This window comes from Staurois parvus, unplaced genomic scaffold (genome assembly GCF_062004578.1).
Source record: "Staurois parvus isolate SC_StPar_1 unplaced genomic scaffold, SC_StPar_1.0 ptg000085l, whole genome shotgun sequence".
Classification (NCBI taxonomy): domain Eukaryota; kingdom Metazoa; phylum Chordata; class Amphibia; order Anura; family Ranidae; genus Staurois; species Staurois parvus.
In genome coordinates, this window is record NW_028317881.1 from 1,752,447 (window position 1) to 1,824,535 (window position 72,089).

The following is a 72,089-nucleotide window of genomic DNA, read 5'->3' on the forward strand; positions in this document are numbered from 1 at the left end:
CCTAGACTGGTCATTGAAGACAACGAGCGAAAGAGTGTGTGTACCTGGCTGTGGAAAATACTTTGTGCCTGGTTGCTGGGCAAAGCAAGGTGAGACTTGGGCAAATATCCTTCGAGGGTAGCATTACAGGTCCAAAACTCTCCTTTACTTTCACTTTCTGACAGCAATGGATGTACCCAATAGCATCTTTGGTTTGCCCCAATTTCCTCAAACGCCTCCTCCTATTCAATATAGCCAGCACAATCACAGTGATTAAGGCTGTTATGCTATCCATTTTATTCAGTTTACCAAAAAAACTCCAAAACACTCTCCAAAAAAGAATATGTCTTTACTCACTACTTCTTTAAACCACAAACATTAATATGATGTGATGTCACATGAAACATGCAAAATGCATAGCATTTTAACGTGTGCTAAAATACACATCAAAACATGCATCAGAGTAAGTCAACGAGTGTTAAAAATCACAAAAATGGATAGAAATGTAAAGTCGGCTGATTTCTCACTGCTCTCTCGAAGAGAGCCTGACACAGACCAACACCACCCCTCCCCCCGTAGAGAGAGCCTGACAGTGACCAACACCACCGCCTCCCCCCCGAGAAATGTCACCCTAGGCAAACGCCTTGTTTGCCTCATGGTCTAATACGCCCCTGCCTGCATCATATGCAGCATATGATGGTATGCAGTATGTATTTTTTTGTTTTGCCCATGGTTCCAGTTTCATTTTAGTAAAGGCTTTGTTAGGCTTACAAACTTGCAATTTATATTAGCTTTTTAATGAATTTGCTGGATACATTGGTGGTTTTTGGGCTGTTTAAAAACATGAAAAAAAAACTCTGTTACACTTTATCTTCAATAGATGTGGGTTCTGTAAAATTATTTTGACCATTACTAATATCTAGTGGGTGTAGAAAGAGTAACTGAGGGTCGCAATTGAAAGTTGTTACGTAGCAACCTTGAAGATCCTCCTACTACTGTTTCTTAGCAATGCTTAATAACAGTTTGCTCTGCTTGGCAGAGGAGGATGGTTGCTATAGAGACTCTGGCACTGTAGAAAGGCTATGCATCAGTTAGCAATTTGGACACTAGAGGGCAGTTGTGAAGATGCAACGCTACTGTGCCAGAGTCTTGGGATTGTAGCTAGTGAATGCAGACAGGGTTATGTAATTATGGTAAAATACTATCAGTTCTGGGGACACGGATTTAGACTATAGCAGAGTTTATCTTTAGAGTTTATCTATATATTTTAACATTAGTATGCACAAATGTGGCTGCAATAGAAAAAACGCTCTTGTGGGCTTACTGATGGTGACTGAAACTATAGAGATATAATAAGCCTCACAGACACCTTGTAATCTAATAGGTGATTTGATTCCATTCTGATGGTAACAAAACCTTTTTTTTTTTTTGAGCGGCAGCAACAAAATATTTTTTAGTTTGGAATGGCGTGGGAAAGGAGGGGCCATTCAGATCTTTATGTGCATTAACCTGCATGTGTATCATGCATGGAGCCTCAATGCATTAAGACATCCCAGCAGCAATAGAAACCTAACAGGGCTTCTAGCCTTTCCATACACTATCCAAAACCAAAAAAGTGTTTATATATTGCCCCCAAACAATGCATCTTTTAAAGTTTTGTACCCATACACATCAAGATTATTACATTGTTCATTGTATGTACATGTAGGAATATTCACAAGTGACTAATTTCTCCAAGCTCTGTATACTTTCTATTAGCTAACACTGTACAAACATGCCCTCCATAAGAAAAGAAGGTAAGGGCAGAACTGAAAGACAGTCAGGCATGCTGCATGCGCACATATCAACATGCTGATAGGAGGAGAGGGGAGAGTGAGTAGAAAAATAAAAATACAAGAAATCAATGGTAGTATATTATAAAAAAAACTAAATTTTTTTTAAGCTCCCTCCGACACTCCTGCACGTCTTGCAGGATAATCCAATTATCATGATTGACAAAGAAGTGTTTCCTATGCCCATTACAACTAACCCCAATCCAATAGTGTAAATAACCCACACCCAATGGGTCTAATCTCTCTCTTATTCACATACATACACATAAATAGCTCCAAACCCACAAACATGCTTAACCAGGATCACGAATTGGGGGAATCCCTAGGTATCACAGAACGGGACAAAACCTGACCAGCAGCAACAAAGTGCTCCACCATATTTTTAACCATAAAGTACTATGTATGCGGTACATGACCATTGTGTGGCCAAATTCACAACTACAGCCTCTCCACTTTGCAGAGCGCAGAGCACACAACACCACATTTGGTGGCAATTGCCCAAAGTCCAAAAATTATGCAACTTGATCGGAACCTTAACAAAAATCTGATTTTTCTGATTTTTAACAGACCAACCTCGGACCTTACTGCTAGGAAAACTAACAACCTTTATCTTTATAGCTATTTGCCAATCCACAGCTAAATTCTGGAGAGTCTGCCCTCATTGAACTTCATGGAGTTGAAGCAGTGGACAATGGGCACTAAAATTCACTTCTATAATGAACGATACACACTCTAAGTTTAAAAAAAGATTGTCACAAATGACTTCTGTTTAGCTGATCTAATTGTCATTTTGTAATTTCTTAATAAAAAATGTTGAAATAAAAAAAAAACATAGTCACCTTGTCTTGAGTGTAACCACAGTCTGAATCTTGACCAATCACTACTTTCACTGTAATAGTGACAATCCCCTTGTTCCTGGGTTCTGCCATGTTTCCATCAATTGAGTATGAAGCATTGTACAGCATTGTTACCTATATACATTGCAATCTGGAGAGCCCAGGATCACCAGCCAGCTGCTTGTAAACGTAACAGTCTTTAATGGACTCTGAAAACAAGTTAAAAAATAGCTTTCTTCAGCAAAAATAAAGCAAACTGTCCATAATCCTGGTACAAAAGAAACAACATAATGACTCACTTCCAATATAACAGTTCCACACTTGGGTTTAGGGTTCCCGTCTGATTTGGGGGTACTGCAAAGACCACGGGAGCTCAGGAAAACAATGTCTCAGGTGCCCCACACACTTGCTTACAGCTGTGAACCACTTCACTCTACTTCAAAGACAATGTGCTGACTGTTGTGCTTCTTTTCAGACCTCCCACTATGCCAGTTTAATCCTTTTCTGTAATCAGGGTGACTCAAATTTACTCTGAATCTCTGAATTCCAGGTTCCAAATTAGATCTCTCTGAGTGGACTACCCTGTCCGGAACCCTTCAAACTGCATGGGTGAGAACCCCTGAGTACTAAAAATGTCTCTTATCATCCCCTTTAAAGGCACCACAACCCAAATAATGGGAAAGATACCTGCTGTCCAAGACACATCCTTGTACTACATAAGAAACTGAAAAGAAAAACAACTAGAAACAACAATTGTTGATTTATTTAAATTTTTTGAAAAGTTTAGTAACCCTAATATAAAACTGTCAATAGCAAGTGATCAGAATGTACACAGTTTAACACTTCACACTAAAATTTAATATATACAGTACACCAATGTTTCCACACCATATATTTTACCCATAACCCATATAACCTAGAAAAAAAGGAACATTTGGTATTGTTTGATTTCAGGCAAAATGAAAAAATTAATCATAAAAAAACAGTGCATGATATTGTTCATTTTATGTATACCTCCCAACTTTTAAATTTGAGACTGAGGAACACTTTAGGGAGCTGTTGACCTTTCTGCGTGCATAGTATGTCTCGGCAAGAAGTGGGGATAGGTAAATTATGCTAAATATTGAGTGTGGCTTAATTTTCTGATTAGAAAAAAAAACTAAATAAACATACCCACTGTACACACTGCTCCCTGTAAACATTGCCCCCAAGCCTCCTTGTTCCTATAAAATTGTGATTGCTGTGCCAAGTAAGAGGTTTACAGACACTTATAAGCTTCAACCCAATAATTTAAAAAAAACTGCCATTACATATACATTTAGGCACACTGAAAATAGACATAACCCTTTTTCTGAGTCTACCTTAAAGAGGAACATCATTAAAATAGTCATAGCAACCAGCAACTGTTGAGACAATGAACACTTTGGTGAGAAGTATGTACAGTGGGGCAAAAAAGTATTTAGTCAGCCACCAATTGTGCAAGTTCTCCCACTTAAAAAGATGAGAGAGGCCTGTAATTGGCATCATAGGTAGACCTCAACTATGAGAGACAAAATGAGAAAAAAAATCCAGACAATCACATTGGCAGATTTGGAAATAATTTATTTGCAAATTATGGTGGAAAATAAGTATTTGGTCAATATCAAAAGTTCATCTCAATACTTTGTTATATATCCTTTGTTGGCAATGACAGAGGTCAAACGTTTCCTGTAAGTCTTCACAAGGTGGGCACACACTGTTGCTGGTATGTTGGCCCATTCCTCCATGCAGATCTCCTCTAGAGCAGTGATGTTTTGGGGCTGTCGCTGGGCAACATGGACTTTCAACTCCCCAAAGGTTTTCTATGGGGTTGAGATCTGGAGACTGGCTAGGCCACTCCAGGACCTTGAAATGCTTCTTACGAAGCCACTCCTTTGTTGCCCGGGCGGTATGTCTGGGATCATTGTCATGTTGGAAGACCCAACCACGTTTCATCTTCAATGCCCTTGCTGATGGAAGGAGGTTTGCACTCAAAATCTCACGATACATGGCCCCATTCATTCTGTCCTGTACATGGATCAGTCGTCCTGGTCCCTTTGCGGAGAAACAGCCCCAAAGCATGATGTTGCCACCCCCATGCTTCACAGAAGGTATGGTGTTCTTTGGATGCAATTCAGCATTTTCTCTCCTCCAAACACGACGAGTTGTGTTTCTACCAAACAGTTCTATTTTGGTTTCATCTGACCATATGACATTCTCCCAATCCTCTTCTGGATCATCCAAATGCTCTCTAGCAAACTTCAGACGGGCCTGGACCTGTACTGGCTTAAGCAGGGGGACACGTCTGGCACTGCAGGGTCTGAGTCCCTGACGGCGTAGTGTGTTACTGATGGCAGCCTTTGTTACATTGGTCCCAGCTCTCTGCAGGTCATTCACTAGGTCCCCCCGTGTGGTCCTGGGATTTTTTCTCACCGTTCTTGTGATCATTTTGACCCCACGGGGTGAGATCTTGCGTGGAGCCCCAGATTGAGGGAGATTATCAGTGGTCTTGTATGTCTTCCATTTTCTAATTATTGCTCCCACAGTTGATTTGTTCACACCAAGCTGCTTGCCTATTGCAGATTCAGTCTTCCCAGCCTGGTGCAGGTCTACAATTTTGTTTCTGGTGTCCTTCGAAAGCTCTTTGGTCTTCACCATAGTGGAGTTTGGAGTGTGACTGTTTTGAGGTTGTGGACAGGTGTCTTTTATACTGATAACAAGTTCAAACAGGTGCCATTGATACAGGTAATGAGTGCAGGACAGAGGAGCCTCTTAAAGAAGAAGGTACAGGTCTGTGAGAGCCAGAAATCTTGCTTGTTTGTAGGTGACCAAATACTTATTTTCCACCATAATTTGCAAATAAATTCTTTCCAAATCAGCCAATGTGATTGTCTGGATTTTTTTCTCATTTTGTCTCTAATAGTTGAGGTCTACCTATGATGCCAATTACAGTCTTCTCTCATCTTTTTAAGTGGGAGAACTTGCACAATTGGTGGCTGACTAAATACTTTTTTGCCCCACTGTAATGTACAATATAGTGTACTGTATATATGCTGGAGTCCAAAAGGCAGATTTCAGGGGTCCAGAGTTTGTAACACACAGAGTGCTACAGGTAATGTGGAGTTTAGAAGTACATGACACACAGAGAGCATGGTCCAGGAGTACACAATGCAGAGAATGCAGGGGACAGGAGTGTGTAATGCATAGTAGGGGTCAGGAGTACATAACAAAGAGTACATGAGTCAGGGGAGTGCAATGAACAGTGTAAGGGTCAGGAGAGTACAAAAATCCTCTCACCCCAATCTCCTATCCCAGCACCAACACTTTGCCCACTGCTAAAACACACCAGCCCCCCAATTAATTGTCCCAACACAAACCACAAATTACCCCCAACTCTCCCTCCCTAAATTCTCCCTCAAGAACAAATCCCCCCTCCCAAAATGAATTACCCCACTCCCAGCACAAATCCTCTCTCCTCTAGCTCCTATTCCTTCCCACCATTTCCCCTCCTAGCACCCCTTCTAACACAAATACCCCCTTCCAGTACAAATCTCCCCCCCCACTAGCATAAATCCTCCCTAACCATTCCACCCATCTAGCACAAGCCCCCCCCCATCCCCCCCAGCACGAACCCCTCCCATCCACACCTCCCTTCTAGCAGAAATCCTCTTCTTTCTTCCCAGCACATATCTCCCCCGAATTTCCTCCAAGCACAAATCCTCTTACCCCAAATCCCCTTTCTAACAGCACCCCCCCCCCCCTCTTCTCCTTATCACCCATCCCAGCATAAATCCACTTATGCCCACACAAATCTTTTTTTATACCCCTGCTCGCAGTCACTAAAACCTACAGACCTGAGACCCTGGGAGATGTTCTTCCTACCAGGCTCCTTCTCCTGCGTGTCATGTCAGAGCCAAGAAGGAGCCTAAGGGAAGCTTTCCTCAGCTCTGATATTTTTTTCTTGTGATAAGCACAGCTGGGAGGCATGCTAGCTGCTGCAGTAGCTTGGCACTGCAGTGTCAAAGACCCAGAGCACCCCACAGCAGCCAAGTGCCCGGAATCGTTTTGGCACTGGGCTCTGGGAAACAGTCCAAATCCCCTGGATACCAATATTTTGTTGCAATCCTACAACATTAACCATTTTTATCTCATTTCTAAAAAAAAATAAAATATATCATTTAAACTATGGTATCAAAAGAAAGTACTATCTGTAACCATAAAAGCAAGATTAGCTTGATAGACTGCCAAACAAATCAGCAATTGTTAGACATCTCCAAAACATGAAAAAGCCCTAAGATTTGCTGCATGCTGGTTTTCAGTCGGCCCCTTCTTTCTGTCTCAAAGCCTATGCTATCCTCTAGAAACTAGGCTTATAAAGACTGAATTTTGAACATGTAAGCATGCGCAACAATGATAAGCTGTAAGAACATTGCCAGGGGAGGATATGCATCAGTGATGCCTGTAGGCACACAACCTTTGGCACCCAATGGAACCACCCTCCCTAATAGAATCAACATTTTTACTGGTCATTGCACAGGTTAGAATATTGTGACTGTGTGAATAAGCTTGTATAAGATAACTGTATGTCTAATGATTAGAAAACACATATGCAGTTGATAACTGTACAGGTAAAAGCAACCCCCTTGTCTCTGCTGAATATAGGTGCAAACTTACAATGCCTAACAGTAAATCCATCCCTGGATATGACCTTACCCCACCTTTGTGTAACACCATATGCCTATACTGCAGCAGAAGTTTATACTTTGTAGTATGTCTGCAGTTTGGATAAGAACAGGTTTGTGTAGTCTCCTGCCAATGTATTATTTTGTTCTGACTCACATTTGACTGCTTATGTGTAATAAATGTTTGTAGTGCTATTAAATAATTGATCATATCAATTGAATAGGTAGTGGCTACATACTTGGAATTTATTTGGATCATATGTGCTTACGTTGTAGTGAAAACATCTTTGTCAGGTCTGGTCTTCAAGCTGTGAATCCTTTTTTTTATGACACAAGACTTCTCAAGAACCTGCTTTGGGTTGGTTATCATCTGCTGTCACCTTCAGGGGTTCTTATGTATCATAGGTTGATCATTTGCAATGGCATTTTAACGTGAGCTAAATGGATGCATACATGCCTTATGTGATGTGTTGCAAGTTATGTATTTAATCCGCAGCACCAGCATTACTTATGATGTAGTATATTCTACATTGTGTTTCTGTGTATGTATTATGCAGTTCACTTTTTTTAATACTGCAAATATCTCATGTGGTGTTTACATTATATAAGTGAGGTGACATTTTTGTTTATTAGTCATTACATTTTTTTTACACAGTTGTTGTATATTCGTTGTGTACAAATGGGCCAAAATCAAATGCTATTGGGTTATTCTTTCTTCAATACCAATGTAATTTATTCATAAAAATTAGAGTGGCTTGGAAAAACACTGCATTATGGCCACTTGATGGAGCAGGTAATCATTGTACATAAGTATTTGTTTTCTATGAGCATCAGCTCCATCTAGTGGCCATAATATGGTACTTTTCAGTCCATTCTGTACTAATATAATACAATTTTTTACAAATTCACCCCATATTATAAGCTTAGGTATTCTTTGTGTGTATATTGCAGTTTAGTCAAGTAGCAGGTTAATACATAGGTGAAGTGATGCCACAGCAGAGGCCTAATTCATATTGGGGTGGACTCTCCTACAGGGGGCATGAAATCCCCCAGTATGCCCTGAGTATGTGGTGAAAAAATTACGTAAAAAGTAGCTACTAAGGGTCTATGATTTTGAGTTGATATTGTACCCGTCATTTACTGTAAATGTCATGCCTGCCTCTTGATTGTTACACCCCCCCCCAAGGGCCACAGCCACATTATTTCTTTCAAGTATCAATGGTCTTCAGAAAGTTATTACCTTGATTGACAGCTGCTACCTGGTTGTTCTCTGTGTTCTGCTGCACTAGCCACCGTTGTTAAGCAGTGGCCCTAGTGACATCAGAAGCCTGTACTTGCGTTAGACCACTTAACCTCCTCTTTCCATCAGCAGTTTGCACTGGTATGCCCTGTAGGAGACCACACTGCTGACCTAGTTTGTTGTATGCATGTGGGCCAGGGCATCCAGAAAGGAAGAGACATGTGCAATTGGGTGGCCATCTTCTTTGGTAAGTGAAGAAAGAAAACTAAGTTAAATAACTATCTGAGCTTAAAAAACAATATCTTAATGATGTGCTACAGTGAAAGTGGTATAATTTTTTATGGGGCCTGCTGTTTGGTTTGCTTGGCCTAGGTGGGTTCTGGGTGGCCATCTTAATTTGCAAGGGTACCATAAAAACCTAAACTATTCAGAATAATTTACCTGGTACAAATTGAAACTCTATACCCTAGCCACAGGAAGAATGGTCTTTCTTTCAAAAAACATTTTTGAGACCCTTCGCCATCAACAATTAATAGTCTTGTGGTCTAGTCTCAAGTGAGTAAAGACAATATAATACTAGCGCAGAGAGCTGTGTTATCCAGAATACAAATAAAAGTCAATCATAATCAGCACATTGCCATAGGGACGTTATAGAGCCATGATCCAGAGGGTCCATAAAAGATGAATAAAGTCCTTGGAATGCTGAAGATAGTGGCTGCCTTCCTATAGAGTGTTGCCAACTCTAAATAACAGAAGAGAAAAGAGAAGGAGGCACCGACCAAGTGCCGTAGATTAGTAAGCGATGTAATGACACAGGATTAAAAACACTCACAAGAGTAAATAAAAAACAGGGCTCATCTGTAAATCCATGGGCCGCTCCTTCCTGTCCAAAAGGAAAAACACCAGCCGCGATCCTAGGGGTCCTGGAAGTGGAAATGGGCACAGCGCTGCTGGCAGGTCCAGGAAACTCCGCGCCAACCAGCGTGGACCGCTGGAAGTGACATTATCAGAAATGTGGGAGGACCAGATCACAGAGACACACAGGCTTTGCACTCGGAGCCTCTAGCTCCTTCTACTCCTATAGCTGGGGGCTCCTGTCAGCCAGGGGCTTCATGACAGTCTGTCTGAAGCCCCCAGCTGACAGGAGCATTTGTGGCACCAGATCCTAACTAATACTTTCTTAAAAGCACCTTAGGCTGCTATCAATAAATGCTACAAATGTGTTACCTTTTAAGGCATACAGTGTACTTTAGTGCTGTGCCTGGTGTTTGCACAATTCCAAGAAAATGTCTTTAATTTTTTTGTTAAAGTATTAGTTCACCTTTTAGATAAAAATAATAAATGCACATTTTTTGTGCATTTATTATTTTTGTCCAAAGGAGCCTGGAAAGCATTGCACCAGCAATCAGTAGATCGCTGATGCCATGTAGGTCTCCTGCAGACCTGTCAGAATATCTGCTTGCTGTATGGGATGTACAAGCAAGCAGATATTCTGACAGGAAGCTTCAATGAACTACCACAGCGCTCCACAGCACCGTGGTAGTTCATTGGAAACTACAAGCCGACAGCCTTAGCGGCTGTCGGGACTTCCAGTTCATTCATTTATGGAAATCTGTGAATGAATGATGTGGCCATGTGGGTGGAGCCCCACATGGTCATGCTGTTTTAAAATTTGACAGATAGTACAGGGAAACTTCTCCCCATACTATCTATCAGAGGGAGGGGAGGCAGCGGGTGTAAAATGGGTGGAACATGTAACATGTTCCCAAAGGTGAACTTATCCTTTAAAATCAAAGAATTTGTTTTGCCCCACTGGTTTGTTTTCATTGCATTTCATAATAAAAGATTTAGTCAATTAATTAATGGTTATAATACTGAAGAAGTACATGTTTACATGTGCAGGGTTTTCTTATTTAAAGTGGCTGTAAAGGCTCAAGCTTTTTTACCTTCATGCACTCTATGCATGAAGTTAAAAATCCTTCTGTGTGCAGTATCCCCCCAGCCCCCCTAATACTCACCTAAGCCCCCTCTCGATGTGCACTGGAATCTCGGCTATCTCAGGACTCCCTCTTCTCATCGGCTGAGACAGTGGCTCCCACTGCTGTCAATCACAGCAAGTGAGCCAATGAGAAGAGAGAGAGGGCGTGGCCAAACCTCAGCTCCGTGTGTGAATGGACACACGGAGCAGCAGGTGCCCCCATAGCATAGCTGTTTGCTGTGGGGGCACCCGACAGGAGGAAGGAGCCAGAGTGGGGACTCGAGAACAGGAGGATCTGTTCAACTCTGTAAAAAACCTTTACACAGAGAAAGTCAGTATAGACATGTTTGCTATTTTTTTTTTAATTATGCCTTTAGAATCACTTTAATTTTTTGGCTCACCCAGTCTTGGAACAATGGAGATATATCTGGTGCTCCAGCAGGCCAATAGATTGCATGAGAAATACACAATATCAGGCATCATCTGTCTGCAGAAAACAGAATTGTATTGGAAATTACTGATTCCTTTCAACTACACTGGAGGAATCATTTGCACAAATGCAAACAGTGCCTTTCTGGAACAATCTGGTAACGCTGAAATTGAAATCAGTTTGTCTCAGAAAAGGGACATAAAGACAAGTGCAGCGCTAAATCATATAGTGAAACGTCAAAGAGTTTACACATAAGTGCAAACAAAACATAAACATCAATACAGCAATAATTATATAAAGTACATACGGTGTAACAAATAAGTGCTGGTGTAAATCACAAACCAAGTGACATATTATAGTCCATAAATGTGCCAGTGATACTGCAAATCGCTTAACAGCAACATATCCAGCTCTAATACTGTGTCAAGGAATCCAGTAAACACTCCACTGCCACTATGCACTCACCAGAATGCTACTGGTATAGTAGCAGTGATCGATGTACATATTCACAATCCTGGGCTGGAGATCCTCCTAGAAAGAACGCTCACCACACGGAGCCCCATGTTTGGGTTACACCGGACTCAGCTGGGAGAGGACGTGGTGGAGAGCTCAGCTGTCATGGCTGTAGAAGAGGAGAGCATGTGAGGACAACATAAACCAGCATGTGATGTTTTATCCACAGAGTTGGCTGTACTGATACTGGGTGCCATTTGTGAAGGTCCAATGGTGATTCGTAAGTGGAAGATTGTACACAGAGGAGCACGTTATGTGTTACCCCCACTAATAGGGGAGATGCTTTGCCTGACCTGTGTCCACTTACAGGTCCATGTGAGAAGGTGAGAGTCCACCTGGAAGTCTATGTTCACTGTGGTGATTCACATTTATTGAAGATTTACAGCACTAGGATTTTGGGTGCAATCACCAGCAGGAAGATATTTCACTCATTTGTATTTTTTTTAAGAATTGTATTTATTATTCATGTTTTTATCATCTTTTAGGACTATTAGTCATGTTTTTGTAACCATTATATTCATATTTATTGATTTATGGTAGCAGCGCGACACTTCCATTTGTTTCATTTTTTTTTATGTTTACACATAACACATTTGCAGCAGCTCATCATCCATTATTTGTTTCACTTTTTGGCAGCGCATAATTTTTTTTTTCCGTTTTGTATTATACACTGAAAAGGTTACTTAACTCAGGTTAGAGTGGGTTCAGGATCTCCATAAGCACCCAGGCTTACTCTACAGCAATCTCTACAGGAGATTGGGCAAAAAACTTCTTTCAGAGATCCTCTCTGGTGTTAAGTCATCTTAGAGTCCTCCTAATCAGTTTCTGTTGTTGTCTTTTATTTAGAAAGTGTAGATAGCTGATCCCACATGGATATGGTCCCTCTCTACCTTATTACACTGTCTGATTTTATAGGTGGTACATTCTCCAATTCAACCTCAATATGGCACTGTTGTATCATACATGCCATAGGTCATATATGTTAGAAGGTCAAGCTATTGGTAACCATGGCTACAGAACAATAGCCAACTGTCAACTGAAATACAAAGGTATCAATGTTACCATTGTATCCAGTGGCATTTGTTTGAGAAGCACCTCAGCAAACTCCAAGAAACTTGATGTCTGTCTTCAGGACAAACAGTCTGAGGAAATCAGTACACTTATACTGTATATACAGGTGAAACTCAAAAAATTAGAATATTGTGCAAAAGTTCATTTATTTCAGTAATGCAACTTAAAAGGTGAAACTAATACAGTGGGGCAAAAAAGTATTTAGTAAGCCACCAATTGTGCAAGTTCTCCCACTTAAAAAGATGAGAGAGGCCTGTAATTGGCATCATAGGTAGACCTCAACTATGAGAGACAAAATGAGAAAAAAAATCCAGACAATCACATTGGCTGATTTGGAAAGAATTTAATTGCAAATTATGGTGGAAAATAAGTATTTGGTCAATATCAACAGTTCATCTCAATACTTTGTTCTATATCCTTTGTTGGCAATGACAGAGGTCAAACGTTTCCTGTAAGTCTTCACAAGGTTGGCACACACTGTTGCTGGTATGTTGGCCCATTCCTCCATGCAGATCTCCTTTAGAGCAGTGATGTTTTGGGGCTGCCACTGGGCAACACAGACATTCAACTCCCTCCAAAGGTTTTCTATGGGGTTGAGATCTGGAGACTGGCTAGGCCACTCCAGGACCTTGAAAGGCTTCTTACAAAGCCACTCCTTTGTTGCCCGGGCGGTATGTTTGGGATCATTGTCATGTTGGAAGACCCAGCCACGTTTCATCTTCAATGCCCTTGCTGATGGAAGGAGGTTTGTACTCAAAATCTCATGATACATGGCCCCATTCATTCTGTCCTGTACAAACAGCCCCAAAGCATGATGTTGCCACCCCCATGCTTCACAGTAGGTATGGTGTTCTTTGGATGCAACTCAGCATTCTCTCTCCTCCAAACACGACGACTAAATACTTTTTGCCCCACTGTATATGAGATAGACTCATTACATGCAAAGCAAGATAGCTCAAGCCGTGATTTGTCATAATTGTGATGATTATGGCTTACTGCTCTTGAAAACCTCAAATCCACAATCTCAGAACATTAGAATATTACATGCAATCAATAAAACAAGGATTGTACATAGAACAATATGTTCTGAAAAGTATAAGCATGCATATGTACTCAGTACTTGGTTTGGGCCCCTTTTGCAGCAATTACTGCCTCAATGTGGCGTGGCATGGAAGCTATCAGCCTGTGGCACTGCTGAGGTGTTATGGAAGACCAGGATGCTTCAATAGTGGCCTTCAACTCTTCTGCATTGTTCGGTCTCATGTCTCTCATCTTTCTCTTGGCAATGCCCCATAGATTCTCTATGGGGTTCAGGTCAGGCGAGTTTGCTGGCCAATCAAGCACAGTAATCCTACGGTCATTGAACCAGGTTTTGGTGCTTTTGGCAGTGTGGGCAGGTGCCAAGTCCTGCTGGAAAATGAAGTCAGCATCCCCATAAAGCTCGCCTGCGGAAGAAAGCATGAAGTGCTCCAAAATCTCCTGGTAGACAGTGGACCAACACTAGCAGATGACATGGCTCCCCAAATCAACACAGACTGTGGAAACTTCACACTGGACTTCAAGCATCTTGCAGTGTGTGCCTCTCCATTCTTCCTCCATACTCTGGGTCCTTGGTTTCCAAATGAGATGCAAAAGTTGCTTTCATGAGAAAAGAGGACTTTGGACCACTGAGCAACAGATCAGGTCTGTTTTTCTTTAGCCCAGGTAAGACGCTTCTGACGTTTTTTGTTGTTCAGGAGCAGCTTGACAGGAGGAATACATTTGAAGCCCATGTCCAGGATCCATCTGTGTGTGGTGGCTCTTGATGCACGGAATCCAGCCTCAGTCCACTCCTTGTGAAAGTCCCCAACACTTTTGAATGGCCTTTCCTGACATTCCTCTCCAGGTCATCCTTGCTGCTTGTGCACCTTTTTCTTCCAAACGTTTCCCTTCCACATAACTTTCTATTAATGTGTTTTGATACAGCACTTTGGGAACATCCAACTTCTTTTGCAATTACCTTTTGAGACTTTCCCTCCTTATGGAGGGTGTCAATTATGGTTTTCTGCACAACTGTCAGGTCAGCAGTCTTTCCCATGATTGTGATTCCTACTGAAAACAGTCACCAAAGATCCATTATCTCCTGCGCTCAAAGACTCAGATCAAATGAGCGTTAGTAACAAGCAGCGTGTTGTGTGTTCATCCGCTGGTGATCAGAGGTTGTGCAGCTCTATCATGAAGCTGGGGAAGCTTGCAAAAACTGTAGAGGAAGATGAAAGAAAGAGTGCACAAACCTTGCGCATTACTTCAATAAATAGTGACTAATTTTATTATTAAGGAAATATACTCACAAAGTGATGGTATAACAGGCATAAGTAACCATAATCCAAACAGGGTTACAGGTAAATCCAAAAGGGGGGGGGGTGAAGGCTAACGCGTTTCGAAGGGTGCTCCCTTCTTAATCAGAGCTGGGTTGAGCACCCTTCGAAACGCGTAAGAATTCATTCCCCCCCTTTTGGATTTACCTGTAACCCTGTTTGGATTATGGTTACTTATGCCTGTTATACCATCACTTTGTGAGTATATTTCCTTAATAATAAAATTAGTCACTATTTATTGAGGTAATGCGCAAGGTTTGTGCGCTCTTTCTTTCATCTTCTTCTACTGTGATTCCTACTGAACCAGACTGAGAGACCATTTAAAGGCTCAGGAACCCTTTGCAGGTGTTATGGCTTAATTAGCTGATTAGAGTGGGACACTTTGAGCCTAGAATATTGCACCTTTTCACAATATTCTAATTTTTTGAGATTGTGAATTTGGGGTTTTCATGAGCTGTAAGCCATAATCATCACAATTATGACAAACCACGGCTTGAACTATCTTGCTTTGCATGTAATGAGTCTATCTCATATATTAGTTTCACCTTTTAAGTTGCATTACTGAAATAAATGAACTTTTGCACAATATTCTAATTTTTTGAGTTTCACCTGTATATTGTTCACAATCACAGAGCTGTATTCCATAAAAGATTGAGTAGATCAGCAAGTCCCGGCACTCCATCATTGGTCGAGACCCGCTGATTGGCTTGTGCTGTAACGAACATACTAGGTACATGATCCAGCACAGAGAGGCTGCTTTATCGCCTTACTTGAAATAAAAGGGAGCCAAATATGTCAAATAAAAAATGTCCATTTTTTTGCTGCTAGTGCAGTTAAAAAATTCTGTTTTCCGTGGAGTAGTGGATTTCTTAAAGCACTGGAATTTACTGAAAACTTTTTAAAATTGATAGAAGATGACATTTTCCTTGTGGCTTCTATTTAAAAAAAACGTAGACTGACCCCTCCATAATTTCTGTAAATCCATCAAAAATCACAGTGCCTACTGCCTGCTGAAAAATAAACCATATGGATTTAGTACATACAAATGATACCAACAGAACCACTCACTGGATTACAGCTCTCTGATTTGTCATCAGCTACATAAGGGAAGGGGTAGATCATTGTGCAAATATGGCCAGTGACGATTCCCACCCTTTGCTTACGTAGCAGGGTATTCCTGTCCAATGGTGGAAAAGGATCTGGGTGTTATGGTAGATCTTAAGGCAATGCCAAGCTGCTGTTTCCAAAGCAAGTAAAATCCTTTCATTTTTTAAGAGAGGTATGTACTCCAGAGACAGAGAGATCATTTTGCCCCTATACAAATCATTAGTAAGACCTCGTCTGGAATATGCAGTTCAGTTTTGGGCACCAATTCACAAAAAGGATATTGGGGACCTGCAGAACGTGCAGAGAAGGGCAACCAAACTGATAGAAGGTCATCACAGAGGACAAGGGACTCTTTACATCTGGAGGAAAAGAGATTTAACCTCCAAATATAGAAAGGTTTCTTCACAGTAAGAGCTGTGAACATGTGGAATAATCTCCCTCAAGATCTGCTTCTGGCCAGTTTAGTAGATTGTTGAAAAATGGCCTGTATTCTTTCCTAAATGCACATACTATAACTGGATACTGATATTTATAGGTGAAGTTAATCCAGGGAATATTGGATTGCTTCTTGGGGTATCAGGAAGGATTCTTTCCTCTGCTGATTGAAATCATGCTTTAATGGGCTTTTTTGGCTTCCTCTGGATCAACTGTGAGTATATGATTGAGTATATGGAGGTTTATTACTTGTGTGGGTTTTTTTCTTATTTGTTGGTTGAAGTGGATGGCCATTTGTCAAACAGACTAACTATGTGATTATGTAACATACAAAAATCTGCATTTGTTTGCTAGAAAATTGTTTAGAACCAGCCTCATGCCAAGTGTGCTGTTACACTGTAAACTGCTTGATATTTCATTTATTTGCTTAACCTTTTCCTTTCAGGGCTTTGTTAATAAATAATACAGGGAGGAGGAACCCAAACAATTCAGCAGTTTCTCTGGGGGTAGTGCTATACCAGTACCAATTATTTTCAATGTTATTTGCTCAATATCTATGTATCTATCAATGATTGCAACTTATTTATAAATGCCACCATTGTATGCCCCAGCTATAGATAAAATCATCTGACTGCAATAAATACATTTCAAGTGTTAGATAAAAGAAGCCAATAAACTGAAATTGGTGGATTCCATAAAAAGAACCAACAGAGTCAACTATAGATAGCACCATATAATTAATAGAACAGCTAAGCAGCAGAAAGAAATGCCACAAAAGCAGCAGTATGAGTCAGAACAGAGAACACACAGAAAGTTCTGTGGTGTGGGCTCACAACTGCTTGATTGTGCCTACAAATGTTCAGATATAGAATACATTGTGTGCTGCAATATAGGCGTCATATGCATGTTAGGCAACCCAGATATGACTGACTTGACTGTTGTAAACGCAAAAGAATATCTGCTATTTAAAAGGTATCTGTAGTCTTTCTTTTTTCCTTATTATGAGCCATTACATGAATCTTTCTCTTAGGGTGCTCATCATTCTCATTAAAGAACTCTGTTGTAATTAAACTGCAAAATATGGAAAAATGGAGTGGATGAACAGTTAGTGCCCGGTCACACTGGTGCGACTTGTTATGCGATTTGATAGTTTCATATCGCATAACAAGTCGCACCGTATTGTCCGCAATGGAAGCGGTTATATCGGTGCGACTCTTGACGGACTTCATGCACTGCTTTTTGCAAGTTCAGGTGCGACTTGTATAGATATCTGTGTGTGAAGTCGTGCACTGACATCCGACTTTGACATCATACGATTATAAGTGAAGTCGCACGATTTCAAAGTCGGATTTGGTGTGACGAAGACTTAAAGAGGGGCTGAAATACTTAATGTGACAGACCCAACCAGGACAGGGTCTTTTGGAGGGGATTGCAGGCTAGCCTTTTGCCTACTTTCTATGGACCCTGGTATATGACGGGGCTTTATTCTTTGGTAGGTGTGTGCCTGGGGGACCTTTGGAGGAGTTTCACTTCAGATTCAAGTCCATGTCTCCCCGAAACACACAGAATCTGAGAACTGAACAACCCAGATACAGATTTGGAGCCTATGTCAGAAACCAACATTAACTGTTTCAACTCCTCCTAGACTCAGAGACTCTAAGCAGCAGATTATAATCAGCTCAAAACAACCTGATGCTGGGGTCTCCTGCTTGTTAATTGTAATCTGTTTATTAACCACTTGCCCTCCTGAGGATTTACCCCCCTTAATGACCAGGCCTCTTTTTGCTACTTGGCACTGCACTAATTCAACTGATAATTGCACGGTCATGCAATGCTGTACCCCAAAAAAATTTATGTCCCTTTTTTTCACACAAATAAAGCTTTCTTTTGGTGGTATTTAATCACTTGTGCACTTTTTATTTTTCATGCTATAAACAAAAAAACTGAACATTTTGAAGAAAAACAATATTTTTTACTTTCGGCTATAAAAAATATATACAGTTGCAAGAAAAAGTATGTGAACCCCTTGGGATTACGTGGAGTTTTCCATGAATTGGGCATAAAATGTGCTCTGAACGTCATATAAGTCACAGCAATAGAAGAACACAGTCTGCTGAACATAATACTACACAAACATTAGATGTTGCCATGGTTTAATTGCACATAACATGTAAACATTCACAGTGCAGGGAGGAAAAAGTATGTGAACCTTTGGACTTAATAACTGGTTGACCCTCCTTTGGCAGCAATAACCTCAACCAAACATTTCCTGTAGTTGCAGATCAGACCTGCACAACGATCTGGAGTAATTTGGACCACTCCTCTTCACAAAACTGTTTCAGTGTAGCAATATTCTTGGGATGCCTGGTGTGAATCGCTCTCTTAAGGTCATGCCACAGCATTTCAGCATTTCAATCGGGTTGAGGTCAGGACTCTGACTGGGCCACTCCAGAAGGCGTATTCTGTGCTGTTGCAGCCATTGTTTTGCTGAATTACTTGTATGCTTTGGGTCATTGTCCTGTTGCATCACCCATCTTCTGCGGAGCTTCAGTTGGCGGACAGATGGTCATACGTTTTCCTGCAAAATGTCTTGAAAAACTCTGCAATTCATTTTCCCATCAATGACAACAATCCGTTTAGGCCCTGAGGCAGCAAAGCAGCTCCAAATCATGATGCTCCCTCCGCCATGTTTTACAGTGGGGATGAGGTTTTGATGTTGGTGTGCTGTGCCTTTTTTTCTCCACACATAGTGTTGTGTGTTCTTCCCAAACAACTCAATCTTGGTTTCATCTGTCCACAGTATATGTTGCCACTAGTGCTGTGGAACATCCAGGTGCTCTTTTGCAAACTTCAAACATGCTGCAATATTCTTTTTGGACAGCAATGGCTTCCTCCATGGTGTCCTCCCATGTGCTCCATTCTTGTTTAATGTTTTCCTTATTGTAGATGTGTCAACAAAAATATTAGCACGTGCCAGAGATTTCTGTAGGTCTTTTTTTTTTTTTTTTTAATTTAAATATTTATTAGTTTTTCATGTTATTACAAAAAATTTCATAAAAAGAAACACAATACATTTAAGTAGTCTTAACATTTCTATTTTACCCCTTCTAATAACTCTTTTCTTGCCCTCCCCCCCCCCCTTATTCCCCTCCCCCCTCTCCCTCCCACCCCTCTGCAAGTTCACCAATCTCACGAGGCCCAATCACTTTAAATAACTTCCTAATTTAAGATTTTCTATATTTCTCCTTCACTTCTGATTTTTCCCATTTTTCCCATCTCGAATAGTATGTTCCCAGCCTATCTTCCTGCATATAGTAAGATTTTTCCATTCTACTGATCTGATTTACTCTGTTGATCCAGTCTTCCTCCTTCGGCACCTCTGTTTTCTGCCAGAACTTGAGTATCAACCCTTTTGCAGCATTTAAATAATACCATACGCCTGATTCTTTATATTTATTTACTGTTATCTCAACGTTATGTAAAAGACACATCGTTGGGTCTAACCCTATGTCATTTCCAGTTATTATTTCTATCAATTTAACTATTGTTTTCCAAAAAGCCTGAATTTTCGGACATTGCCACCACATGTGAAACACCGTGCCTATCTCTCCACATCCTCTCCAGCACATTTTTGAATTCTCCCCACTCATCCTGTGCTCAATACTCGGTGTAATGTGCCATCGTGTCAAACATTTATAGTTAACCTCCACTTCTCTCATACTAACGTTCTCGTGTGTCAATCTAAATATCTTTTTCTGTTGATCCTCATCTAACACCACCTCCATATCTCTTTCCCACTTCGTTATAAAAATTAACTTTGTGTCTGTGTCTAATTCTTTGAGTATTCTATAAATTTTTGCAATACCATGTTTCCCATCTCTACGTATTTCTAACAGCCTTTCAAACATATTCCACTCCTTCTTTAATCTCAAGGGTTTTGGTAATTTCCCAATAAAACATTTTAGTTGGTAATATTTCCACTCATCTATTCTAATAAAAATATCTCCCTTCTTCTCTTTAAGTTCTTTAAATGATCTCAATTTCCCCTCTACCAGTACATCTCTCAGTAGAGATTTCTGTAGGTCTTTAGCTGACACTCTGGGATTCTTCTTTACTTCATGCAGCATTCTGCGCTGTGCTCTTGCAGTCATTTTTACAGGACGACCTCGCCTAGGGAGAGTAGCAACAGTGCTAAACTTTCTCCATTTGTAGTCAGTCTGTCTTGCCGTGGACACATGAACATCAAGGCTTTTGGAGATACTTTTGTAACCCTTTCCAGCTTCATGCAAGTCAACAATTCTTGATCGTAGGTCTTCTGAGAGCTCTTTTCTGCGAGACATGGTTCACATCAGACAGTGCTTTTTGAAACCAGTAAACCCAAAACAGGTGTGTGTTTTTTAAGGGCAGGACAGCTGTCAGCAACACATTCAATATCATCACACTGATTGGAGTCAAGGTTGGCTCACTCCTGGCTCCAATTAGCTCTGGGAGAAGTCATTAAGCTAGGGCCTCACATACTTTTTCCTCCCTGCACTGTGAATGTTTACATGTTATGTGCAATTAAACCATGGCAACATCTAATGTTTGTGTAGTATTATGTTCAGCAGACTGTGTTCTTCTATTGTTGTGACTTAGATGACGTTCAGAGCACATTTTATGCCCAATTCATGGAAAACTCCACGTAATCCCAAGGGGTTCACATACTTTTTCTTGCAACTGTAAATTTTCTTGCAGGTATTGAACTCGTGGCAAGGGGTGTCTGTCAGTCATAGTATTCTTATTTTGTTCTCTGAAGTCTATGCATAGTCTCAAACGCCCATCTTTTTTCCTTACATAAACTACAGGAGGACTAAGGAGATTTGGACTTTCATATCCATCTGCTTTCCAACAGCTTCTGTATGTAGGTCTTTACGTCCTGGTACAAGGGTTTTGGTATGGAGTTATAAGACTATTGCACTGGTGTCTTAACCATCAAGTTTATCTGAAGATTTAAATTAGGAATACATCCAATTTCTCCCTCCTCTTTTGTAAAAGTTTCTGATTCTTCATATAACATTGTCCTAGCAAGTGTTTGTTGCTCGCCTGTGAGATGCTGTAAATCCACTGGTGGATTCCACTTTTGGCCCTGTGTGACTTGGGAGTTTGTTTGTATTGACAGTGATACACTTGTTCTTTCCTTTTGTTCTGCCTGGTTTGTAGTTTTCATTTCATCCATGAAATTTCTTCTAAAACTGGGTAGATCATAACCAGCATGGTCCTTGGTAAAAGGTACACCATGTGTGTGGTGCTGTTCTTGAAAGGAATCTTTATACGCTTTGTTTGCCCAATTTGCAAATTCACAAATGCTGAGAATGTTTCTAGACCCTCAGGCAGCTGACTAGGTAGTAATGGCTCAAACAACACTGGTCCCTCCTCATGCCAGGAATGAATATTACACATACTTCTACTTTATGAAGTTTGATGGTTTTGCTACCTGTGTATATATTTCATTCCAACTCATTAGTCTTAGTTAAGATGACAGCACAAGGCTTACTAATGCATTTGCTTTACATTTTTTATACACATTTGTTCACTCAATAGCATTGTCATGTAATTTTCACCAGGGTTTTACCTGTCAGAATGCTTTTTTTTATCAGTTCTTCAATTGCATTGAACCCTAGAATTGGAGTGGCAGAGCAAGTCTGGCTAACTAGCATTAGGACAAGGATTGTTAACCTATTTCCACTTCGATTTTTTTAAAATTCCACCCACTCTTCAAAGGGAACAACAGAACCATTTGCTCCTGTGTTGGTTAGCTTTCTGTCTTTTCCTAACAGTTTGTCAATTGGCTGAATTGCAGTTTGCTTCCGGCGTTGTTCAAACCAGCTTACAGCCACAATGTTTACTTGGGAGCCCATGTCAATGAGTATTTTTTGGGTAACCCTCTTAAATTACAAATGAGTAAGCATTTGCTCCCTATTAGTTTGGCTGCTATTTTGACTCACATTGGCAAGGTGAGTGAAGGATTTCTTTAGGTTCTATGGTGACTTGGGACTTTTCATCATACTGGTCACTAGTTGTCTTGCACCTGTGACCACTTCTCATTTCTTGTGCAGCTTTTCTCTTTTTATGCACCCTCATGCCATATGATCTTTCTGTCCACAGTTAAAGCAATGCCTACATTTTTCTTTGGTTCACACATTGTTTACATCTCCGCATATTCCTGCTTTTATTATTTTCATCTAACAACCTTGATGGACCGTGTCAGGAATGGACTCACCGCTGGTGATGCTGGGGCTCACCTGCCGTGTGGGCTGCAGTACCGGTGCTTGCTAGCGGGTGCTTTCAGCAGCCAGAATCTCACTCCTGCAATCAAGCCATCACCTGAGGCTGATTGCAGGAGGTGTATTTAAGCAGGTCCAGGCCTGCAATCAGCTCCTTGGTGTTTTCCCATGAGCCCCTGTATCTTGTTCCTGTGTTCCTGATTGTCCTGTACTTCTGACTGCCTTGTTGCCGACCCAGCCTGATCCTGATACTGTTGTCTTCTCCTGCTCTGACCCTTGGCTCGTCCTGACCATTCTCTGCCTGATCCTATTGCCTGACCTCCTGTTGCTGAACCCGGCCTGTGACCTGATTATTCTTTGCCTGCCGTTCTGTGTTGTCTGCTCCGCTGTTACCCACCCGGCCTGTCTGACCACGTTATACCTCTTCACATCTGGCGCTTTCCTGCTATACGCCGCGGGAGCTGCCTTTACCACAGCTGGTGTTACTCGGGGGTCACGACCTGGTCTCAGGCTGCTTCAAGTCCATCCCCACCATCAGGGGCTCTAGTGAACCATCAGACTGAGGCTTAGACTCTGCGCCCTGAGGGACTCCGGCCTGTGGGTCGCTAGAAGCTACCGTCAGTCGGCTCGTGACAGAACCATAAGGCCTGCCTGACCATTCCACCTCTCCAGCCCTGACTATGCCTGTGTTCCTGCACATATTGATATTAGTAAGGTTGGTTTTGTTTACTGTGCGTTTTGTATATTTGGGCGGCTAATAATAAATTATATTATTATTACATCATTCCTGAAGCCTGCTACTTCCCTGTGTCAGTCCACACATTTCTGGTCATACCTGGATCCCTGACAGGCCGTCTTCAATCTTTCTCATTGCACTTGCCTGCATTAAAGAGTGTACATTTTTTGAAAGGGCAGCAACCTGCGCAGTTAATTCTATAAGTGAAGCATGAGTGGTATTGCCATAGTCTATTACCTCTTCTGTTTCCTGTTCCTGTGTGACATGTGTCATGGCTAATTTGAACTAAACAGTGCCACTCAGTCTGACTTGCCTCTGCTTCTACTTAGGCTGCTTTGGTAGCTTTCTCTAGAATAGAATCAGCAGTTACTGATAAGTCTGAAATATATAGTTTGATATCTATTTGAATATCACTATATGTTTCACTTAGTGTTACTAAACCCAGGACCCTGCATTCACTATATCTGATCTCACACAGGACATGGAAATGCAATTAGTTTAGTAAATATAAACTGCTAAATGCCGTTTCTCATCAGCAGTATATAGCAGTCTTGTGACTTCTAATAATGTCTAGCTGAGTGCTGGTTAAAGCTTGTAGGAGGAGTTTGTATTCTCCCCTGATTGTCCTATGAAGTTGCAGGACCCCTGACTCTCTTTCTGGACAGCACTGATTGGCCTTGTGCTGATGACGTGCACTCTCCCAAGAAAAAAAAACTCTTTAGCAATACACAGAAAACTGAGCATGTGCAGCTTGCCCCCAAGGCTCTGTTCTTTTTTTTTTCAATATAAAGCTTTTATTCTGCACCATTACATTAGAACAAAGCACTACTGATACAAAGAGAGAGTATGTACTAAGGAATGTCAGGAAAACCCATCTGGATTCTGCAATTGTTTATACTCCTTTAAGAAGGGAAGGTTAACCCTTTAGGTAAAATTGCTTGCAAATTTAGTCATTGCTATTTCTGTTCCACTGACAGAACTCTCATAGATTAGAGTAAAACCACACAGGGGAACATTGAGACGCTGCAATGAAAAGTTCTAATTTGGTTCTCCTGGGATTGCTTAGCTCGGATATGGGAGTGGCAGCTCGGCCCCTGAGGTAGACATAACTGTTCTTGTTCTGCAGGTAGTGTGATACATTACACCCCCCATCTATTGCCTGTTCACAGTGGTGAAGCTGATGTTGAATCGGAATGAAGGTCACTGCGTACAGCTGTTAGTGTTTGTCCAGCTCTCTGGCTTGATTTGTTGCAGCTTCCACAGCATTCATTACTGTGGTCCTCAGAGCCCCCTTCTCCAGTTCATGGAGTCCATGCATGGTGGTGCCTCCAGGAGTGCAGACATCTGATCGCAGCTTTGCAGGATGCTGTGCACTTTGTAGAATCATCTTTGCTGCGCCCAGCAGGGTCTGGGCTGCAATGCTGCTCGACAAGGCACTGGGCATCCCCATCTTGTAAAGCGCTGCGCAAACTGTTGGCGCTATATAAATCCTGTATAATAACCTCCATAGCGCCATGGCTCTGATCTATCAGAAAATGGACTGGGAACTGTGGAAGAAGGGGAGGATCATAGAAGACAGGATCAAACATTATTTTTACACAATGTAGTGGAATAACCCCTTAGGCTGCACAGTGAGAATAACAAACATAGTATACTGCATATGCAGTTGTGGATTTAGTAACACTTGAACCCCTGGTATAATGTGTGAATAAATACTCCTTGTATCAGGTTCTTATCATAAACATTAGCAGCACCCACTTGTTGAGATGACCACGGTACTTCTTCTCATGATCCTGTAAGGAAACTGCTGCATAGTTTCTTTATCATGTTGCTTTGCATTCATCAGTTCCTGAAACAGATCAGTGCTGCTTCTATCCTGATGGTGTGAGCATAAAACCTTTTAAGCTATGCTATAGAAAGGTCCTCCTTATTAATCAGCATGTCTTTAAAGGTTCCAGGTTTTATGATTTTTAGCACAGATCTGTTGATTTCTGACTCTGAGTATTTGTGTTTCAAGCCTTCATCTATCTGTTTATCAATATTGCTGTAGGTAATTTCAGAGTCCCAGTCTGCCCACCATAAATTTCCCACCATAAATTTTAAACTCCTTTCTTGGCAGGTATGCTGCTATGTCTATTAATGTGAGCCCGCCTTCTGACGGTTGCAATGGTCTGTGCTCTCTGAAAAATGGTCCACAATCTCTTGTATCAGTTATATTAGGATTTTCTAGCCTCTTTCACGTATCAAAGAGAAAACCTGTTCTTTTACCTGAAGAAGGTATGTCATACATCTGTCCTCTGCATTGCATACTTCTTCTCCCTGCAGGTGTTCTATGATGTACTCACAGATCTTCATCTCACTTGAACCTGTGGAATGAGGAAATGCTTTACCTTCTTCTTCCTGCATCAAGATAACCAGTGAGTGAAGCTGACTCTCAGACAATTTGTGTGCAATAGCTTCTGAATGTGCCACTGCAGCTTTTCTACTGATGTTGGATTAATCATTTTGTTTTCTGAAGTCTGTCACTTTATTGTAATAGCCGCTGTCCTTCCCTGTGACCTGTGGCACTGTGATTGCTCTGATCTCAGATGGAGCCCCCAAATGCTACAGGTTTATTGGTGATCTGAGTGCAAGGTGTGACAAAGATGCAGCCTGCATTATCGGTATCAAAGAGGAGTGCACAAACACGTGTTGTTCACTTGCATTCCGAGTTTAATGTGTTAAACAGAAATTAATCACATTTTACAGATAATTACTTTCTTTATAGTGGCAGTTGAGGCCACATGGAAAAGAGTATCAATTTGTATTAGAGAATTACCATTACTAACATACTGTATAACATACTAAACAGAGAAAGTGAATGTCAGTACAACAACAAAACTGAAAAAAGATACATCACAAAGTGTGACTAACCTGTATCAAAGAGGAGAGCACAAACAAGTGTTGTTTATCTGCATTCCGAGTTTAATGTGAGCTTGCTGATATTAGTTTCCTTAAGTCACACTACAAATCATTGGAGCTCCCTCTAGCTGCATTCTATTAATAGCATTACTAAGAGGTTTTTTTAATTTACTTGCTACACTTCCTTATGTCAAAGTCGCCTACCGATTACTGTTAATCTTAAAACTGATTGGGGAATATTTTAGAAGCAGAAGAAAGCAATAGTTCAAAATGCACAGATCCACAGAATGAATAAAGCCAAAGCAGGGAGATTCTTGCATTACAGGTTCTCAAGTATGTTTTTCCTCTCCAGAAAAAAGAACAGTGACATCACTAAGTCTCTTTGCAAACCATTTGCCACCCTGGTAAAAGGCTGTAGGCCAAGGGGTGCTCAAGTACAAGAAGGAAACTGATTTTTTTCAAGATGAATTGAAAACAAAAGTTAAATACTTCAGGAAGCTAATTAAGCACAATAACCATATATCTATAATATAGCATATATTCACTTTTTGCAGGTTAAGTCTTCTTCATAAAAAGTTGACACCGAGCCCCCCCCCAAAAAGCTATAAAACTCAACTTTAGGGTGTGGGCCAAGCCTTTAGACATAATAACTAAATCCTAAAAATTGTTTTCTGGCAGATTACAAAAAGTTTCATGTTTAATTTTTGTTTCTTTACCAATATTTGGAAAAATAATCGAGCAGCAGTTTCAAGCCTCCCCACTCTTTTTCAAGCTCCTGTGTGCATAATATGTAATCAAATAAATGTTGAATGGTAAGGACCCTCCCCAAGTTACTAAGCAACCAGCATAAATAATTAGATATACAGTAATTTTCTATTCCCTATAGTCCAGTAACCTCTGTTGTCTCTAAATAGTTTCTCAGGGATAAAGTACATTCGTAGTTGTAGTTGCATATCAATGTAGCCAGAAATTGTAATCAACATTTAAATTTGCAGACAAATGTGAAACAATAGAACACAAGAGGAAGTTGAAAATGTGAAACAATGCTTACATAAACGATACAAATCATAATCCCTGGTAAAGTCAAAGGCAAATTTTTTTTTTATCATTTTGGATACAGTAAGGGAGAGTTATAATCCCTGTCAGTTTTTTTACAAAACTGACAAAATAAAATAGGGACCACCTGCGATATTTCTACTATATCCAGCTATATTGAGGCTCACACCAGGTGGACTTTTGTTCTGTGTTTAATATTATTGGTGGCACATATCTTTGACCATTTCTGCCTATTAGTGCTTTTTTATTTTACGCAGCACAGAGTGTAACTTTAAAATCATTTGTGTTATCACAAATCTTGATGTCTATATTATAGTATTTAGTCACAAATTTCAGGAACTTGAGCACAATATATATATATATATATATATATATATATATATATATATATATATATATATATATATATATACACTTTTTTATGTGGTCACCTATCAGGTGTTGGTTACACATTTATGTGAAAGGACTTTTGGTGGTCCTATGTTACTGTCTTTAGTCACGTTATTTATCCTAACCATCTTATTGTCTACGTATTAAGGCACCATTTGTGCCATTTGTCAGTTCTTGTTTCACTGCACAGTTTTTGGGCATAATTTATGCCAAGAGTTTATCACGTGTGATTCAGTGATCTATGTCACTTTAACCCTGTTTAGGGACACAAGTGTGTTTTCTTGCACTATTTATTCCTTTTTTTACACTATTTATTTAGTATTTATTTTTTATGCATTCACATATATATTTACTGTATATGGTGTAGACTTTGTTATGATTGCACGATATTGTGAATAATTGATTATATACACCTCATATAGTGGCTTACATAAGGGGATCACCATTTATCTATATATTTCTGATTATGCAATATATATAGGTTATTGTGTGGGAGTGCAGCACCATTTGTCTTTCTTTTTGTACCTGTCATTTTTTTTGCCATCCGTGTCTCATTGGGGAGAATCCTTTTCACTTCATGTCCATATCCAAAACAGAACATGAGAGGAAATCCCTCCAAAGTAGGGGGAATCCCACAGTGTCACCATAGTCACCAGAACTAGTGTCCCCATTGGAAGATTTTCCCTCAATTGCTGTTCTGGTGTCAACTCAAAATCTGTGATTTTCTTCTACTTTCACTTTCTATGATAACAGCAAACAAGACTAAAAGAGAGGGTGAATCTCTCTAACAGGGTACTGAGAACAATAAAAATCTGACAAAGGGTTCTAACCTCTCTCCACTCCAGACCTTTTGGCTGAGATGAGGATAGATTATTGATAACAGTTATCCTTGATACACAATTTTTACTATGAATAAATTGTATGTCTTAGAGGCTATCTTGGGTAAAACAGGGGTTACTGGTGTAGCGCTTACCCCCCTATGGGGTCCCTGAAAATAGACAGTTTCTCCCACAATAGTACAAAGGCTGCCTGCCACATACACTGTTCCAAGCACATGAAAAACACAGGCTTAATCCATGGGATTTTTTGGGGGGGGGATTTTATTGCAGAAACCTGAACAGGAGGGGTTTTAAGGGTTCAGGATACTCAAAAAAAGTAGCAGAAATCTACAGGAGAACAAACTTCTTAGCATAAATGTGATAGCAACGGGCACACATGAAAGTCCCAAACCTAGGTCTCACTCACAATGTCCCACAGGCTGTCTGCCACACAGCTTCCACAGAAAACTTTTCAGAGAGGGAGACAAAAAGATCCTTCTCCAGACTTGGACTTCCAGAGCAATGCCCTCCAACAGGTCACTGTAACATATCTTTTTCAGGCCCTCATCCCAACACCAGCTGAGGCCCCAACTGTAAGTCTTCTCTCACACTAGCTGCCTTGCTCCAGTTTATATATATGCGGATTGGATGTGGTTTAAACTGCATCCAATCCACATGACATGTGAAAAAACATCACTTCCTATAGTGCTTGTTCGCATATGTCCGGTGCACTGGAGGTGCGGATTCAGTGCAGTTTGAAAAAGAGTCATGTATGATTTCTGAGCATTCAGGTTCAGGTGTGGATTACAGGCTATTGACTTCCATGGGAACCATTTCTAAACTGTATATGTGTGAACAGGATAGGATAATGAGAGCTAATCCTGTCCTGAGCCTGATGTAAACTTGACATGAACCTGTGAACAACTATTGTATCAATTATCTGTGAAACCTGAGCTTCAATCCGAACCACACATGTGTGAATTAGCTCTTCCAGGGGTATCAACACCAGGAGAAGAGGAATCCTCCTAAATGAGGAAGAACACTCTTACCATGCCTCCCCAAACACTTATCACCTCACTAGCCACCTTTTGGGCACTCTTTTTCCACAAATTATCTGGGGTCTGATAAATATTCCTAAGTCAGTAGCTGACCCTCCCATTCTATTTTCTGGAAGCTTCATCCAGATGCAGACAGGAGCAACCAACCACTGATCTTAGGGAAACCCTAATCAGGTTAAAAAGCAGATACAGTAAATTCTCCATTGAGTACAGTGAAGCCAAAAACTAAATTTAGCCTAATTTTTGGCAGGGTGCTACATTGAACTATGGTAACATAATAGAAATATATTTGTCACTGGTCAGTCATAATAAAAGAATTACATTTTGTAAAATGACAAAAGGAAAGAAAAGTTTCATGTTATTGTTGTTTTAACAAGTTATTTCTCACAAACAGCATGGAAATACATACAATTACATCCCAAAATACATTCTTCCACCTGTATCTAGTATGGGATTACCATATGTTTGAGGCTTTTTCACTGCTTAGATGCATAGAGGGGCCAAAAATCTAAGGCGCACCTTCAGGATTTCAAAAGGGCATGAATAATGCAACTGATTTCCTGACTACCTATCTCATTTCTTTAGTTTCTAAAGTGCCAGAACGGTAGAACCACCAAAAATATGACTCCATTTTGCAAAGTAGACTTCATAATGTATTTAATTGGAGGCATGGAGAGTCTTATGAAGATCATATTTTTTGCCACAAGTTTTTGGAAAATGAAGAAAGAAAATTAAATCAAATTTTTTTTTCACACACACAAATGTGTGTAAAAGGAAGTACAAAAATTATATTGTTTTTTATACAAAGTTGTAAAAAAAAAAGAATTTCCAAACATGCAGTATGGGCATACTTAGAATTACACCCAAAACACATTCTGCTACTCCTCCTGAGCATGGTAATACCTCATATGTAAGACTTTTTCACAGCCTAGCCACATAGAGGGGCTCAAAATGTAAAGAACACCTTCAGGCTTTAAAGGGGCATAAATTAAGCATCCAATTTCCTGACTACCTATTACATTTTAAGAGGCTCTAGAGCACCAGGACAGTTAGAAACACCCCCAAAATTTGAGAGCAAACAATGTATTTTTTAAGAGACATTGTGAGTTTTTTGAAGACAGAAAATGAAAGTAAATTTGTAACTTGTCAATTTGATAAGGTATTTTTAACACACAGCATGGGCATACTTAGAATTTCACCCTAAAACACATTCTGTTACTTATCCCCAATGTTAGGACTGACTATGCACTGGACATTGTATCTTGTGTATCACAAAAATTAGCCAATTGTATCAAATTAGTGTATTCTAATGGTTGCCACTGTACAGGTGGCCATGGAATATAGCTTAGTGTAGCAGCACCTATAGCAGAAGCCATTCCTATAAGCCAAGCAAGCCTCACCTACTGGTATGTGGCTGTCCCCAGGAATGCCAAGTTCACTGGCCAAGAAATACAGGAGGATGAAGAAAGAAAGAACAAAAGAGTTTCTGTGGTCCTAGGAGTGCTGTTGTCTACAGGGGATGTCTGGGAGTGGTGTATTACAGGAACATAGTCAGTGGGATGTGCTGATGGGTAGTAGGCAGAGATATGGTCAATAAACAGGCAAAGGATAGGTCCAGGTGGCAGGCAGAAACATGGTCAATAAATAGGCCAGGATCAGTGCAAATGGCAGGCAGAGGTATAATGCTGTGGTGGTAATCAGAGAAACTGTTGATGGCTATACTGGCTCTGGTGTGGCTAGTGATTAGGAACATTGCTACTGGCTGCACTAGTCTGAAGACATTGTCACTGGTGTGGCAGCAACCAGGACCACTGTTGCTGGGTTACACTGGTCTGGTGAAATTGGGACTAGTGTGGTGGTGATCAGGAACACTGTTGATGGTGTACATTGGTTGGTGAAACTGGAACTGGTGTGGTGGCATTTAGGGACACTGCTTCTGGTTTCACTGGCTGTGGTGACACTGGCACTGGTGTGACAGTGATCAGAAACTCTGTTTCTTGCTTACATTGGTCTGGTGACATTGGGACTGGCGTGGAGGCAATCCGGAAAACTGTTGCTAGCATACACTGGTCTGGTTGACACTGTGGACTAGGGTGACAGCAATCAGGAACATTGTTGATAGCTTATACTGGTCTGCTGAAACTGGGACTGGTGTAGTGGTGATCAGGTTCATTGTTGCTGGCTCACATTGGTCAGGCAACACTGGAACTGGAGTGGCAGTAATCAGGAACTGTGTTGCTGGCTTACACTGGTCTTTTGAAACCAGGACTAGTGTGATGGTGATCAGGAACATTGCTGATAGCGTACACTGCTCTGGTGACATTGGAACTGGTATGGCGGCAATCAGAAACACTGTTGCTGGCCCAAACCGATCTGGTATCACTGGAAATGGTGTGGCAGTGATCAGGAACACTGTTGCTGGCTTACACTGGTCTGGTGGCACTGGGACTAGTGTATCGGTGATCAGGAATACTATTGCTGTTTTACACTAGTCTGGGGATACTGGGACTGGTGTAGTAGTAATCAGGAACACTGTTGATAGCGTACACTGGTCTGGTGACACTGGGACTGGAGTGGCAGTAATCAGGAACACTGTTGATAGTTTACATTGGTCCGGTGACACTGGTAGTGGTGTGGCAGCAATAAGGAACGCTGTTTCTGGCTACACTGGTCTGTTGACATTGTGACTGGTGTGGTGGTTATTGGGGACTCTGTGACTTGCTGCCCTTCTAGGGTGACACTGTGACTTGTGTGGTCATGATCAGGGACAATGTGATTGGCGTGGTTGGTGGTTAGGAGCACTGTGACTGCCTTCACTGGTCTGGTAACACTGTACTGCTGTGTCAGTGATTAGAGACAATGGCTGCACCGACATACAGAGTTTTCAGAGTAGCCATTATCACTGTATATGATCACTAGCCACAGCAATACAATGTCACCATAGTGACCCTGGACTGTTTAGGCTGTTGTGTTTTTCTTAACATTCTGAAGGTTTATTGTAAGAAACATTGTATTTCCTCTCACAGCTGAATGCTGTGAAAGTAGACTGTTCAAAGACTGCAACCTACAGCCTTTGTTTACAAGTTTGATCACTGTTATTGATCACAGAGATCACATGTTACAGAGCCACTTTCATAAGTTCTCTTGAGGGCATGCACAAGCAGTGGATCATCACATTAATAAAACAGAAAATATTCATCCTCCTGTCTATTTATGGTCCACTCTCCGATGATAGGCTAGTCAGAACACCTGTCTTTTAAGCACAACTCTCCTGGTGAGGGAAGAGCACTGACTAGCTAGACTGATTCCTGGTAATGGAACCACATCCTACATTTGAACAGCCACTTTTCAAAGCTACATAAGTCGTTAACTTCCTCTTAAGACAGTGGCAGAGTATCTGACTGTTAAATAGTCCCCTCCCTAAGGGTTGGAACACACACATCCTCGAACCAATGACCATTGGCTCTACTTTTAGAACTGTAGACTATCTGACTGTTACATAGTCCCCCCTTACCTGGGGGTCAAAAAACACACATTCTTGAACCAATAATCATTGGCTCCACTCTTAGAACGTTTCTGTAGTCTGCAGCTTTCAAATCCGGGTGCCTTTTGACTTTTCCTTGTCCTATCCTAAACTAAATAGAGCAGACTCACTACAGTACCTATATCATTTCTCAACTGCATCATTTCTCTCCTTCCTTTCCAAAATGGAGATACCTTTGCTTGCATAGCTTCTTAAGCAGCATTTAAAGGGAAACTCACCAATGTGCAACCAAAGGACATTCTATACTTGCCTGTCAGTAATCACTACAAATTCCTAAGGGACACTTTAAGGACTCCTTACAAGTACATTTCCACAAGTGATGTCTATTTGATTGGGATCACACCAGCTTTATTACAATTGGGGTAATTAGTAGGCTTGACATCTTCAGGGGCATAGAAGAAACTTCAAAGTAGCGACTTGTTCTTTATATACTCGTACATCCCGCTATCCAGTTATGCAGTAGTACTCCACACATGCCAACCAAACTATGAACGTCTTGGTCAGATATACTTACAAAGTTCACCTGGGAAAGTTTTATCTACACTGACACCTTAATGTTTTTCTGCTTTAGAAAGGGTCATGACTAAACACTTTGCCACAAGCAGATATGAGCTGCTCTAACAGGGAATCAACTTTTTTTTTCCCACTTGCCGCTATCGGTACTGAGAAGGGAAGATGGTCAGCAATTCATCTCAGGCATTTCATTACTCAAATTCCTAAAATGCTCACTGTTCCCAAACCTCCCTTTAAATTCCTCTACCAAGCCCTTGGCTAACTTCTTTAACCTTTTTTGTCCACTGGGCTTAACTTGCTTCTGTGTGAGTTTCTTGGACTGTGGGGAATCCTTCCCCAAACTCATGCACTGTACTAGTGCAGGGCCTACTCCACTACACATAGTACTGTACCACCCAAGGAGAAACTACCCAGCTCACTACAACTGTCACTCCCTTGTATTGTCTCAGATTGACATCCAGAGCAGGGGCGGACTGACAACTCATGGGGCCCCCGGGCAATAGGGGATCATGGGGCCCCTGTGTCCTTGCCCAAACTCAAAAAAGCTTATGAAAAAGGTACCAGGGGCATCTCATGGGCCCCCTACCTACCCCAGGCCCTCGGGCAGTGCCCGAGTTTCCAAATGGTCAGTCCGCCCCTGATCCAGAGCCAAAATCATCATTGTTTTCTACGATTTTAAACAAATTATCTGAGAATAGCAAAGCATTTTAATTTTTCCCATTGTCAGAAATGACCACCATTTGCTTTTCTGACTCAGCTTTCAGCAACACAATGACTGCAGAGGGAATATACATAAATGAGAGGTTATCTCTTACAAATCAACCACATGACTCACCAACTCACCAGGTGTCTGACACTCTGCATGGAAAACATTTTGACATTTAACATAGCAACCTAGGTTTCTATCCAGACCTCTACTAGATGAAAACTCTTTTGACACAGCTTCCTTAGGAACTTTAAGTGAATGGATCACTGTACAGCTTCATTTTTGAAACCATGTATTCTTGCAGTTTCACTGTATTTTAGAATCTGGGTCATTTCTGTGCATCCTACTTAAACAAACAATTACGTTAACAACCACTATAATTATAAAAATCAACTCAACAATGAGAGAGCCGACAACCCTCTAGACTTGCTTCTGAACATTTCTCATTTTCATATCTTCTGCTAAAGTCTGGAACTCCCACTGTTCACTGTGTGCTCCATATGCTGCATTGACTTTTTTTCTGTGCCTCTGTTGCCTTACTGAGTTTACAGAAGGAACCTACATTTGGCTTAGTGACCCTGGTTTCTTTATCCATAACTGTGCCCCCCTGAACGTTTAACAACACCTCTTTATTATTCCTTGGTTACAGACAGGATATCTTCTATTTCCTTTTTAAATTGTTCATCTCACAAGGGTTGTCTGCAGCTGCAGTGATCTGACTAGTCAGCAGCACTTGGACTTGGACTTGAGCAGCAGAAATGTTATTTATTTGTTTATTTAAGGTACTTATATAGTGCCATCAATTTACACAGCACTTTACATATATATTGTCTCTAACCCTCAAGGGGTGTACAATCTAAGGTGCTTAACTTACATTCATACATACACATACTAGATCCGCCACCTTATTACATTGAGTGGCCTTCAATACCTTTGATTCCTTAAGACCTGTCTTACAGTTTTCTGGGGTGCTTTCGATACCAAAAGTTGCATACAAGCAACCAGGCAGTGGACTGCAAAACCTGTTTCACCAACATCTTTCTGGGGATTCTCAGGAGGCTGAAGTTCTTAAAGGCACCTTCTCAGAGCTGAACAGAAAATATTCAGTCTCTTGTCTATTTATGGTCCACACAGACATTCAGTCTATCTCTGCACATACCCAAACTTTATCTCTCTCAGATGACAACCCGGTCAGAAAACCGACAGTACCGAACATAGACATGTAAATACCTGCTGCCCCTGTAGCACGACTTTCCTGGTGAGGGATAAGAACTGGCTAGCTAGCCGTGATGTTATTTACCCCTCCTCTCCACCATGTCCAATTAAAGAATGCCTTGAATTAATTGGAAATAAAACAAGATGTTCCCTGAATGGAGGAAGTTGCAAGCGAGCAGATCTGTCCTCACTGTCCGAAATGGGAAGTCACTGAAGCATTGCTCAGACAATCAAAGAACATGCTGTACATGGCACAGACTACAAATAGAAACTTGAGCATCCTCTGAATTCCTCCAGACGTTACATATGAATCATTACAGTTAAAATGTTATTAAACCCAAAAATGTAATGTGTTGCAGCTTACCAATCCTTAGATGTGGCTGCATTAGTTTTCTATTTTAGGCTTTTTCCCTCTGTTTTTACCTGGTAATCCATCCAGTAAAAAACTTTCTATATTAGAGAGTCCCCACACTAGACGAAGGAGCACAGGGGCACCTTTGGACAGCAGCATTGTCAATTTGGGGGAAGAAATGGATAGATGTACTAGCATATTTAGATACACAAACAAATTGAAGCCAAACTCCAGCCCACACTGCAGTTATAGCAACAGATATTTTTTCTTTTGTTATAAATGTTTTACATGAATAAATAAAACTAATGCAGCCATCACATCTAAGAATTGGTAAGCTGCAATATAATAAATGTTTGCTTTTGGGTTTAATACTAAAATATATAGTGAAAACACATGAATAAAAAACTAAGACAACACAACAAATTGCACCAAATGCTATGTAGTGGGCAGCACAGTGGCTAAATGGTTAGCCCTTTCGCCTGGCAGTACTATAGTCATTGGTTTGAATCCAAACCACGGCACCACCTGCCTGGAGTTTGCATGTTCTCCCTGTGCCTGCGTGGGTTTCCTCCGGGTACTTTGGTTTCCTCTCACACTCCAAAGACATGCTGGTAGGTTATTTGGATCCTGTCTAATTTGGCCCTAGTATGTGCATGTATGAATGTAAGTTAGGGACTGATGTGAATGTACTATATATATATATAAAAAGCGCTGCGTAAATTGATTGCGCTATATAAGTACCTGTAATAAATAAAAATATTTGTTTTAAAATGTCAGAGTGCCCATAGAGCTCAAACAAGCTCCAAATGGTCTTCAATATGCCCTTCTCATGCAGAAACAATAACAAAGTGTTCACACTCTCCACCCCACCCAATCTGATCACCTTTATAGGGACTAGGCTTTCTGCCCCTAAGATGGTGGCCTTGCTTTCAAACATGTTGCTTAAACAGGAAAAGCTCCCTTGTATAAAGACAATGAAACCATAAATAACAGGAGCAGAAATGCTTGAAGTGTGAGAACATTTGTCTCTTCTTTGTAGCAATACTGTACCTCACAAATACATAAATAAAAGCAAGAACATTTTTGAAACAAGACCATGCATGTCTTTTAATTTCTGGAACTCCTCTTTATACATTGGTGAGTTCCTATGCAAGACATTTACGGCACCTGCTTCTGACAAAGTATTTGGCAAACTGTTAATGAATGTGTGCAGCCCCCTGTTCATGATCTACTGCTATCCTGGGAAGATTGTTCATATTGTCAGTTAGGCTGTAACATACATGTAAGGGTAGCAGTTAGTAGGTGGGTGTTTTTTCCTCCATGTTCCCTTCCTCATTTGGTTCCAAATGTGGGTCACATAAGAGGCCTACCCCCGGGGTGGGTTCTTCTGGGCTATGCTAGGCACCTGGGAGGGGTCATTAGCTTTGCATATGGGGTACCTTTACTATGCTGTTCTGATAAATGCCCCAAGAGAAGGCGAAGGCTGCTTTCAGGCATAACTCACCCTAAAGGCAGGCCTCCAACCCAAGGATAGAGAGAAAAACAGGTGGCGCACACACCTAGTGCATTATCCAAGGTTTATTGTAGGAATTAAATCATAAAAACATACTCACAGACGAAGCATGTATCTAAAAAGCATAGAAAAATGACAATGGCCACAACGGCAGGCAAGGTGTTCTCACTGTCAGTGCGGTCAAATGGCTGACGCGTTTCGGGGACGAATTCCTTTCCTCAGAGCTGATGACCAACCTGTATGGAGGTCAAGTAGGACCAAGGCATCTAGCCCTGGTTATTTACTACTTGACCTCCATACAGGTTGGTCATCAGCTCTGAGGAAAGGGATTCGTCCCCGAAACGCGTCAGCCATTTGACCGCACTGACAGTGAGAACACCTTGCCTGCCGTTGTGGCCATTGTCATTTTTCTATGCTTTTTAGATACATGCTTCGTCTGTGAGTATGTTTTTATGATTTAATTCCTACAATAAACCTTGGATAATGCACTAGGTGTGTGCGCCACCTGTTTTTCTCTCTATCCAGTGGCTGATTTCCCCGTCTGAGGAGGGCTGCACCCCTGGAACATTTCCTTTTGGTTGTCGCTGTCCTGGTACCCTTGGCTTCCCTTTTGGCTGTGCATATCTTGAGGCGCTGGAGAGTACATACACTCTCCAACCCAAGGATGACTGTACCCCCGTGTACACTTGAACAACTCCCTCTCTGCAAGAGGATGTCCTATCTTTCACAGGTACACGCTTCACGACAGGCTCCTTGTTGGACCCCTGTTATCTTGGAAACCACTTGCTGTTTTCATACCCCAGTGTGCCTATTGACCCAGACTGGAAACCACATGTGTGCCGGTTAATTACGTAAACCCCTTTCAAATAACTTCAAACCAGCCATAGACAATGTTTCAAAAGCTTTACTGATTTCTGACATAACATTTCCAGGAAAGTGCAACAGACCCTTCCCTATCTACCCTATTCCTTAACTCAGGCTTGGCTGCCCCAGCATTCCATACATGGCAGGGTCCATAGTGGCAGATCTCCAGAACTGATGTCTTCAGGGTGTACTGCAAATCCCACCAACCCCCCCTAAATGGTGGATTTGACAGCTGGCAGACTTTCTCTCCAGGTTGGGACTGCTCCCCTTCTCATCTCTGTAAGCAGCCGGAGATTACATGCTGTGGCTTGTCTTTGTCTTTCCTTCCCCTGCAGCAGACTGTGTGTCTGGGCAGAGCCCTCCCCCCTTTTATTAACAACATAGGGAGAGATGCAAAGCACAGCAAAAAGTGCAGGAACTGGGTTCCCCCTTTCCCTCTTGACTGGGGAAGCAGCAGGCTCACTAACCAGCATTTCAACCTGCTTACATACATACTTAGGGTCCTTTCACATGGGTGTTATTCATTCAGTCAAATTCTTGCTAAGAAGAAACAAAAGTAGAAAGATAAAATGTTTCTTTCCTAAAATGGATATAAATGGAAGAGGTGTAAACAGACAGCATCTGTCTACATCCTTTCAGATCCATCTAAACAGAAAGGGATGCAGCCTTGTTCCATTTTAAAAAAAGCAGACCTGAGCAGACAAGGATGGAGGTGAATGTAAACAGATGATCATCCATTTACATCTGCCCACCCATACACATATCTTGTGGTTCAGTCTGGATCCGATTGAAAAACTGACAGACAGATCTAGACTGAATGCCTGTGTGAAGGGGGAAAGAGTTTAAAGCAGTGCTTAGCATTCAGGTTTACCAAACCTATTTTTACAGTGTGTACAGGCAAGTATGAATTGTGAAGGTCAGAAATAGTCAATCTACTTTGCTTGGTGACAAGAGATGAGTAGAGTTGGGAGACATCTTTCAAACTAGTGTTGGGTGTTTTGCAGTGTCAAAAGTGTTTCTGCCTTAGAAAATAAGTTCAGCCATCCAACTGGTTATACAGGTCAAGGGTTGCTCAACACTTCAGCAGTCATGTTACCTCTGTACTATTTTTATCTGCCATAAAAATATCTAAGCTTACAGTTGTAGATGTCTGTGTGTGCACATGATCATGGGTTCTGATCATTGTTCTGTGTCTTTGTCTGAATTTTTGTTTCTCAGCACACGCACAACTCAATACACAGCTTCTGGTATTTTATTCTGTAATTGAAATGTTTTCTTTATCGTCTCACAATGTGTGGGTAAACAAATAAAATAAAAAAAAAATGCTGAATAAAAATATGTGTAAAAAAAGGCAGCACTACATCCCAGATTATACCATTAAAGACTAAAAGAGAAAAAAAAAAGTCAAACAAACTCATAAATATGTCACAAATATCACCTGCCACCAGTCTTTGATTGCCAACTACTTTATTCCTCCATTTCCTTTGCCAAGTTAACCCTTCGTAGTGACCTTGCTTCTGTACTTCATATGTGCTTTACAAGCCATATTTTTTCATAATCCAGAAACCATCATGCACCCCTTCAGAGTAGCTTTAGACCAGGCTTGGAAATGGTTTAATTAACTTTACTGCAAACTTTTGTGACATTAGAAAGACAGATACAACATAGTCCAGGCCCTAACTGATTAGGAGGTGGCTGCCCAGGCAAACCTTTGAAGGCGAGAGTCCATTACTGGTGATTTCTAACACCTGGTAATGTCCTCTAGAACTCTGGTATCTTGTGGGACTACATGGCACAGTGTCCCATGCTGGCTCCCTTCCAGAACTCTTGATTTCCCTCTTGCTCTCTCGACTCTCTTGACCAAGCCTTCCTCCTATTTAAGAGTACCACACAGTAGAGGACAGTTCCAAAAAAAAGGCCGGGAAGCCGAGATCCTGATACTTAACCCCTAGCCAGCTTGGGAAGACCAACTACCTAGCTAAACACAACAATCCCTTGTAGGCACCTACCTACAAGCCTGCAATAGTGTGAAATCTTTAAAATCACATTTATAAACAAAAAAAATACATTCACATAGTTTAAAAAGGTCTCAGCGCTTTAAGAAATGTGCCGGCCTCAGCAGAGAGCGATCAGCGTATGTGATGATGTCATCGCATGGCGTCATGGTTGTAGCACTGCCTTTCGAGAACACATTTTGTAATATCTAAACATTATCCTATCTGCTTTAGCCGCTTACTTATCAGGGGCATTGCAAGTGCTGTCTTTTGTTTTTATTCATCTTGAGAAAAAAAATATGCAACGACTTCTTTTTTAGAATAAAGAAAAGATATGTAAAATGTAAGTTTGAAAATAATAATAAAATAGTTTTTCAAATACGGGAAGTTCCTGACTAAAAATTAGATGTAACGATAATAAGGAGCAAGTAATATATATTGACTCACCAGCAATATACAAATGCAGACTTTGAAAGGTTTTGGAAATAACAGGAAAGAGAAAAATGCCAAAGAAACATAGACTGAATGCTAAGGGGCCAACTTAAAATGAAGAGCATATATTGCTATTTGCCCTCTGTGGGACACTGCAGTATTACACAATGTTTTAGCCTTCATTTTACATATTATTCATGTAGCCCCCTCCTAGGTAGCTAGGGGGAGCTCTACCTTAAATTGTTAGTAAGAGGCTGAGTAGAAGCCTGGGTGTAATAGCCAGGTGGTACAAATACAGGTCAGAGCTGAGAGGCTCTGCAGACCAGCTCTCTGGAATCTCCCACTGCTCTAGGCCTTTGGAGAAAGATCTAGAAGCAGTGGGTGGATGTGAGGAGTGGCTGGTCTGTACTCTTAGAAGATCCTGGCCAATATCCAACAGGAGGCTTGGCAAGGGGCCAGGACAGCTTTTCAGAGTAACTGAGCCTGCTCAGCATAAGTAGTTGGAGGAGAGTTTGGATGGAAGGGGAGGATGTGAAACTGAAGAGAAAGAGCCTGGGAGGGGGCCCAGATGAGAGAGGGGCTCACCTCCAGGCAGGAGGACCTTGGGAGGAGGAAAGCTTGGCACTTCACTGGCCCCCTGAGAGAGGACCATCTGTGAGGCAGGGAAGGAGTGACCCAACTAGAAGGCCTGGAAGCAGCCACTGACCCATTGGCAACACAGAAGGACTAAGTGAGTATACTTGCAGCCCCTGGGCCAGATATGGGAAGGAGCACTCTGGTGGGAAACTACCTAGAACTGTCTTTTACTCTAATGTGGAGGGCACTGGATCCCCTGCTCAGGGATTTCCCTCAGATGACTGGATGAGACGAGGATTTATCTGGGGTCTGGGGTGGTATAACTGGAGACACCGGCAAGCTCTCCAAAAGAGACTGGTTTTTTTTTTGGTGTAAAAAACTTGTATATAGTTCCAGTAAGTTGTCTTGGGTTTCTCAGTTCCATTGTGCATCCATACATTCTCTACCCTATCCAAGTTCAATTCCCCTAATAAAACTTCAAAAACAAGCTCAAGGACTGTTTACTGTCTTCTGGTTGCAAGCTGATGTGAAAATACATGTTGCCTGGCTGTGCAGGATTATGGGGGGACTTCAGCAACTCCTAAGGGGATAATGCTACATTCACAATGTAGGCTGTGGTATAGAGCCTGCAGTCCCAAGACGTTTTCTTTGTTAACATAGCAGAAAATCTTTCTTTTTCTATCTCTCATATTTATTTTAAAAGTACCCTGCTTAGTTTGGAGTCCCTAAGCACATTTGTAAAGCACATTGATGTGGTTTATAAATGTCTTTTTTTTTTTTGCAGAGGCATGAATGCGGTCAAATTGCTGCTTTATTCATGGGGCCATAGGAGTAGCAGCTACATAAAGTCGTTTTTTGCAGATATAAATTATATCTTAATAGGTTTGTGAGTGAGCAGAAACTTCTGCTAGTTTCCTTCAGTTCACCTCTGGTTCAGTTCCAGTAGAATTCTTATTATAGCACTTCATACGCTAGAAATCATATGCTTTGTATTTGATGAACATACTAGCAAGGTCACATACTGACCACTTATTCTAAATTTACACAGCCGAGTGAGCAGTAATTAAGTAACAGTGACTGAAACAAAATTCAAAGAAAATGTGAAAGAGATAGGACATAGAAAAATTAAAGATAAATATTTAAGACAGGAGAGCTAGCAGGATGGAAAACAAAATCTTAAGTAAATTCATAAACATTCAGTAACAACTAACAAATAGCCTGTGCTTTGGTAATATATGGCATTTAAACATTATAAACAGTATCTTGAAAGAATTACCTTTAGCAAGCATTTACAGTACAAAACTTTAAGCAGTTTTCTTTATACCCTTAAGACAGATTCACTTCCAGTAGGTGATTATGGCCATAGGGAGGTGTCTTGCTGAAAATAATGGCTGCAACTTTATACTTAAATAAAGGACACAGCAAATTTACAGTGGGAGAAAAGCCTAACACTAACTTTACCTAAAATTGTTCCACCCCCCCCATTCCTATCTATCTTGCATACCCTGGGTGAAAAAGATCTGTGTGTAGGCATGTGCAGTCTGTACTCCCCACTGTAGATGGGGCTAAATCGTAGCGGTGATACAAAAGGGGAAGGATGTTGTGAGGAACTTAGCTCTTCTGACTTCCAGCATTCACTAAGAGAACAGCTGTCTGATTGGACGCTGGGACCCCCCCTCCTAGCCTTTGCAGTCATCTTGGTGAGGGTATAACATATTTAAGCCCCTGGTCCCCTGATTTTGTGCGTATTTTGTAAGTGCTTAGTGTATGTACAGGTTCCCCATCTGTCATGGACAGTACATTGTGACAGGGAGAGGTTCCAGGGGAGTAGGTAAAGTGCAGGGACTAAGCTGTCTCCACTTAGGAAGCCTCCTACTTGGGGTGGACTAGCCAGGTCGCATTCTGGCTCCTCATGGCAGAAGCTATCGGAACCACTTCAAGTTACAGAACCACTGCTACAATCCCTGTAAGTGGCTCCGGAAGTTTGTGCTGTCCCGCCAGGCCTGGTTGTACTTTGTTGTAACGTTCTATAATATACATTTCTCATTACTCTGCCTCAGTGTGATTCCTGACACCGACTAACTGAACCCTGCTCACATGCTGGCAGTCATCAGGATATGCGTCTTTTTGCAGCTGGTGCAGAATGAGGAGCAGAGGCCACTGTGGTACCACTAGGAGTGGCCATGGCCTTAGTGGGTCAAACATCTCAGAGTGGGAGGAGAGACTGGAGAGTGGCCTGCCTGTATCAGGTCCCTACCTGTCTGATCACGGAGCTGGCCATTAACGTCTTATTGGATGACCCTGTTACAGGAGGATTCAAGAACTACCTTAGAACAAATTCTGGTGTGGCTGGAAGGCCTGTTTGGCGAAAATGTGACAGTGCCAGAACTGAGACTTAGGTTTTCCGTCCACAGACAGCAGATGAAAGCCTCGTCTACTTTGTGATAGCCCTCCAAAATCTATGAAAGCAGCTGGAGAAGAAATATTTACATGGCTGTGCCAACAAAGCTACCCCAAAAAAGTTGTTGAAGGACCAGTTTGTAGGGAGGATGAAGGCCGGCCCTGTCAGGAGACAAGTAAGAGCACAGCCCTCCCTCACTTTCAACAACACAGTGGTAAAAGCCTTAGTGTGGGAACAGGAGGATGCATAAGCCATGACAAAGAAACACAGGATGCAGTTGCCATGACATGGAAACACAAACCAGTATACATAAGAGAGGAGGCCCTGGTATTGTCCCCCCCCCTTCCCAGTCGGCTATGCAGAACATGTTGTCCATGAGGCAAGAAATGTCCACGTTCAAGCAACAAGAAACATGATTCGGGATTTTGAGGGTGGATGTGTGTTGTCCTCATGCCTCACAAGCAAAATTATTACTGGCTCCTCTCCAAGAGGTCATCTGGTCCTTGGTGCCCATAAACAGCTACAAGGGGCCATGGTGATGGTGGAACCCACATAGACCTTGGGGTACCGAGGGAGTCAAAGGTACACCAGGGTAAGGCACTAGTTCAACTTATTAACTTGGGCACTACCTCAGTCCCACTCCCAAATTACACCACCATCATATACCTCTACGTGGTGCCCAACCAGTGCATCTCCGGGGCCCAGCCAGAAGTGGAGGCTGTGTGTGCCCCATTGTAAACTGCCATGACCTCGCTGAATGACAAATAGTACCAACAGCTACTGGACCAGCTGGCCATCGTCTTCCGGGACTACCCACTGCTGCAGCAAAGTCTTCTTCACAAACTACTAGAGAAACATCTACTAGTCTTTGTGACTAGTCCATAGGACTATTGCTGCACCGAGGCAGTAGACCACCCATTTCACACGGACAAGGCTCTGCTCATTCAGCAGTGATATTGTCATATTTCACTAGACCTATGTTATGAGGTCAAGGCCTTAGTCTGAAGTATGCTACAGAATGGAATAATCAAAGAGTAGCTCATAGTCCCTGCTGCTGCTGCAACTTCACCGCTCAGTCTCAGAAACAGCACAGACTGTGCAGCAATCAGAGCTATCTATGAAAATACACCGGCTGACAGCATCCACCCACTGCTGCTGCCTGCCGCTACACACCACTGTCAGCAGTGGTGGTTGGTTGCTAGGACCACCCACATCCTAGCAACCAGTCACATGCTTGCCCCACTCCCAGGTGCCAGCATTCAGAGAAGGAGGAGAGCAAGGATGGAACATCCTCCTCCAGACCTGCTCGGTCCCGGTGTCCCTCCTTTCAACTTCCACTTGTCCTATAGTTGCCTGCTGAACTGAGAAGGAACAGACCCTGAAGTAAGAGGGATCTCTGGGGACCATGATCAAAGGGGGGCTTTGGAGACCATGATGTAAGGGGGGCTCTGGAGACCATGATGTAAGGGGGGCTCTGGAGACCATGATGTAGGGAAGGGCTCTGGAGACCATGATGTAAGGGGGGTCTCCAAGGACCATAATGAAAGGGAGGGATTCTGATGTAAGAGGGGACTCTGTGGACCCTGATGTAAGGGGAGAGGGAAATTGGGAGGACTTTGATTTAACATGATGACTCTGGGGACCCTGAGGGACCCTGATGTAAGGGGGCCTGGGGACCCAGATGTCTATATCTGCCTACCTCTAAATCTGTCTGAATCCAGAAAAAAAAATGGAAAAGGACTGCATACGTTTCCTTTTTTCTGGACCTAAATGTGACAGATCATAGGAAACCTGATGTATGTCTGTTTACATCCAGCAGCGCAAAGATCCAACATGGGTCTGCAAATAGGCATGGATGACACAAAAGTGACCTGTCCCATTCTGCTCCAATTCAGCAGGGGATCTGTTCATGTATACTCTATTGAACAGAGATGAGCATGCCACGTGAAAGGGCCCTTAGTGTGCAACCTGAGCAGGTGCAAAGGGCACCATCTTGTGCTGGGCAATTTTTTTAACCTTTTAAAAATTGCCATAAGGAATTGTCTGCCACAAGATGGAGTCCTTTGCACCTGCTCAGGTTGCACAGTAAGGGCTTATTTACACTTAGGGTGCCTTCTGAAGAGTGATCTGTGGTGGAACGCTGTTCAGAGAGTGTTTGACAGGCAGTGGTGAGGCGTTAATGTTGAGTCCTCACTGCCTGTTTTAACACCTAACAATCTGCACAATTGCACTGCAAACGTGGTGAATGGGTCACATTTGTTGCGACAGCCAGCCTTCTGTCTTCTGCCTTGGCAGCTTGAGGTGGAGAGGTCAGGGGGTGCTAAAAACATGACTCAGCCACAAGCTGAACCCCTTTCCTCTCCTAAATAAAAATTATCTACGACCCTGTCAAAGAGATTCGCAGTCCATAGGCCACCCTTCTGGTTTGCAAAAGGATGGTAGACAGTACCGGACTGGCCATAGGGCACACCTGACCCTTGCCCAGTGGGCCAAGGCCTCATGTCCTTTTGGGGCTCAAAGCAGCTGTGGTAGCTGACCACCCCCCCACCTAGCCACCAATTCACTTCAGTTCACTTCATTTCTCTTCACAGTATGGCCGGGGGTGGAGACTAGAGGTCAACTGAGCCATAGCCATCCTCTCTCTGTGGCCACCCATTCACTACAGAGCATGGCCAGGGTGCAGAAACTAGAGGTCATCTGATCTGTGACCAGCCTCTCAGCAGCAGCCTATTCACTTCACAGCATGAATGGGGAGCGGAGACTAGAGGTCAGCTGACCTGTGATGACTGTGAAGGGGGAGGAGCTGGAGGAGACCTCATCTCATGATTTCAGCATAGGTGACACTGCTGCAGAGACTAAGGAGCTGGAAACAAAGTGAGTATCACTGTTGGTGATAATACTTGCCATTAATAGTCTCTACTACAGTCCTCAGATCAGTAGATGACCTTAATTTCTGCTGAGAGCAGGCAATGTACAGTGCTTTCCTGACCTTGAGTACAATGGAGAAGCCAACTGCCACTCATCTCATCTCCCCCCCAGCACTGCCACTAATCCCCCCTACCCCCCCCCAGCACTGCCACTAATCTCCCCTACTCCCCCCCCCAGCACTGCCACTAATCCCCCCTTCCCCCAGCACTGCCATTAATTCCATCCTCCCTCCCCATCACTGCCACTGATCCCATCCCCCCCCATCACTGCCACTGATCCCATCCTCCCCACCAGCACTGCAACTCCTCCCATTCTTCCTCCTGCACTGCCACTCATCATATTCCTCCCATCACTGCATGCATCCCATTCCCCCTTAACGCACTGCCACTGATCCCCCCTGCACTTCCACTGATCCCACCCCCCCGCACTGCCACTGATCCTATCCCCCCACCAGCACTGCCACTGATCTCATCCCCCCCCCAATACTACCACTTATCTTATCCATCCAGCAGCACTGCCACTCATTTCATCCCATCCCCCCACCCACTGATCATCCCCCTCCAGCCCAGCAACCAATGGGTGAGCATGCAGTAATCTCTAGCAAACACTGAGCAGTGACTGCAATCAATTAGTGACTGAAGCAGGCTAACTATAGCAATTAGACCTCAAGAAACCGGAAGTTGTCATTATTTGTCATTTGGTTTAAAAAAAAATGGGCTGCTCAGTCTAAAATGCTCGGGCCTATTTTTTATCCCAGTCCTGGTCTGATGGTAGCTCGCAGTTCTATGTCGATTATAGCAAGTTGAATGCCTGCATCCACTGGGATGCCTACACACTGCCCATGGTCACTCATGGCACTGGGCCAGGCTCGATACTTTTCTATGCTCGACCTGGCAAGCACATACTACCAAGTCCCAGTGAGAGAACAGGATCGGGTGTTGGTGAAGAACTCCAAATGTGAAAGAGATGGCAAGTTGGATCCCAAGTGGAAGCGCACCCCATATTGGGTGGAGAAGCAACCAATCCCACCAACCCCTGTGTATGATGTGGTCTCGGAAGGCCCTGAAATTAAACAGCGGCTCCACAGCAATCTGCTTAGACCCTGCATGCTAAGTGGAGACTGTTCCACCAGCCTTGCTGCCAACAGTAAGGACAGCAGCTCCACAGACATTCCACCAATCCAGGAAGTCCTCTTTGAATGGTACTTACCTCCCATTGAGCTCAGGCTCCAGATAATCCAGTGAGGGAGAGGCTACTAGTCCTGCTGACTCCCCAGACTCCTCCATGGATACAGCAATAAGCTTAGGTGAAGGGGGTATGACTGGCCAATTGACCCCCAAACACCTGAGGCCTCTAAGCCACGTGCTGAAGATGACAGTTCTGAGGGTGACCCCATGGAGGACAGTGAGGTACGCCGTCCAATTCGGTCTAACCGGGGGGCGGCTCCCTTAAAAGTACTTCAAATTTGTTATTTGAAGTTTCCTTTTATCTTAGACAGGGTATGCAGGATAGGTAGGAAGAGGGGGAGGGAATATTTTTAAGAATAGTTAGTACTAGGCTTTTCTTCCACATTATGCAAACCTGTGTTTTGCCAGTGCAGCCACACATGCATTTTATCAAACAGTTCTAGCCTTGCTTTGACCAGTGGACCTTGTAACTTCATCAGGACTAAAGCCCCCAGAAAATTATGGGTAAAATTTGGCAAGTTGCACCAGAATTTCATGACACGTGTACTCCACACTCCACTCCACATTCCTAGCATCCCATAGCTCCATTTTTTTAAAGCTAGAACTACAGAACTCTGGTAGAGTTGGTTACAAATTGGCCAAGGACACCACAAATTCTCTGTGATCCCTGCTCTCGGACATCCTTTATCATACATTCTTTATTACCCTTATCCTTTGAGAACACTATAGCCTTTAGTTTGTGTCCATGAGAGGCATCAAATACACCTAAGAGCAGAAGCATTAGAACGTCCCTCAAACAGAATTTTTTCAGATATTATCAGATTAACTGCTTATACGCACAATCCTTAACCACTTGCCCTGCACAGGATTTACACCCCTTCCTGACCAGGCCGTTTTTTGCATTACGATGCTGCGTTACTTTAACTGACAATTGCGCGGTCATGGAACACTGCACCCAAATGAAATTTATGTCCTTTTTTTCCCATGAATTGAACTTCCGTTCGGTGGTATTTGATCACCTGTGCGTTTTTTATTTTTTGTGCTATAAAAATAAAGACCAACAATTTTGAGAAAAAAAAAACAATATTTTAAATTTTTGCTATTAAACATGTCCAGTAAAAAAATTTTAAAAATCAAATTTCGGCATAAATTTAGGCCAAAATGTATTCTGCTACATGTCTATGCCAAAAATAATCCTAAATATGTGTAAATTAAATGGTTTACGTGAAAGTTTTAGTGTTAACAAATGGCGGTAAAGATACTAGAATTTTTTTTTTTTTTTTTACTAGCAATGCCGGCGATCAGCGACATATAGCGGAACTGCGGCTGGCATTCTGACACTGGGGGGAACTGACTGTGTCACTGACATCCCCAGTGACACCAATACAGTGATCAGTGCTTAAAAAAAAGTACTGACAATGTACTAATGGCACTGGGTAGGAAGGGGTTAACATGAAGGGCAATCAAATGGTTAACTGTGTGCTGTTTTACTTGTGTCTGTGTATCTGTGCTTAACTGTAATCACACTGGTTTGGATGGCTGTTCTGTGCACAGCTATCCAAAGCAGTGTGCACGAGCTGACAGGGAGGAGAACTGTATTGTTTACCCCCCCCCATCGGAGATGCTTGGCAATCAGGGGGCGCCAGCAAGTAATCACTGGCTGGGACCCGGTGATTGACAGCCATGGCCATGAATGGCAGCGTGGGTAGGGCCCCTACCTGGAAATGCAAAGTCACGTATATATACGTGATTTTGCGCACCCGTGCTGCCCTGCAGCAATATATCTGCTTAAGGGTGATCGGGAAGGGGTTAAACATAACACTAAATGCCCATTAAGCCTAAACCCATTTGAAATCCACTACAATTGACCCCATACTCAGGGGACTTAATATCTCCCTTGTATACAGCCTTCACATCTCCCACGAACAGTTCTAAGCTTACATACATGCTCAGTTGCGAATGAGATCTGGGAGAATCCTTAGAAATCTCAGAATGGGATGAAATCTAGATGACAGCAGGAAAGTTAGCACCAATATCTTGACCCAAGAAAAAGTAAAATTTACACCCACTGCCTCTTCACTTTGCTTTTGGGGATGCAGGGCACACTCCACTACATTTGGTAGCAGTGCCCAACAGTTTACAAACTGTGGATATGGGTATACAACTTGATCAGAACCAGCCTCAATAAAAACTTAGTTGATAACCCTTGGGAAGCCTTACTCAATAGACCAGCCTCTGACCTCACCACTAATGAAAGAAAATTAAGAAACTTCATCTATCCAACTAACCATTAAACTATACCTAAAGCTTGGACACAGTACTCTCTGAACTTCATGCAGGTGAAGCAACAGATAATAGGCAATTTGATCCACAAGAAACTGACTTCCGTATTAAATTATACCAGCCCAAAATATTAAAAAATATGGTCACTGTGGCTCACTTACAACCACAACCTGGATCTTGATCATTCCCTATTCTCACTTTATTGGTGACATTAAAAAAGATCCTATGCAATAGGAGCCTCTGGAAATGCCCCGACACACACTCATTAAAACCTTCCCCTGCCCCCAAAGTCCCTCCTTCTTTATTTACACTCCATACTTTCTCATTCCTTACATTCTAGCTGGCATTATCCCTCTCCCACATCCCCTGTTCCTTTCTTTCACCATAGTGCTATGTCTGCCATAATACCCTCCCCTCTTGACAGCTATATCCAGAGACCTCAACCCACAAATCTTACATCACCATTCACATTCAATTCACATCCCTGATGAATGTCTGATAAATGTGTGCATATTTTCTCTGTTTTGTTCTACTCTGTGCATTTGATATCCCAGTTGTGTAAACAATGTATTTGTGTTGTGTGCTTTTCTCTCAATGTACCTGCTCAAACTTGAAAAAGCAATAACATTTATGTGAAAGAAAATCTTCTGCGACCAAGCCTTATTCATTTTACTAAAATTGAGCTGGTCCACACTGAAAGGAATTGACTCTCGTTCCCTTCTGCACTGACTCCCGTCAGCCTCCTGGCATTGACCAACAATTACCCTCAGATCTGGAGTCCACCTGAGACACAAAGGAAATAACCGACAGACACAAGGTAGTATCTCAGAATGAACTGAATTTATTCTTCCGTGTTTAAACTTATATATGAAACTTAAAACAATGCATAGAAATATAAGAACCAATCAATTGACAGGTATGCATTTAACCAATTAGAATATTACATACGTCAGTCATGCCCAATCAGTTGGCATATATGTTAATTATTAGTATATACGTCAAGCCTTGAACTTTTGGACATCACAGAAAGCAGACAGTTCCTTTTTACCGTTGGCTTAGAATTATTAATACTCTTTCAACAGGATGTAGCCCACCGCAGACTTTCAGTCTTAGGCTAGCTAAGGAAAAAGGGGAAGTTGCACCTGGACAAAAAAGAGGAACTTCCTAACTCCTGACAAATTACCGTTTAAGACAAGAAAGTCAATTCTTTTAAAATACAGACTTAAATCTTAAGATGGAAGAACTTTGGCTCAGAGAGAGACAAGATGGTGGGACATCAAACTTAGGGGCTAATCCCTTCACACACTCTCTGAGGAAAGGCAGATGCACCTGTCAATCACTACTCCTCCTGCTGCGTTATTGGACCTCTCTAGTTTGACATTTTCATCAGGACAGCGCCTCAAACACAAATAAGTACATACTGTAGTATCCTTGCTCAGCAGGGTGTCAGTGCAAGCACTGGGCCTATATAATCACTGATCATCAGGTTCAAGCTCTGCCTGTGACAGATGCCTATGGCCGGTCCCTGCCCCTGAGGTCTAAAGAAGTTGTGAGAGGCCCAGTTAAAGGGCATCTCCTAGACAGGATCCAACTAGGATAAATGCAAAATTCCCTGACACCATCGGAAATGCTACAACCAGTCACTTTTATAGGACATCATTGAAGTGCCTCATTTTGGACTTCCTCTTGGATAGTGGGAGTGCCACAACCCTGGCAAACAGATGACACAAGAAGTCTCAAGAGACGCAGCTGCACTCTTGAGCAAGCATGGCATGAAACTAAATCCCTGAAAGACTTTAATCTCTACAAATCCGCTCTTCTCAAATACAACTCCAGCCTTCATGCTGCTAAGCAAACCTACTACAACACTCTCATCAAGACCCTCTCATCCAATCTTCGTCAACTCTTCTCTACCCTTAATTCCTTACTCCACCCTCCACTGCCTCCACCCACCAACTTACTCACGGGACAGGAGATTGCCAGTCATTTCAAGAAGAAGATCAACACAATTTGTGATGAGATCTCCAGTGTCAAGCTTCCTCCTCCAACCAACATACCACGCCCAACACCACACTCAACACTCTCCTCCTTCGGCCCTGTTACCACCAAGGAAGTTGCTGAACTTCTTTCCAAGGCCCACTTCACCACCTGTCCCCTGGATCCTGTCTCCTCACGACTGTTGCAGCCTCCTTCCTGCTCTATCCTAAACTCTCTAACCCACATCTTCAACCTCTCACTCTCCATGGGCACCTTTCCTTCTCTGCTCAAACATGCACTGGTTACCCCAATACTCAAAAAACCCTCGCTGGACCCCACCTGTTTGAATAACTTAAGACCCATCTCCCTGCTCTCATTTGCCTCCAAGCTTCTGGAGCACCTTGTTCACAACCGTATGAACTGCTACCTCACCGACAACAACCTTCTTGATCCCCAACAGTATGGCTTTCGCCCACAACATTCCACAGAAACTGGCCTACTAAAATTCACTAATGACCTACTAACTGCTAAAACCAATGGCCATTACTCCATACTCATACTCCTTGACCTTTCCGCTGCCTTTGACACAGTCGACCACCCGCTCCTGCTCAGTAAACTCCACTCCATCAGCCTCCATGACTCTGCTCTCTCCTGGTTCTCCTCTTACCTTTCTCAGCGCACTTTCAATGACACATACAACTCCTCCTCCTTTGCTCCTCTCCCTCTTTCTTTTGGGGTACCCAAAGGTTCTCTCCTTTGGCCTCTCCTTTTCTCTCTCTACACCTCCTCCCTGGGCCAACTGATAACCTCCCATGGCTTCCAATACCACCTCTATGCTGATGACACCCAGATCTGTCTCCACTCCCAAGCTCACCCCCTCAATCTCCTCACGTATCACAAATCTACTAAGTGACATATCAGCATGGAAGTCACGCCACTACCTTAAACTCAATCTTTCCAAAACCGAGCTTGTAATATTTCCTCCTCCCCGATCTCCCACTCATGACTTTACCATTGAGATCAGCAGCACAACCATTGGTCCTTCCCCTCATGCCAGGGTGCTAGGTGTAATCCTAGACTCTGTCCTCTCCTTTGGGCCCCACATCCAATCACTGGCTAAATCCTGCTGCCTCAACCTCCGGAACACTTCCAAAAGCCGCCCCTTTCTGACCAATGACACCACAAACCAACTTATCCATGCCTTGGTTTTATCCCGCCTTGATTACTGCAACTCCCTCCTCACTGGCTGTTATGATCCGCCAGGTGGTGCCTCTGGCTGCCCACTTGACAGACCTACCCAAAGTGTGGAGTCTAAGTCCCGGTCTGTGCTTTCACCAGGGCCCCTGATGGTGGGGATGGACTTGTAACAGACCAGAACCAGGTCACGACCTCTGAGCAGGCCTACCAGTGGCAGAGGGAACCTCCGGGGATATATAGGTACCGGGAGAGCCAGATGTGAGGAGGCCGGCAGGACCTAGCAGGATGGATTACGAGCAGTGGTCCCGTGGGGTAAGCGAGATACAGAATCGGCAGGCGGAGAGTAGTCAGGTCACACGCAGGGTCAGCAGGATAAGTCAGTCCGCAGATAGGTCAAACAAGCCGGGAGTCAGGAGGGGAGAAGGCACAGTAGTCAGGGCAATCCGGGTCAAAAACAGAAGAAGGCAGCGTAGTCAGGACAATCCGGGTCAAATAGAGGAGAAGGCAGCGTAGTCAGGGCAATCAGGGTCAATAACACAGGTACAGGAACTCAGGAACACAGATAGACCTTGCGGCAATCTGTGACAGTGCAGGGCATCTTTAAATATTGCACCCTGCACTGTCATTGGCCGCCCAGGATGTGCCCCCGGGCTGTCATTGGCTTCCCGAGTCGCGCTCGTGGCTCCTACTGCGCATGCGCGGCGTCCTGTCAGCCACGGCCCACCGGGACCTGGTGCTTGTGTCCCGGGCGTGAGCCGCCGCTAGTGCGCGTGCGCCGAAGGAGGCGCCGTGGCAGTCCCTGACATTGCCCACCCCTATGGGATCAGCCCCACTGATCTCTCCACCGCGGGTGGCTACGAAAGAATTCCCTCGATGAGCCTGGGGGCATGAACATTCTGGCTGGGTTCCCATGAGTTCTCCTCAGGGCCATAACCCTTCCATTTTATCAGGAACTGCGCCTGGCCCCCCCTTTTTTCGGCAACTGAGAATCGTTTCTACTTCATACTCTTCCTGTTTACCTATGGTGACTGCCTCGGGAGGTCTGAAATCACGATCCGGGAAGGGATCCGGTCTGGATGGTTTCAGGAGTGACACATGGAACACAGGGTGTATCTTGAAGTTTTCCGGAAGCTCGAGTTCGTAGGCCACCTCGTTGATTACCCGTTTAATTTGGAACGGGCCAATGTACTTCGGTCCTAGCTTCCTTGAAGGACATAGCATCTTCAAGTTGGTCGTAGCCAGCCAAACCTGATCCCCCGGTTGGAGCAACAACTCTCCTCTTCTTTTCCTGTCAAACGCCTTTTTACTGTCCTCTTGGGCTTTTGCGATGGCCTCCTGAATCGTCTTGTTATTGACAGAAAAGAAATTCAAGACATCTTGAGATGCAGGTACTGGATTTTCAGGCATCAGATCAGGGAGAAATGTAGGATGAAATCCATAATTAGTAAAGAACGGGGATTGTCCCGTAGCTGAGTGGTTTGAGTTGTTGTAGGCAAATTCCACGGAAGGCAACAGTGTTAGCCAGTCGTCCTGAAGGTAGGACGTGTAGCATCTTAGGTACTGTTCTAACGTTTGGTTGGTCCTTTCCGTTTGCCCGTTGGTAAGGGGATGGTAAGCGGATGAAAGAGACAGCTTGATTCCCAACGCTTCACATAAGGCTTTCCAGAACCTTGATGTGAACTGGACTCCCCGATCCGACACTATATCCTTGGGAACCCCATGTAGCCTTACTACTTCTTTAATGAAAATCCGTGCAGTCTCCGGCGCCGATGGTGTCCTTTCCAGGGGCACAAAATGGGCCATCTTCGAAAAGCGATCTACGATCACCATTATTGCAGTATAGCCTTGAGATGGTGGGAGTTCGACTATGAAATCCATGGCTATCATTTGCCAGGCCATTTGGGTATTGGCAACGGACGCAACAATCCCCAGGCCTTGTTTCTGGAGGGCTTATTCATTTGGCAGGTGGGACAGGTCTGGACGTAGCGCTCGCAGTCCTTGATCATGTTTGGCCACCAGAACGAGCGCTGCAGTAGTTCCAGAGTTTTCATAACCCCGAAGTGGCCCGCCATCGGATGGTCATGGCAGTGGCCCAGGACCAAAGTTTGGACTCCTTCCGGTACCACGATCCGATCTTCCTTCCAAAGCAGGCCCTCGCGGTTCTGGAGGGGCGACCCAGACGGGGCTGGCAGTCCTACAGAAGCATTGATAAGTCTGGAGCGAAGTTCCGTTTGAAGAACGAGGAAGCTCCCAGAAGGTAGGATTGTGTCAGGTATCGCTGTATCGTCGGGATCCTCAAACATGTGGGACAGAGCGTCTGGTTTCGTATTCTTAGAGCCAGGTCGGTACGTTATGTGAAAGACAAACCGAGAAAAGAAAAGAGCCCATCTCGCCTGGCGCGGTCTCAGTCGTTTTGTCGTTCTTAAATATTCGAGGTTCTTATGATCCGTGAATATTATGATTGGGTGTGTGGCTCCTTCCAGTAGATACCTCCACTCCTCTAGAGCGGACTTAATAGCCAGGAGTTCCCGATCTCCAATGTCATAATTTCGCTCCGCAGGTGTCAGCTTCCTGGAGAAGAACGCTACAGGATGTAGTAGCTCCTTGGTACCATTCCTTTGGGACAGGACCGCTCCTATCGTGTTTTCAGAGGCGTCCACTTCCAAAACGTATAGGAGAGAAGAATCCGGATGGCAGAGAATGGGAGCAGAGGTGAACAATTTCTTGAGCGTTTCGAACACAGTCTGAGCTTCGGGAGTCCACTTAAAGCGGATCCCTTGTTTAGTCAGTTGCGTAATTGGGGAGACCAGACCGGAGAAGTTCCTGATAAACTTTCTATAAAAGTTCGAGAACCCGATGAAACGCTGTACCCCCTTCTTATCGGTGGGTATTGGCCAATCTAAGATTGCCGTGACCTTCTGGGGATCCATCGCGACCCCCGCGGGAGAGAGGACCAGTCCCAAGAACGTGATTTTACGCTGTTCGAAACAGCATTTTTCTGCCGTGGCGTATAGCCCGTGTTGGCGTAAACGTTCCAACACCCGTAATACGTGATTTCGATGAACCTCCAGTGAGGGAGAGAAAATTAAGATGTCATCCAAATAGACAACCACAAAGACATCGAGGAAATCATGAAAAACATCATTGATAAAATGTTGGAAGGTGGCCGGAGCGTTACAGAGCCCGAACGGCATCACCAAATACATTCAAATGACCGAGTCTCATACGGAAAGCCGTTTTCCATTCATCTCCCTCCCTGATGCGAACAAGGTTATATGTCCCCCGTAGGTCTAATTTAGTAAAAATCATCGCTGACCTTAATCTCTGGAGGAGCTCGGGAACCAGGGGTAATGGATAGCGATTTTTTACCGTGATCTTATTCAGATCACAATAGTCTTTGCAGGGCCGTAACGATTTGTCTTTTTTTTTTCCACAAAGAACAACCCGGCCCCGGTTGGGGACGTGGACGGGCGAATAAATCCCTTCCGGAGATTTTCATCTATATACTCCCTTAGTACTCCTGACTCTAGTTCAGATAAAGGGAAAATACGACCGAATGAGATTTCAGACCCGGGTAGGAGGTCTATGGGGCAATCGTATGAACGGTGCGGTAACTGCTCCGGATGCTGGGGTAGCGGGTGATTCCCCAGTAGGTGCCGCAGTTGGGGGACTCTGAGCAGGGGAAGTCAGGGTGGCTAACGTCTCCATGCGGTCCTCAAGACGGGTCCAGCGGCTGTGAAAATTCTGGACGGCCTGAGTCAGAGTTGCCAGGTGCTGGCATATATCCTCTAGGGACGCCGGTCCTCTTCCTGACTCCGTCATGGCCGCAAGGTACTGTTATGATCCGCCAGGTGGTGCCTCTGGCTGCCCACTTGACAGACCTACCCAAAGCGTGGAGTCTAAGTCCCGGTCTGTGCTTTCACCAGGGCCCCTAAAGGTGGGGATGGACTTGTAACAGACCAGGACCAGGTCACAACCTCTGAGCAGGCCCACCAGTGGCAGAGGGAACCTCCGGGGATATATAGGTACCGGGAGAGCCAGATGTGAGGAGGCCAGCAGGACCTAGCAGGATGGATTACGAGCAGTGGTCCCGTGGGGTAAGCGAGATACAGAATCGGCAGGCGGAGAGTAGTCAGGTCACACGCAGGGTCAGCAGGATAAGTCAGTCCGCAGATAGGTCAAACAAGCCGGGAGTCAGGAGGGGAGAAGGCACAGTAGTCAGGGCAATCCGGTTCAAAAACAGGAGAAGGCAGCGTAGTCAGGACAATCCGGGTCAAATACAGGAGAAGGCAGCGTAGTCAGGGCAATCAGGGTCAATAACACAGGTACAGGAACTCAGGAACACAGATAGACCTTGCGGCAATCTGTGACAGTGCAGGGCATCTTTAAATATTGGACTGCACTGTCATTAGCCGCCCAGGACGTGCCCCCGGGCTGTCATTGGCCGCCCGAGGCGCGCCCGCGGCTCCTACTGCGAATGCGCGGTGTCCTGTCAGCCACGGCCCACCGGGACCTGGTGCTTGTGTCCCGGTGTGAGCCGCCGCTAGTACGCGTGCGCCGGGGGAGGCGCCGTGGCGGTCCCTGACACTGGCTTACCATTACACAGGCTATCCCCCTTTCAGTCTTATGAATGCTGCTGCTAGACTCATACACCTTACCAACGGATCAGCGACTGCTGCCCATCTCTGCCAATCCCTTAACTGGCTTCCACTAACCCAACATATAAAATTCAAAATACTAACCACAGCTTACAAAGCCATCCACAACACTGCCCCTAGCTACATCTCCAACCTGATCTGCAGATATTACCCAAATCTCCCACTCCGCTCCTCTTAAGATATCTTTTTCTCTAGCTCCCTCATCACCTCCTCCCATGCTCGCTTCCAGGACTTCTTCAGAGCCTCTCCCATCCTCTGGAACTCCCTACCACAGTATGTCCGGTCAGCCCCGACCCTGTCTTGCTTTAGGCGATCTTTGAAAACTCACTTATTCAGGGAAGCCTATCCCACCTCCACCTAAGAATTGTACTTGAATCACCTCCACCAGATCATGCCCCGCAGCTATCACCTTTTGTATCACCTCCCCCTTACTTTAGATTGTAAGCTCCACGAGCAGGGCCCTCATATTCCTTCTGTATTGAAATGTATTGTAATTGTACTGTCTCCTTTATATTGTAAAGTGCTGCACAAACTATTGGCGCTATATAAATCCTGTATAATAATAATAATAATTCTGGATAATAATGATAACTCTCTTTGAGAACATGCATGTGACAGCTGTTACATAGGCACTGTAACATGAAGGACCCCATTGCGTTGGCTCAGGTCCCTAAGTCCTCTGTGTCACTCAGCACAAACAGGTCCTTCGACTGCTCACCCCAGCCACATACACTATATTGGCAAAACTATTGGGACACCCCTCCAAATCATTGGATTCAGGTGTCCCAATCACCTTCATGGCCACAGGTGTAATGAATCAAGCACCTAGGCATACAGACTGCTTCTATAAACATTTGTGAAAGAATGGGTCATTCTCAGGAGCTCCGTGAATTCAAGTGTGGTACTGTGACAGGTTGCCACCGGTGCAATAAGTCCATCTGTTAAATTTTCTTGCTACTAAATATTTCACAGTCAACTGTTACTGGTATTATAAAATAATATAAGTGGAAGCAACTGGGAACAACAGCAACTCAGCCACGAAGTGGTAGGCCACGTAAAATGACAGAGCGGGGTCAGCGCATGCGCTATTGGACCCTAATTTGACTAATCTGCAGCAGGCCAGTGTGCAGAAGTCGCCAACTGTCTGCAGAGTCAATAGCTAAAGACCTCCAAACTTACAAATCTTATATCACCAACTGCAATTCAAAGCGTCGGATGCAGTGGTGTAAAGCATGCCGCCAGTGGACTCTAGAGCAGTGGAGACGTGTTCTCTGGAGAGATGAATCATATTTCTCTGTCTGGCAATACAATGAACATGTCTGTGTTTGGCAGTTGCCAGGAGAACGATACTCGCTTGACTGCATTGTGTCAAGTGTAAAGTTTGGTGGAAGGGGGATTATGGTGGGGTTGTTTTTCAGGGGTTGGGTTTGGCCCCTTAGTTCCAGTGAAGGGATATCTTAAGGCATCAGCATACCAAGAATTTCATGCTCCCAACTTTGTGGGAACAGTTTGGGGATGGCCCCTTCCTGTTCCAACATGACTACGCATCAGTGCACAAAGCAACATCCATAAAGGCATGGATGAGCGAGTTTGGGGTGGAATAACTTGACTGGCCTGCACAGAGTCCTGACCTCAACCCGATAGAACGCCATTGGGATGAATTAGAGTGGAGCCAGGCCTTCTTGTCCAATATCAGTGCCTGACCTCACAAATGCGTATTTGGAAGAATGGTCATTCATTCCCATAGACACACTCCTAAGCCTTGTGGACAGCCTTCCCAGAAGAGTTGAAGTTGTTATTGCTGCAAAGCGTGGGCCAACTCAATATTGAACCATACGGACTAAGAATGGGATGCCATTAAAGTTCATGTGCGTGTAAAGGCAGGTATCCCAATACTTTTGGCAATATAGTGTATATATTGCAACATAGTGGGTGTTTTACCAGGAATACTAAGGGGATTGTGTTCTCTGCCTGTATACAGCTTAACATTTTTGATGCCTCCTCAGAGGGAGACAAAATGGAGCAGGCATCCTGTATCCATAGCCACTGCCAGAGAAAAAAAAACTATGCACCCCAGAGCTGTTCCTTTTCTTGTAGTCACACTGATAATTGAAATCACATCAGCGTTTCTAGTACAGCACCTGCAGCATTTTCTATGTGGATTTCTAGCATGTGGGAATGCTGCACACAAATCTGTTGTGGCATTTGGTTTGGTCACCACATTTCTACCAAATAAGCAATGGCTGGGTAGGTGAAATGATGAAAATCCATAATCCTCACTGGCCTGGGTTGGCAGATTTAGAAATCTTGGGTGCATGCCTGGAAAGTGGTGGACTACTAAGCTGAAAACATAAGACTGGCAGGGTATGTATGTGCTATGCTCCATGTGCCGTTATCACACAAGACCCTATTTTGCTGCCAGTGGGTCAGCAGCCTCTCATTCTGGGATTGAAGAGCTTCCAGCTACTGTGGCCTGGCACGTTAATGTGCCCCAGTCAAGCAAGCTGAGGCACTGCATAGCATCATTGGGCCTAATGAGTGGCATAGGTCCTGGGGTGCTTGGAGGGATCTGGTGGTGATGACATAAAGAGGTTTTCCCTGGAGAAAGACTCCCAATACTGGGGATAACAAAGAGGAGTGGACAGTGCCTTCCAACAAACCTAGCAATGCCACAAACTCCAGTGGCATTATCCTTGCTGCATTTTCCCAGTCAACAAAAAGCTTACGAAGAACCAGCAACCACAAATGCTCCTGCGCTTGGGGATGGACTCGATGCAGGCTACAACCACATTAAGAATGTCCTGGAACATGCACACCTTGCTGCCCTCAAATAGACCGGGGAATCCAAATATACTGAATGAGGAAAGAAAAAACAGAGGGTGCACAGGCCTAGTGCATTACCATAAAAAATGTTTAATAAAAAATAAAGTAGGTGTTGTACTCACAAATGACAATATAGTCAAGGCACATCATAAAGAACACCTGGGTCAACACCGAGCTGAGTAACAGTCCACAATAGGGACTCAGAGGAAGAGGCAAGTCCTCGAAACGCGTCAGCCTATTGGATGTCTACACTCCCTATTGTGGACTGTTACTCAGCGCGGTGTTGACCCAGCTGTTCTTTATGATGTACCTTGACTATATTGTCATTACTGAGTACAACACCTACTTTATTTTTTATTAAACATTTTTTATGGTAATGCACTAGGCCTGTGCGCCCTCTGTTTTTCTTTCCTCATTCAACAAAAGGCTTACACCAGGGCTCGACAAATCCCAGGTGCCAGGTTGCCATGACGACTAGAATTTGCAACTTGGCACCTGGGCTTTTGTCAGCCCCCGTACCTCCTAACTCCAGAATTTGATGTAAGTCCAAGAGTGGAGCCCAGTACTAGAACAAGTTAGGGCACTTGGTTCCAGTGACTTGTCTAGCATGGGCACTGATTGGCTCTGTCCCGCTGCTTTTGCGGGGTGTATGTGATACCACGCATTGCGATCCGGTCTCTGTATTTCAGCTGACATCTCTCCATGGACTGCCTGTCACAGTAAGTTACTGTGACAAGCAGCCAGCGGGGAGATGTCAGCTGCAATACAGAGCTTGGATCACAAAATAAACTAATAGGCAAAAGTCTGCATAGGCAAAAATAAACTTTTTTTTTTGGACAGCGACAGAGAAGCTTTATGCCCAATGCATTGCAGCCAACATCTGTATTGCAGCCGACATCTCCCCGCCGACTCTCTGTCACAGTAAAGCCTAGTACACACAATCAGAAAACCATACAAAAAATACCGCTTTCAAAGCGGTATCGTCTGATATTTCTGGTTGTTAGTACACAGCTTTCATCTGAAGATACTCGAAGGGACAAGCACGAAAATTGTTTTTGTCTGAAAATACAATACAATACATTACATCACTTCCGAATATTTTTTTTCCTGTCATACAAGAATTTTCATAATTTTAGTAAGCTCTTCACTTTCAATATGAGACTAGCATGCAAAAAAAAACCAGACAATCATTTGTCCAATATTCTCATTGTGTACAGGGCTTAAGTTACTGTGACAAGCAGCCGGTGGGGAGATGTCAGCTGCAATAGGGACTGGATCGCGGTGTGTGGTATCACATACAGTACACCCTGCACAAGCATGAAACATACTGCATATGATCGGATTGAAGCTGCTTTCTCCTCCAAGGCTCTGATGTTTTCCTGTACACAGACAGGAGGAGGAGCCAGGGAGGAGGAACAACATTCTACATGGAACTGGGGAGGGGGTTGGTGCTTTGGAAGGAGAGTGGACTTGTGCTGGGGGAGTCAGATATGTACTGGGAGGGTGCTTTTGGAGGGGAAAGAACATGTGTTGGAGGGGGGATTGGATTTGAAATCCTCCCACCCCACCTTCTAGCACAAGTCTTCTCCCCTCCCAAAACACCCCCGAGTAAATATCTGATTCCCACCCCCCAGAAAAAGTCCACTTCCCTCCTAAAGCAACCCCCAGTATGTATCTGAAACCCCCCCCAGCACAGGTCCACTCCTTTCTCAAAGTACCCCCCCAAGCATATATCCGGTCCTCACCCCACATTCTAGCACAAGTCCTCTCCCCTTCCATTCCCATGCACCCCCTGTATGTATCTGGCCTCCCAGCACAAGTCCACTTCCCTCCCAAAGTACCACCCAGTTAATAGCTGATACCCCCAGCGCAATTCCATGCCCCTCCCAAAAGTGCCCCCAAAGCACATATCCACCCTAGCACAAGTCCAGTCCCCTCCCAAAGAACCCCCCCAGTATGTATCTGGCGCCCGCCCCATCACTTATTCGATCCAGTCCTCTGCCCCATCTTCTAGCACATGTCCTCTCCCCTCCCAGAGCCCCCCTAGAACATATATGACCCCCCTCCACCCCACCTTCTAGCACAAGACGTCTCCGCTCCCAAAGCACCCCCAAGTACATATGTGACCCCCTCCTCTGCCCCACCTTCTAGCACAAGTCCTCTCCTCTCCCAAAGCCCCCCTAGTACATATATGACCCCCCCCCACATCCCACCTTCTAGCACAAGTCCTTTCCACTCCCAAAGGCCCCTCAGTACATATGTAACCCCCCACCCCACCTTCTAGCACAAGTCCTCTCCCCTTCCAAAGCATCCCCCCTATAAACATCTGTCCCTCACTCCACCCCACATTCTAGCACAAGTCCTCTACCTCCCAAAGCAACCCCCCAGCCATACCCGGAGCCTGGGTTTTGTCTAACCATGTCCTTTAAGCCCCTCCCACTGCAAAGTGTGGCCACACCCACAAAAATGGCTCCTAACTTTTTTAGCTGGATCCTAGATTTAAAGAATAAGTTCACCTTTTGTAACATGTTACACCCATATTCAGGGTGTAACATGTTACGAACTGGCCACCGCTCCTCCCCGCTCCCCATTGTGACAGCTAGTGGGGGATCTTCTCCTCCCCGCTAGATGTCACAATTTTAAAAAAAACGCAGCTATGCGGGGCTCTGTCCACCTGCCCATGTCATTCATTTATGGTGTTCTGTGAATGAATGAACTACAAGTCCCGACAGGCTTAGCGGCTGTCGACTTGTAGTTATGAATGAACTACCATGGTGCTGTGGAGCGCCATGGTAGTTCATTGATTTATCCGGTCAGTATATCTGCTTGCAAAAATACTGACAGGTTTGCAGGAGACCTACATGGCATCATCAATCTGATGATCACTTCACCCTATCCTGTCACTACAGCAGCCACAACACACTGATTATAACTGCTCTCTACCTTCCTCCTGTCGATGCCCTCCTCACTGTAACTTTATGTTTAGTTTTTGTTTTAGCCCACAGGTTCACCTTAAAATATTAAGCCAGGAGAACATCATTTGGATACAGAATCTGAATTTGGTAGACCTTATTAATATGAGTCTCATCTGTTAAAGACTGAAGAGGGTAAAACTTAAACATTATTGAAACCTTAAATGTTTGGGGAAAGACAACAATGCATTTATGACACTTTTCTGGCATTATGGCCGTATTAGAACGTCCTTTGCCAAATTCATAAAAGCAGCAGTTTTCTTGCTATATATGGCATGTGCAACAAATTCAGGTAGTTCTTATGTTTGACTTGGTGGCATTACGGCTGTGGCAAATTCATTAAGAAATACCACCATACCAGTAATAGGAAAAGTAGAGATAAATAAGACCTCTTCCATGTTAGAGTAAATTGTGTTGTACATGTAAGTATTTTGATGCAGACGAAATTCTGTTTGAGGCAAAATTCTACTGAGGCAATAATGCAAAAGATTCATACAGTATATGCCTCGCTGACAGTTGAATGAATCTGTCTTAAGTTGTGCCAACTTTGTTTCACAGACAGGAGATACTGTAGATTTCTAATGTGTATCTACAACTTTCTTATGAATTTCAAGGAATGTGTGTTATTATATTACTTGTGCTAATTAAATGATCAATACAGAATTGAAGAAAAAAATTTTATGTGGAGAGAATGATTGCCTATCTTCAGATCAATACAAATCAACTGAAGGAAAATATTGCACAGTACATTCCCTACAGCCACAGTTTAGTTTATAGGCCATTATGAAAATTAGAAGGATTGTCTTTCAGATATTGTTGATACACTTCAGATATATGTGATCACAAAGAGATTTTTGTACGACATATGAGAAATTCCTAGTCATTTTCAGAGTCCAAAGAAAGCACACTGGCTAGAGCCCTTGCTAAGAAAGACATTGGAGATCTGGTACACATACAGTATATACATAGTTATTCTTTTTTTGGAAAGATGTCCTTGGAATTCTGACAACCATGCTGAAAGCATGGATCTTGTGTTTAATGTGTCAGACTGTTGGACCAATTTAGAAATGCTGTAGGTGGAATTTATCATCCCTCACGAAGTTCCGAAAATAAGAAAAGTGAGAGCATCAAAATGAATAAATATTCATATCCATACTGATACTTACCAAATGTAGTGGGCTGATAAGCATTGGTATATTCCATAGTATTGCCCTTAACAGCCCTAAGGTGGACATAAACATATAGATTTGCAGGCTTAGTGAAAAATATGTAACAGATTCCTCTATCCTCACTACACAGCTCGTATGGACAAATCTTCCAGCTGTAGCTATCGTATTTTGACAGCAGGCCTCACTGGTTGTAGTATATGATAAGCAAAGGCAGTCTTAGATGATAGGAAAATACATTGCCTGTAAAATAAAATGAAAGAACCCATGCAAATTCAGCTATATTTACATTTAAATATCACAGATTACAATATTTATATCACAGATTATAAGGGAGTGCACAGAAAAAGCTGTTTGCTTTCAGACTCACTCTAATTAAATATACATGTGGCCTGCCTGAGCAGAGTAGCCAGAGAGAGAGGTAGTACGTAAGTAAGTAAGTAAGTACACTGACAGCTATATGTGTAAATGCAGACGTACCTCGGTTTATGAACGCCTCAGTTAACGTAATTTTCAGTTTACAAATTAAAATCCATGGAAAATAATGCATCTGCTTACAAATTTTTTTCACAATACGAATGGATTAATTGGTTTTCAATGCATTTACAAATTTTTTTTAATCATGTCCCGTACAGTACTATGCCTTTAAAGTGCACTTTCTAAAGAGTTTTGAACAGATAAGACTTTTTTTTACTTTTTTCTGACCTCTGGAAAGGATTAATTGGTTTTCCATGCATTTACAAATTTTTTTCGCAATACAAACGGGTTAATTGATTTTCAATGCATTTACGAATTCATTTTTAATCATGTCCCTGTACAGTATTTATGTCTTTAAAGTGCACTTTATAAAGAGTTTTGAACAGATAAAATACTTTTTTCTGACCTCCGGAACGGATTAATTGGTTTTCAATGCATTCCTATGGGAAACTGCGTTTCGGTTTACAAATTTTTCACAATAGAAAAAGTCCCACAGAATGCATTAAATTTGTAAACCGAGGTATGCTTGTATACCCTTACGTTGTTGAGCCCTGTACAATAAGCCGTTATTTGCTATGTAGTTAAAGTAGTATTAAACTCTTAGCAATTTTCACATTAACACATGTTGATCAAGCTTATTAACATTTACCAGTAAGGTTTTTCTTAATATTTTCCCCAAACACTTCCAGTTTGTAAATTTCATACCCCTAGTTCTAGCTTTCTTAACCCTGCGCATACAGTACACTGGGCACTGAACAAGAAACAGTTAACTAGTGACAGTGAAGTCTTCAGTGCTGTTAATCAATTCGCTTTGAGGTGGGAGGATGGTGGAACAGGTATGTGGCTCTGTTTGTCCTGACCAGGGGCGGACTGACCATTTGGAAACTCGGGCCCTGCCCAAGGGCGCGGGGTCAGTAGGGGGCCCCATGAGATGCCCCTGGTACCTTTTTCATAGGCTTTTTTGAGTTTGGGCAAGGACGCAGGGGCCCCATGATCCCCTATTGCCCGGGGGCCCCATGAGTTGTCAGTCCGCCCCTGGTCCTGACACATACAGTGTAGAGACATTCAGCTTTACCCCTGGCCTTGGAGAGTGCACACAAGGATGGCTTCATAGGGTCCTGCAAACAGGAGAGTAAGATGGTGATCAGTGGACCAAATTAATTCTGTGGAAAGCAAGAAGAGTTAAAAATGCAAGAAAAGAACTTAAGCTTTGATATCATTTTAAGATTAGTGTTGTAAACATTTGAAAAGTAGCTCACATCTCTACTGTATATGCTGGCTTGAAATAGTCAGACATGAAATATTCACAAGCAATAGTTAATATATGCCTGGTTAAGAAAATGAATAAAGTGAAAAAAAATGAATATTTTCTAGCCAAGAATCTATTTATTTAAGAAAGAAAAGATGTACAAAAACAACTATACATGCAGCTTTATGTGACTCCATCTAATTCAACAAATTATAAAAAAACAAAAAAAAGAAAACATTCCACAGCTGATCCAGATGAAGTAAAACTCCCTTACATAAAAAATGTCCCCTGAAAGCAATCAGATAATCCCTGGATCAACAATATCTGATGTTATTACCTAAAAATGTTAGTGTCCAGTTAAATTTTATGCAGTTCATTTCTTAAAACAACCTACTGATCTGGCAATAACGAGTTCTTTAGGGAGTCTATTCCACTTTTTCACAGCTCTTACTGTGAAGAAGCCTTTCCATATGTGAAGTTTAAATCTCGTTTCCTCCAGATCTAAAGAATTCCCCCTTGTCCTTTGTAATGACCTGAAAGTGAATAACCCTGCACTAAGTTCACAATATGAACCACCTACGTATTTATTTATACATGTTAATCATACCCAGCCCCCTCCTCCATGCCTCTTCTCAGTTTTGCTCCCCATTCTCAGAATTTTCTCCAGTTCTCGAATATCTTTTTTGTTACCTGGTGCCCAAAACATAACTGCATATTCCTCTCTGGAGTCTATACCTCTTTTAATACAAGAAAGTGTTCTGCTATCTTTGGAAACTGCAACTTGGCATTACATGCTAATATTAAGTCTATGATCTACCTGAACACCCAAATCCTTCTGAAACACAGTCCCCCAACCAGGGGCGGACTGACAACTCAGGGGGCCCCCTGGGCAATAGGGGATCATGGGGCCTCTGTGTCCTTGCCCAAACTCAAAAAAACCTATGAAATAGGTACCAAGGGCATCTCATGGGGCCCCCTACTGACCCCGGGCCCTCGGGCAGTGCCTGTCAGGGAGCGAGGAGCCAGACACACAAGGAGGTGCAATTAAAGGTAGGTTTATTTTACAAAAACAAGAAAGAGTCTATGCAAGTCCAACAGCAACAGCGGATGACTTGGTAGAACAGTAGCCAGGAAGGATGGTCGCCAGAGCCGGGGCCAGAAGCCAGGAAGGATGATCGCCAGAGCCGGGGTCAGAAGCCAGGAAGGATGGTTGCCAGAGCCGGGGTCAGAAGCCAGGAAGGATGGTCGCCAGAGTCGGAGTCAGAAGCCAGGAAGGGGTCTTGCCAAAGCCGAGTTGGTATCCAGGAGAGCAATGAGAAACTAAACAGGAGCTTGCTGCTGTGCAACAGACAGGACACGAATGCAATGGACAGCTACAAACAGCAGACTTATATGTGATCAGCTGCCACCTCCTGGGGGAGGAGCCGCAGGGGGCTGAAAGCATAAAGGATCCCACAATGCTTTGCAGACACCTAAGATGGATGCCAGCACATGAAGCAGCACAAGCCATGAGGAAAGGTAGGACCTCTACAGTGCCCGAGTTTCCAAATGGTCAGTCTGCCCCTGCCCCCAACTGTTTTCCTCATAGAATGTATGATTGTATGCATGTTTTTAGCCTCCCAAGTGCATAACTTTACACTTCTCAAAAAATATGCCAGCCATTCCAAATCACCAAGTGTGAATGGGGCCTAAAACCTAATTTTCCACATAGCTGCATAATTAAATAGTGCATTGAGGTTGGCATGAAACCTGCAGACATCCTGTAAGGAAGTTATTCCACTACACAGCTTAGTGTCATCTGCTAACAGTGAAATTGTAGTTTTAATCACAAACTCTATATCATTTATAAATAGGTTAAAAAGTAAGGGTTCCAACACCGAACTCTGGGGTACACTACTAACAGTGGCATCCCGAGGCAGGTGCGAGGGGTGCGGCCTGCAGCGGGTGACACCTACCACATCGGGTGACATCGGACCGTTCCACAAAAAGGTAAGTTGTAAAGAAAGCCGACGATCCCCACAGGATGGATCGGAGCTGCGGATTGGGAAGCATAATGGATCAGAGTCTGATCCATTATGCTCAATCCGCAGATCCGATCATCGGAGGGGGTGTCACCAACTGTTATCGCACCCGGTGACACCAACCCTAGGGACGCCTCTGACTACTAATAACCTTATACCATTAAGAGCTTGGATCATTAACCACTACTCTTGAATATGATATTTTATCCAGTTTCCTACCCATTTAAAAACATACTTTTCTAGGCCTATACACTTTAACGTAGCCTTGATTTCCTTTTTATATATTTTGTTATATTCTTTCTAACTTTCAACTGATGATAGTGTTCCTTCAAACTTATAATTTTTAAATACCCTTTTCTTTATCACTTTTTTTAACTTTGGATGTAAGTCAAAGAGTTTTTTTTTTTAGTCTTTTAAACTTATCCATTTGGAAGGTATTTTGCAGTGTGTTTAGACACAAACTTTCTTCCCAGTCTAGTCTTTGAGAACATCCATCAACTTTATAAAATTTGCTCTTAAAATTCTTTTTATTTATCCAGTGTTTGTTCTTTACAGTTAGCATTAAATGAAATAATTTTATGGTTACTGCTACCCAGATGTTCTTTATATGAACAATGGAAATACGCTCCACAATCTTTGAAATGATCAGGTCCAACAGAGCATAATTTCTAGTTGGGACTTCTATAAACTATTCCATAAAATTATTTTGTAATAGGTTTATAAATTGTTGCCCTTTCCCTGTTCCAATAGTGCCATTACTCCAGTCACCCCAGCTCACACAGGGCAAAGCCAAAAGTTCACTTTAACCTAACTCTTCCCACTGTGTATGCTTACCTTCTTTTCACTCTTCACCTTCTGTTTATATGCTGGGAACAAAGGAAAGTCCTATTTAAGCTATTAATTACTGGCGTCAATTAAATCAAAAAGCATATGTGGAGGATGGATATGGGGTTAATATTCCCTCCGGAGGTACCATCCCTATATATCAAATATAACCCCAACACTTATAATTGGGACTACAAATGTACCTCCTGAGGTATAATACAAAAAGGAATAGCAATGCATAAAAACAGTATTTTATTGTTGCCATATACATATATCACAAACAAACATTGTAAAAGACATAAAATGAATAATGTTGCTTGAGGTATAGCCATATATCTGCTCAGAGAAAGAATGGAGAGAAAAAAAAAAAGAGAGAAATAATGTACTGTATATGTGTGTGTATATATATATATATGTGTGTATATATATATATATATATATATATAGCAATCAAAAACATCCTATGGCAATATAGACCTACCTCCATTTATAAAGGCCTTACGTTAAATATCAATATCTTATAACATAACAGACTTCAAGAACAGATATAACGTCACTAGCTGCACATCTCCATTGAATTACTGAATCTATGACTCCAGCCATATATTGCCTATAAAGGCTGAATAATATAAATGGAGGTAGGTCTAATATTGCCATTAGGATGTTTTTGATATATATATAGAGAAGATATATTAGTCTTTTCCATTTGTTATGCAGTAGTTCCTTGAAAGTGTTAAGATTGTTGTGGTCCATGATCAAGCCACTCCCCACAGGCCCAGCAGGCGTTTACACATATACATAATTTTTTTCCCTCTCCATTCTTTCTCTGGGACCTTTCTGATTTTGCCTCGCAATTCAGAGTGGGTACTTACCAACTGAGTTTAATTATATCAACTATGTTTATGTCATAAAATTGGTGTATATGATTATTTACAGTGCTGTGATTGTTACATTATGTCATTAGCTATATATAATTTGTCCTAGTTTGTGTATAACAAGATCCAAAGCCCTGAGGAAGCGTTTTTCTGCAAAATGCGTCAGCCGTTTAAGACTAGGACCTTATGAACAGATATATGGTTACACCTCAAGCAAAATTATTCATTTTATAAGTCTTTTACGATGTTTGTTTGTGATATATGTATATAGCAACAATAAAATACTGTTTTTATGCATTGATATTCTTTTTTGTATTATTCCTCGGGAGGTACATTTATAGTCCCAATTAAGATTCTTGTGGTTATATTTAATTACTGGAGTCATAGCTTACCTAGGGCTATGGACTACCCACTGTCAGGGCTCGGCTCCTGCTATTCAACGAGAAGCTCTTTTCTTTCAGTGTTCAGAAGCTGTCGGTTAATTACCAGCCACTCAGTGTCTCCACAGTGACTTACTGGGATACCATTACCTACCTCATTAGTCCAGCCTACAGCCAGCCCTTTTTGCTATTTTAGCAGCTTAGCTCATTTCCTCATCCTTGTGTGGTCTATGATCTCCAGTGTGTTCCTGCCTGTGTTCCTGTGTACAATTCAGTCTGTCTGACTTCTCTTATGATTCCTGTTCCTGACTTTTGGCTCCTGACTATGCTGACTTCTGGTTTCCTGACCCTGGCACATCTGATTACCCGCTCTGCCATCCAAACCATGGCTGTTTTGACTATGTTCCTGAACTGTGTTATTTTGCTATTTCATTAAAGGTGTGATTTCAACTGCACTTTCAGTCTCCACCTGGTGTATGGTTCCTGACACCCATTTGGCTAGTGCTGTCCAATGGAGTGAATCACTCGCTCTTCCATACTCGGAAGTATAGGGGGTTTCTGTCTGCTCCTGGCACAAAACTGAGTGTGGGGTGGGGGTGGGGGTGGGGGGGTAAGCATAATCTTTAAGAGGAATGGGACATTACCTGCACCTCTAACCAGATTATGGACATTAAAGTATTTACATATTCTTACCAAGCCCTAATAAAACTTTAAAACATTAAAACATTCCTACATTGACTTCTGTGTCTACAGAGACTGTAGAGTAATTCATCCTCAAAGATCACACTTAAATGAAGCACAGCTCTGTTTGTCAATTTCTAATAGCCATGACACTCAGGATGGTTTTAAAGTGATTTCCCATATATAAATGCTTTAATGTGTATAGTTTATAGTGGGTCTTTGAACTATGCAGATATATTACTTTCTTAATCCCTGAAACCTTCAGACACCCAGAGCAGTGTGCTACAGCCAGGGTGGGGTAGGAGTGAGATTTCTGCTGTTCTTTAAGCTGTTATAGGATAATCATATTATTAGCTAATATTACACAATGTGATACTATTAATCAAACAGTAACATTTTAGTTAAACAATTAGTTAGGAATGCTAGGAGGAGACTGACTCACATTCTTAGGAATAGCTACAGTACTTCAGTACAAGATGCCATTCACAGCTGCTTTGTCAATTAGGGACAATCTTTTCTGTAATGAGGAATCTGTGCCTATTGAAAAGTCCCAGTGAAATAAAGTCATGTGCACTTGGTT

General features: G+C 42.9%; 1 long non-coding RNA gene across 1 annotated transcript; it reads right to left on the bottom strand.

The window, feature by feature from the left end:
- Positions 1–6,443: 6,443 nt before the first annotated feature.
- On the bottom strand, positions 6,444–26,446 carry LOC149468563 (uncharacterized). The gene is made up of 4 exons (XR_016311690.1): positions 26,391–26,446; positions 25,746–25,843; positions 11,461–11,617; positions 6,444–11,052 (listed from the first exon to the last, which is right to left on the bottom strand). It is a non-coding gene; the product is annotated as an uncharacterized LOC149468563 (long non-coding RNA).
- Between the last annotated feature and the right edge of the window lie 45,643 nt (positions 26,447–72,089).